Source organism: Rhipicephalus sanguineus, chromosome 11, assembly GCF_013339695.2.
Source record: "Rhipicephalus sanguineus isolate Rsan-2018 chromosome 11, BIME_Rsan_1.4, whole genome shotgun sequence".
Lineage (NCBI taxonomy): Eukaryota > Metazoa > Arthropoda > Arachnida > Ixodida > Ixodidae > Rhipicephalus > Rhipicephalus sanguineus.
The window spans coordinates 11,456,768-11,528,856 of NC_051186.1; the positions used below are offsets into that span (position 1 = coordinate 11,456,768).

The 72,089-nt window shown below is 46.6% G+C and overlaps 1 protein-coding gene across 1 annotated transcript; it reads left to right on the forward strand.

The window, feature by feature from the left end:
- Window positions 1–4,244: 4,244 nt before the first annotated feature.
- LOC125756381 (uncharacterized) lies at window positions 4,245–52,049 on the forward strand. The gene is made up of 3 exons (XM_049411061.1): window positions 4,245–6,928; window positions 48,981–49,192; window positions 51,961–52,049. Exons 1-3 carry the CDS (start codon window positions 4,245–4,247, stop codon window positions 52,047–52,049), a joined length of 2,985 nt encoding a protein of 994 aa, XP_049267018.1.
- The last annotated feature ends 20,040 nt before the right edge of the window (window positions 52,050–72,089 follow it).

The window sequence follows — 72,089 nt, forward strand, 5'->3', positions numbered from 1 at the left end:
AATGGATCGACGATCTCAGAGCAGCGCGCCTGTAGCGCCACCGTGCAACCAGCGCGGGAAGCCGCCGGGTAAACATCGACAAATGTGGTCGACCATCCGAGCTGGCGTCATCGTCTGAGCTGCTGGTTTAAGGGCGAGACGGATGGTACTATTTTGCCTCCGATCCGGCGTGCGGCGTCGGATGTCCGGCATGCGGCGCATGGCGATTCAGCACACACGGGGCGAACGAGCGATCAGCCGTAGGCTCCGCCCACATAGGGCGCCTCGGCATGCACACTTGGAGGACTTCGTATCCTCGTAATAAAGCAGAAAACAAACAATTTTGCACTGTCACGCTTCGTTATATAAGAAAATAATCACTACAACTACGCCTTCGCGAACGACGAGCACATCGCAACAGCTCGCCGTCACTCACGATTCCGAGAGGTAGGCCTAGCATGGTGGACGCCGGCCGTCGCCTACGCCGTTCACGATCACACGCGAGCTCGGCATAGAGCGCTTGTTTTTGCCAACACGATTAAGCTTTGTACTCGCATGTAATGCGTTAGCATACGCTATTAAGTTGCTCGGCGTCATCGATGTGAAGGCATTCGTCTGCGAGCTGCTGTAACACCATTTACGTTTAGTCCGCCTTCAGTAGCCGCCTCCTTTTCGATATGGTGCAGTTATGGCTTGGTACATGTGAACTCACCACACAAACGCTCAAAAACGCCACGAACACAATTCAACACACGTGTACGAAGTTTTACGCGTCCGATTCTCTTCCCTTCTGAAATGCGCGCTCGCGCTGTCACCCTGTCACCTGCCGGTAAACGCGGCGTCTAGTGCCACGTGAGCCCCCCTCCCGGCCAGATCGCACCACGCTCTCACTTCGAAGTCAGAGCGGTCGGGAGCGCTCCGAGTCGGAGGCTGGCGCTCCGAAAGAACCAACCGAAGGTAGTTCGAGCGCTCGGATTTTGCCAACCGAACGCGCGACCACTTTTCAGAGCGCTCTAGAGCGCTCAAAATCGCCCAACCGAATACGCCATAAGTACAGTGGCTATAAAAAATAGAATACTAGAAGTGTGATCACCGTCAAGCGGCTGCAATGGGAGATAGTGACGCCGCCTTGCGATTTTTCCGCTAGGTGGCGCGCGCTGTCGTACACACGTCAGGCTTTCAGAAGGAGCCCCCTGGCGGTGGCGTCGAGCGCAGCCGCACGTTTCCTCCGCTCCGTTCTTTTTTTCACTAATTGTGCCGATTAAGTGAGTCGCACCTTAATGAAAGTGCATCGACCGGATGTATGAAGTTGTGTGGACCACCGGGAACCCAAATTACGAGGTAGGGGACCACTTCTCTCGAATTTAGAGGACGTTTTTGTGCCCTCGAGGAGCGCCTGTCGCTGGGCCTAACGTCGACTTCGGCTTTGGCCGGGGGAGCGGTAGGCCTAGCCCGAGCCTCGGTGAAGCCGCCAGCGAAAATCGAACTTTCGGTGACTACGCCAGCGAGCATTGACCTAAAATGACTACCGCTATGCGTGTAGAGGTGGATGGCTTCGACATTCAGCCGGACGAGTGCACAAGATCGCAAGGCTGGAAAACTGCCGGCGAGAGAGTCAGGCTCAAAGGCGCGGGCAAGCCAAGCCTAAACCCCGTACTTCGAACGAGCCAAGAGGGCACCGAGGCCACGGCAGATGTCAACAGCCGGAGCAACAACCTTGGCGATGGCGCCACGGGCAGCGATACACGTCCCTCAAGGGCGAAACGTATAAACAAAGGCAAATTGCTGAAGGGCGCGCGCATGCCAGATTTGCCGCGCGGCGACATAAAGATCGTGTTGCGACCAAGAGGCGGGCTCCACGTGAGCGATGTGACCCGCGTTGAACTAAGTCGTGCAATTGCGGCGGCGGCACAGATCCCCGCAAACGAAGCAAATGAAGACGTCGTGTGCCTGAACCTCCAGCAGAATATCGTCGTGGTGAGCACCTCCAAGAGAGAGCACGCCGACCGCTACGCTGCCGTAGGAAGAATTGATATACGCGGCACGGCGCACGAAGTTAGTACTTACGAAGCGGCCCCGCACGGCACGGTGAAGGGCGTCATAAGGGGCATCCCACTCGAGGATACGGCCCAAGAGATTCAGGACAACGTTGTGCACAAGCATAACCCAACGGCCCTACAGGCAAACCGAATCGGTAAGACCCGATCGGTCGTCATTGCTTTCGAAGGGCACAAAGTACCCAACTACGTGAGATACGGCAACCTGCTCACAGAGTGCACGTTGCACAGAAAACAAATCGACGTATGCTATGCGTGCGGAAGAATGGGCCACAGAATGGACGTGTGCCCGGATCCTTCGAATAAGCTCTGCCGAGGGTGTGGAATCTCCAACCCCACCGAAGACCACGGATGCATCCCGAAGTGTGGCCTGTGCGGAGGCAACCACCTGACCGCGGACAGGGCCTGCAAGGCCCGCTTCAAGATGCCTTACATTGTCCGCCGGCGACGCTGGGAGCGGCGCCGAGCGAAGGAAGAAGACGACGCCGAAAGAGGAAACCGAGAAGAAAGAGGTCCTGCAGGTGGACCCCGACGTAGCTCCTCCAAACAACGGGACCGGTCACAAACGCCGGATCGCAGCAGCAACAGTGGCGGCGGAAACGGCCGCCAGAGCCGCTCCCGATCGAAGCCACGATCCGGGAGCGGCAAAGGCGGCGGCAACCGCCGCTGGGAGACGACGAATAGGACCGCCTCGGAGTCCCGGGCCAGTTCGAAGTCCCGGAACGAGTCAACCCAGCACCGAGGGATCGCCGAAAAAAAGGTGGGCTGGACCACAGGTCTCCCCTCGCTCGAACTAGTGAAACCGAATCCCTACCCCTCACCCCCTCCCAACCCCTTAACTCACAAGCGAATCCGCAAAGGGACCCTAGCGAAGTGACAGAGCTTAAGAGGATCATTGAGCGCCAAAACGCTCAGATCAAGGAGCAGAACGCCCAAATACGGGCGCTTATGAACAAGATCGAAACGCTAGTGAGTAACGGCAGCTCGGCAAATACAAAACCCAAAAACAATACCATGGCGGCAAACGACGCCGGAGGCTTGAGCGAGGTGCCACGGAGGGATTCCCCCTCACCCCGCCTAGGATGTACGACTGGAGCGGCTGAGGCCACGCAACGGGCATTAAATATCAAGAGGCCATGGACGCCGAGGAGAACCGCGCGAGCGGAGAGGAAGCGACGACCGCAAAGACCGCGACCGCGGCAACGACACAGATCCCGCGAGAAGGGGAGCTGGCGGCCATTCTGGCGGCAATCACCCAAATTAACGGAAGGCTAGGCAATATGGATGCCCGCCTCGGAGCTGTCGAGAGTCAACTCCACACGCACCCGGTGAAGCGCGAGCGCCTAGCGACAAAAGTAGCCTCAACGTCGGTGAGGAACCGCTTCGCGTCCCTGAAAAAGAAAAAGGAGCGGGTCGAAAGAATCAAAGAAGCGATCGCGAAAAGGCGCGGTCGACTCGAGACGTCCGGAAAGGATGATGCAGAAACCGAGTAAGCATAAGAAGAGCGGTGGGGACACCACCGTAATTTACCAATGGAACTGCCGCGGCATTCGCAATAAAGCAGCGGAACTACTTTTACACATTGACGGACAAGAAATAAGCCCGATATAATTGCTCTACAAGAAACAAACGGGAAACCAAGACTCCCGGGGTACGTCACTTACACTGACCCGACGGAGAACGGAACAGCGGTGCTCGTACGCAGCAACGTGGCGGCTACTCAGCATGTCACGGCGCAGGGCGGGTGCGAGCACACGCTGGTCGAAATTCACGCAAGAGAAATTGGCAGCTCGGGCAATCTATTCGTAATGAGCGTGTACTGCCGGCCGTCACAACGGCAGTACGAATTTGACCGCATCGTGAGCCAGGCGAAAGGGTTGGCGGGAAGCAGGCCGCTCCTGATCCTCGGTGACTTTAACGCCCCTCACACAACGTGGGGCTATAAGTTTCAGTCCAAAAGGGGAAAAGCGTTGGCCAAAGCAATGGAGGATCACGAGATGGCCCTCCTGAACGAGCCGGACGTAACCACCAGAAGAGGCAATAGTACCGCGAGGGACACTACGCCAGACCTGACATGGTCATCGGGCACACTAAACGTCACCTGGAGAAACGTCACCTGGGTCTGACCACAGCGTGATCGGCATCACGATCCGAGGCTCCCGATATCGGGCTGTACTGGGGACGGCGCGGATCACGGATTGGGACAAGATGAGAAAGTTTACCCAAGAACAAGAAGAGGCGTCCGAGAAAGAATCGGAACAAGCTGAAAGAAAACAGACCTACACAGAATGGGCGAGGGACCAGAAGAAGGCCCTCCAAAAATTCACACAAGAAATCGCAACGACGTCGCAGACACCGTACGTGGATGCTAGACTGACCAACATGTGGGCGGCCCGGCACTCGTTAACGCGGCGGTGGAAGCGTCAGAGACACAACAGAAAGCTGGCCAAGCGCATAGCAGTCTTGAACAAACAGATCGCCGAGCACGCGGCCAAGCTTTGCAGGGAAAATTGGCTGAAGACCTGCGACGGCCTGCAAGGCAAGCTCTCGGCACGGAAGACGTGGTGCCTCTTGAGGCATCTGATCGACCCGCTGAGTAGCAAAACTGCGACCAATCGCAACCTTACCAAAGTATTGAACATGTACAAGGGAGACGGCCGCAGGCTCCTGGAAGACCTGAAGGCGAAGTACCTAAACACAGAGAAGGGCCAATACCCGGCGCCCGAGAGGTACGAAGGGCCCGACAATGAAGAGCTGGACCGGCCGTTTACCATGACGGAACTGTGGACAGCGATAGACGAAAGTAACAAGAGAAGTGCACCCGGCAGGGACACCATAACTTACAAGCTACTCGGTAACATGAGCGGTGCAGCGGCCCGCGGCCTCCTAGAGCACATCAACGAAACCTGGGAGAGCTCGCGGTTGCCAAAGGAATGGAAGGAAGCCGAGGTCCGCTTCATTCCAAAGCCCGGCAAGGCCCTCACGATAGACAACATGCGGCCCATCTCTCTCACGTCCTGCGCGGGAAAGGTGATGGAGCGCATGGTCCTTCGCCGGCTGCAGAAGCACCTCGAAGAAACGGATCAGATGCCGGAGACGATGTACGGCTTCAGGCAACATCTCAGCACCCAAGACGTGATGATCCAACTCCACGAGCTGGTCGTCAAGCAGGCAACGAGGCACGCACCGCGTGGGATACTCGCCCTCGACCTGAAAGGAGCGTTTGACAATGTGTCCCACGCGAGCGTGTTGCATAATTTGAAGAAGACCAGGTGTGGCCGCAAGACATTCGGCTACATAAAGGACTTTCTGTCAAACCGAACGGCTACCATCAGGATAGGGGAGGAGAAGTCGGACCAAGTCGAGCTAGGCGATAGGGGCACTCCTCAGGGATCGGTCTTGTCGCCCCTGCTCTTCAATCTGGCCCTCCTGCCCCTGCCCGATCTGCTCAAGCAAATCGAAGGTGTGGACCACGCGTTCTACGCCGACGACATCACTTTGTGGACGGCCCGAGCCGGGTCCGATGCCTGGGTGGAGGAAGCCTTGCAGCGGGCGGCGACGACCGTACACGAGTACGCCAAGTCGTGTGGACTGAGCTGCGCTCCCCAGAAATCGGAGCTACTCATGATTCAACCGGGAAAACCCAAGAAGGAGCCGCCGCCTAACGTGACTATCACCATCGACGGAATGGCCATCAAGCCAACACAGCAGATTAGGATTCTCGGCCTACTGCTTCAGAGCGACGGGAAGGCACAAGCCGCCGTCACAAAGCTCAAGGCGACAACCGATCAGATACTTGGTATGATTCGGAGGGTGTCTAACAGAAACCGAGGCCTGAAAGAGGACGATGCTATGCGCTTGGTACGCGCGTTCGTCGTGTCGCGGGTTACCTACTCCGCCCCGTATCTCCAGCTGACGAAGGCGAATAGGGACACCCTAAACACGATGCTTCGCAAGGCAACGAAGCAAGCACTGGGCGTGCCAATATACTCGTCCACGCAAAGACTGCTAGACATGGGCGCCCACAACACGGTGGAGGAGCTCATCGAAGCCCACCTCTCTAATCAAAGAATCCGGCTCAGTCACACGGAGCACGGACGAGCCGTCCTACGCAAAATAGGATGGCAGATGGAGCCAGTACCCATCAAGGCGGCCCTTCCGGAAGACTGGAGGACGACCATCCAAACCAAACCCCTTCCCCGGAACATGACGCCGGGCAAGGACGACGAGAGGCGCACCGCACGGGCCAAAGCCATGGCCCGGAAGCTGGAAGAGAACCCCAGGGTCCTGTACGCGGACGCCTCGCTCCGAAAACACAGTGACCGTGCGGCGGTGGTGGTTACAACCAAAGACAGGCTGATCGTCAGCGCATCCCTGAAGACAATAGACCCCGCAGTTGCCGAGGAAGCGGCCGTGGCCCTCGCACTCGCACAGCCGAGCGTGGACACCGTGGTCACTGACTCGAAGACAGCCTACGGAAGCTTCCGCAGGGGGGTAATCTCATCCGCGGCCCGAGCCATTCTATCCAAGTGCAAGCCTCCGGGAAGAGCCGTAGAGCTCGTGTGGGTCCCGGCTCACTCGCAGGTAGCAGGCAACACCATTGCCGACTATCATGCCCGAGAAATGTCACTCCGGGCCGAGCATGAGCCGGAAGAGCTACCGCACCCGGTTACCAGCTTTCGGGACATTACCCGGATGTACCGAGAGGAAAGGTGCAGACTGCCAGAGCCGCACCCCGAACTGAACAGGCAACAACAGACGATACTGCGTCGAGCGCAGGCGGGATCGCTTGTGCATCCTGTACTGATGAACCGCATGTACCCTGCGGAACACGACACGCTCTGTCCGTTTTGCAAGAGCGAGAATGGCACCCTGCCGCACATCTTGACAGAGTGCACAGAACTAAAAAAAACCCCTCCTTCCCTTCCCCCCAACACCCCCAATCCCCAACCCCTTGAGCGATGGGAGACCTTGTTATCCAGCCCCGCCCTACCGACTCAGCTTGCGCTGACGGACAGGGGCCAGGAGCTGCTAGATACATACGGGTCCCGAAACTAGGGAACCGCCCCGTCTGGTGCCTGCGTGCACTACCAACACAGTTGGGCTTAATAAAAGTTGAATCATCATCATCAGGCTTTCAGGCTGCGCACGTTGTTCAACGCTGCAACTCGCCGGTTAGACGTGATTATTTTGCTTTTTTACGCTGTTCTTTCGTACTGCATTTGCTGGTCGGACAGCCTTGTCGTGTTTACGTTATGTCTTTTGCGGAGTGTGCGCCATGAGCAGACGTCAGAGCCACTGTTTTGTGCCCAGATGCTCAACTGGGTACAAATCGTGCAAGCAGAAGTTTTCATAGTTTGGAGTCCCGAACGACGACCATTTGTTCCAGCAGTGGCAGCGTAATATACCAAGAGCAGACAAGCCTTTGGAAAAGAATGCTGCCGTTCCAATCCCCGAGATTCTATCGAAAAGCTATTCGGGATAATTCGTCAGATATCCGGGTGCAATGATCATCCCACATCGACCAAGTTCCTTACTGCCGTGAATTCCCTTAGCTTTTACAATTTGGTAAGAGCATCAGACACGGGCAACTGTGCAGGTGATACACTTACGTCATTAGTTGGAAGCGATGAAGTGGCCATCCATGTCGACAATTTACTGGACACTGGAAACCTGGACGATGCTTCAAGTGTACTACAGGCATAGACTCTCCTTTCTGACCATGCGTATCATGTGCAGGTCAGTGATGGAAGACTGGTGTACTATTTGGCCGGCTATGTGGCACGGAGGAAAGTTATGGCAACCAAATGCCGGGACTGTTTTGAGCAGATGCTCAGATCCCTCGAGAACGCAGATAAGGATCTTGCGTCATTCACAGCATTCTGTGATGTTGGAGGGCTTTTGTACCTGTCACCTGAACTATTTTCATTTGTGGAGGAACTGGAGGACACATTCACATCGTGGTTCAGTTATAATAAGCTCCAAAGGGACACTGTAGTTGAACTTCTTAACTCAGTGCAGACCGTGCCATCCGTATAGCGTGCGACTCACACAAGCAAGATCTGACCAGCAACATAATCAAGTTTTTTGTTCTCACACGGCTTCACTTCTTCACGAAATCTCTAAACAGAGAAGTTCTGCAAGAGAAAGATCAAAGCACCTCAAGCTTCGAAGAACGATGTGATGCGCATCACCCTGTAGTGTGCTATAGCTTTCTTCCCTACTTTGATGCCCCCAAATTCAAATAAAATGTGTAAGAAGAGTAAAATGCTCTCCGATTTTCTGTGCACTTGTTAAGTGAAAAATATTTCCACTGTGAATACGCAAGAATAATTAAGTTCTTGAAAACTATCTCATGCAAAATGTTAGGTATACTGTATAACAACATGAAGGAAATTGATATCAGTGTCATAGTAGCATTTTTTTCGTGCTTCTTGAGGTTGCTTATAACCTTGTGAAATGGCAATCCCTCCAAAATGTTAATTGGTTACATTTCTCAGCATCAAGGAACGATCGCAAGCAGTCGCAAGCTTAGCTGGCCGCGATGTTTGCGAACGATGTAAAGCTTCACTTATGATACTGTGCGTACGGTCATACCATACGGTGACAATGCTTGATAATATCTGCCGCAAATTTCATTTCTTTATGAGGCACTTACGCACTGCATTATAGTAGAGACACTACTAAAAATTTACGGCTCAAACAAAACCATATCCGCCACAAATCTGCCTTGACATGACAGCTTCGCTGCAGCGAGCCGAGCGAGCGACGTGTAAGTAGAGTTACTGTATATGCTACCTTTAGTAAGGTAGCATATACAGTAACTCTACGTGTAAGCTACAACCAGCGCCACCTAGACAGCGCCGGTCGAGGCATCGGTGGAGAGCGTCAGCGCAGGCGGCGCGGTCTTCACACTTCCCTATTCTAGCCACTGTACCATAAGGTTCCCTCACTGAGGCCCTCCTTGGTGCTCCCTCAAGTTAAGGTAGCTCTAGGGCTACCTTAAGGCCTCCTTACCTTGCTACTTGCACTGAAAGGGCGCATCTCTGCAGTACTTTGCCAGCGACAGTGTGTCCGATTTTCGATCGATGCCTTGCACTTCTGCACAAGCTCGCTGTAATTGTATCCTCGTCGTTGTTGGAAAATTGCTTGGCAGGCGTGTTTTTGAGCGTGCGGCCGAACGGCTGTCAACATTTTTCGTTAAGATTGCGCAGCGCGAAGAGGACAAGGCATTTTACAGGAATAGAGAAAAAAAGAACAGACTCAAGGAATGCGACACGGTAGGCCCCCGCATCGCACACCGTTCGTGCTGCCGTCTTCCAGGAATGGCAGTTCTTGTTTGGATTAGGCTAACAATGGCATTCTGCACATGCCATGCGGGCTGCTTCTACAATGAGACAGGTGCGGTCGTCCGGGTAAGAGAAAATCACATTGGTCTCAGCGAACACAGAGGTGCAGTCGCATGCGCTGCAATGTGTGCCCAGAAAACCCTCCTTTCCTTTTCTGCGAATTATCTCAGCCACTGAGATTAGTAATCCGTCGTGATGCAGGCGAGTGACCTGTGCCTGAAAGCTGGGGCCTACTCTGTGGCAGCATGACTATTTTAATGCGTTGTAGAAGCAAGCCCGAACAATCAACCTTTTGACAAACTTACTGTGCGGAGTTGAGCTTGTACGAGCCTAGTTTATATGTCCAGCAAATATGATCACGGGTGAAATCGAGCCTAGTCAAGGAACCCGACAGAATCCTAGAAGGGAATACCACGTGTTATGACGACGGGCGACATTCTTCAAATATTCCGACCATTTGTGACAGCTCAGAATGCAACTCCGAGGCACCACACTGAAAGACTACTAAGAAATAGTGCACATATATATGAATACTATCAGGACTTGGGTTCCTGGGAACCGCTGCTGTAAGATTTTCTCGTTTAGCAAAAAAAAAAAAAAAAGAAACAGGTCAATCGACGAAGGCGCGATGTACGACCCGATAGACGCGCCCTTGTTTCGAATGTAAACATAACAATTTACTTGGACACAAGTACATTCGAGTCAAATTTGCACCAAAGTGAGGAGATTTCACAAGCTTATCTCTGCTCGGTTATGAAAATCAATTTCACCCACGTCTTCAATTCTTTAGACGATCTTTATTACTCGCTCCTACATAACAGGCCGTTGAAATGCATCAATGAACGCAATGAGCTCCAAGGTTGCTCGACCATCCTGTTTTTGTCTTCTGCAACAGGCGAAAGTTAAGTAAATGGAAAAGGCTGTGCACCCATATCACGAAAAAGCAGTGTACACATTCATGATTATGCACAAAAAATGTTCCTTAATTCTTGCTTGAAAACGGACGTTTAGTCAGTATTTCCCACAAAAGCAGTGTACACGTTATTATTCATCGTTATGCCTAAAAAATATTCCTTATTCTTGCTTGAAAACGGACGTTTAGTCCGTATTTCACACGTACTCTCGATCCCAGACTTGTGAAACACGCGCCTTACGTTACTGAGGCGGTCCTTAGGAAAGGAAGGTTGAAGGAAGCCTTTAGAATACGCTGGCTCCCTCAAGGAGCTCCTTAAGATAAGGAGGCATGAAGGGCTCCTCACGTAAGGTAAGGAAATGGTCTGAGGTAAGGAGCGTTTCAGAATACGGGCCTTAGAATGCTTAGTGGGAGAATGGCGTCAGACAAAAATTGTGACATCTTTCCTGTATTTGCATGCACAACTCTACAGAAAAAAAAATCTTCAGGTAAAACCAACCAGATTTGGAGTTAGTATGAGGTATGCGGAGTCGGTGTGTTGTTGTGTGGTTAGCGTTTGCGATTACTGCAAAGCGCAGAGCGACTTCGCACGCTGCAGGGCGCGGGTCGGCTCCGCGAAAAGGGGACGTGGGAGACCCTCACGCAGGGAAAGAAAGGCGAATCTGTGGTTGCGTCCTTCAAGAGCACATCCGCCAAAGCCGCCCCCTCGCTTGGGACAAAAGGGGAGAGAGAAGAGCTGGCTGAACGGGAAGCGTGTCGCGCCAACACCGCCTTCAACTCTCTCCACACCGCTACGTCACACTAGTTGTCCTGCTCAACAGAACCTGTTCTGCCGCACCTGCGTTTTGCTCCTTTCACCTCGCCTGCTCGGCCAGTTCGGCAGGTCATTTTTTCGTCGCGAAGTTGCACGTGGTGCGCAGGTTTTCGATTTCTTGTGAGCGTTTTTTCTGAATTTTCATCTAGGCTGTGGATTTGTTGGCGATTGACCCTACGTGATTGTGCGTTTGTGCTAGTGATGTATTCGTGTGCCGTGAAGTGAACCGCCGTAGAACGTTCCTCTTGTGATATTCATTGAGCCAAACGTGGTCGTGCACTTCCAGCGACATGGGCCGCTGTTGCGTACCCCGCTGTAAAGGAAATTATGACCGTGGACAAAAGGCTCATGCGTTTTCATTTCCGAAGGACGTCGACCGGAAGGTTAAGCGGCTGCGAGCAATTGCAATGAAGGATTTCTCTCCAAGCGTCCATTCGAAGGTGAGTAAACAGAAGTAACAATTACAAACAGGCAATGCACATGTTCATGGTTTTGCCTCACGTTGTACATTATGCGTGCTTCGTGATTAGACGCTAGTATTAAAGATTTATCAGTGATAGGATTTATCAACACGGGAACAACTTGGTGAACAATTTTTTGGTAAGATTGTATAGAAACGTCAATCACTGCGTGCACAGAGAAGTTGTTGAGTTAATATTTTTATTTAACTTTTGTAAAGCCGCAGTGAGTCGATTCGTGGTAATTTTCAGAATATCACTTTTACCCTGACATTTTATTTGTTATGTTTTGTTCAAAATATACGTATGCGAGCTGTCACGATATTTATTTCATGATCTGTTATTCGTTTTCGTCATACAGTATCGCCCTCCTGTGCTCATTTTGGCTTATACCAAGTTAAGGAGACGACCGCGAGAGCACCCAGACGTAGATGGATAGACATACCACGGCCGCTCGATGAAAAAGCGCTTTCTCATCCAGCGGCCGCGGGCATACAGACGGACAGACAGACAGATAGATAGATAAAAATGGTCGAAGTGCCTTTAGTTGGCAAAGAAATGCTTCACATTTAATACTGGAAATGCACATGACAATCACTGTTTTGAGTGTTTACCATGTGCATCTGTTGTCTCTTTAACATTGTGTCTTTCGTAACGTTCACACTGTTTCAAACTTTTTGTTACATTAATTTACTTCCACTGCATGCAGGCATCTGCAGCCTTCATGACGGACAATGCCCGTCCTGAAAAAGATGCCCTGCATGAAAGCTGCCTTTCTCCTCGCCAACTGGTGTGTCACTTTCATGTGCTGCAAGCTGAATGGCGATGGTTAACCGCTGCATCAAACTGCATACCCATGGACCATAGACGTTTGTTCATCACAGGATTCCAAAAGGTAAAACAGAAGTTTTCAATATGTGCCAGTGCAGTAAAGGCCATAAACTGTGTTTTGCTGTGCAGTGTAGAGTCAAAACAATGGATTCTATCTTAACATCACGTATTTGAAAACAGAAGGCCAATGTAATTTCATATATACCTGTCCCATGACATTGTGTGGTAATGTTTAAGATTGAAGTCCGGCTCAAATCTTTCAACTCTTTTCTCTTATGGTCATTTTACCGTTGGAACCCGACAGCACTATCACTCTGCTGTAAACCTGTGTTCATGAGCGGCTTTATAGAAGGTTGTGAAACATTGTCACGTTGTAAAGCTTAAACTGTCCACTGTTCTTGCAGAAGTCGTTGTTGGCTTAGTGTTATGCATACTAACATACACAAGTTACATCTCATGGTACACAGTGTCCATTGTTTATAACGATCAGTGCCGTCACCTATGGATATTTAAAAAAGGAAAAGCAGCGATAAATCTTAATTCTTAGCATTTTTTTCAGTACACACTACAAGTTCAGATATTTACATTTCATGCAATATAATGCCAATCTGCACTTTCTAAACGCCACGTCTCACATGCCATGGTTCGCTCACTATCAGCCATGTAGTAGCTACTCGGACCAGAGAAAACTTGCAGCTGCACTATGCTGACTATGCTGCTGCAAAATGCAAAGGTAGCTCTCACATCGACACGAATTTAGATTTGAAATTTCGAAGTATTCATGTTGAACTAATATATATATATATATATATATATATATATATATATATATATATATATATATATATTTGAGCGCATATAACCCTACTGTAAAGATGATTTCACTGCAGCATGGGGGTGCTATGGCGTGAAACCACCGAGCAAGGGGAAATCCGCCCTGCCGCGAAGCCACACTTCAAGGTTAAATGTACAGTACTCATGGATTCAAACGCGACATTACATTTTTTGGTATAACGACTTGTACACGCAATTGCTCGAGATAACCACGTGTCATGTCGCGACGAATCTGGCCCCTAAAGGTAATGCTGGCTCTGATCTACGCATTCAAGTCAAAATCACGCAGATATGACCCAAACTGAAGAGGGTAGAAGCGAAAACATGTGCATTCCTTAGCCCTAAATTGTCCTGTTTCAATCCGTGAGTACTGTACAGATTACATTCACCTCAATTATTTTTTTAGCTTAAAAGAGGGCATATATGCGCTAAGCACAGTATTTTTAAAACATAACGTATTGTAACAGTTATAGCTTGCACCCTACTGCTATACAAATCCTACTACTATTCAAAGTTGCTTTCACTTCGAACCGAAATAGTGACATTCAAACATGCCTAGTTCCAATTCATAAAAGTACTGTGCAAGTTAGTTGCGTCATGACAAAATATGCCTATTTTTCCTAATAATATGTGATAGACACTATTTGAACTATTCGATTTGAAATTATTCTACCAAATCGCTATTCGTTTCGAACTTCACACGTCAAACTTACTATTCATCCTCCCAACTGAAAACAAGTTTCTGTGTTGCCAAAAGCATGAGACTAAATCACTGTTCGCCAGTGCAAGATAATTCTTCTTGTAACCTAATTATCTCCATGGCATTCAGGCAGTTATTAACAAACCTCATAGTAAACAGCAGGCAAACTGCTTGTTTTATATTAACGCATCTGTGGCATTAATGTATATTTAGGGATGTGCAATAACGATAAGAAGGTTTGCGTTATATTACTGATTAAGTATTTGTTTCTTTTGTAGATCCTCTAAGCAATGGGTGAGGAGAGTCTGAAGGTCGCTGTGTCAGAGCTTCGTGCACTGGAACACAAGGCATACATTCAACGATTGGATGCGTTTCTTCGTCAACAGCAGGAATGGGTGCTACTCTGTTGACAAGGGCTGCTAACACGTGGGCAGCACACGAACAATTGCAGCGAGGTGTCGATCAGAATCCTGAAAGATGTAATTCTTTCCTGAACTAAAGCCTACAATGCTGTGCCACTGACTGAGTACATCATCAGAGAGTGGGAAAAGTATTTCCGCACACGACTGCAGCGTCACGTTTATCAGAGGGAGCCATTGCACCGAATACAGTTTGGCAATTTGCTGGCCAAGTCAGCTAGTGATCTAACTGAAGCTGATGCAATTGTCCAGCATGGACAAGACATATACAGCGTGCCCAGCAGCTCAAGAAGCACGATGTATGAAGTTAATGCTAACGTGGGAATGTATAGTTGCCGGGTGGGCGACCAAGGCTGTTTCTGTAAACACCAGGCAATTGTACAAAAAGAATTTGGAGGATTATTTCCAAATAGCCCATTACTGAACCCGCACGACTGTAGACAGTTGGCTGAGCTGGCCCTCGGAAGTCGTCTTCTAGAAGAATTTTTTTTTCCGAGGGCAACGAATCAAAGAAAAAAGAATCTATTACATGCCAAAATGAAGCAACGTCAAGCACCTCAACAGAAGTGCTTGAATTTCAATTGCAAACTGAATGTCTTTCAGTCCTGCATCAAGAACCTCGCGTACACAATTTGACTGCTCAATAACCTGTTTTGTTTGCTAATGTATGCAAGAATAAAAAGCATGTGTTCAGAGTACCTTCAGAGTACCTTGAAGCTGTTTCATAGTGACTAATACACATTAGCTTTTAGTGCCGTAGCTAACTTTTACATATAAGTAACTTAGCGACAGCTAAACTTTGACAGCACTGCAGCACTTTGGTACGCATGTCCAGATATTCTTGCAATGAGTCAAGTTCTTCGGGATCCACTGAAAAGGATGCTGACATTAATAAAACTTTCAGCTGTCGTTTTATTGCTTCAAATGAAAGTCAGAGCCTTCAAGAGCCTGGAAAATGTACTCGTAAGTGTGAGTGCACCCTGGAAAATTACAGCACGGTTTTAAAAGGTAGCTTAGATTCCTACACCCTGGGGTGTTATTTTGTAAGCATTCTGTCACAGAACGGAGGCGGGACGAAACGAAACGTCACGAGAGGACGAGAGCGAGCCGCGAGTGATTGGTCGAGGCTCGTATGACTGTCAAGGCGCGAGAATAGCCACAGAACGGGCACAGAATGAACGGAGGGCCCGTTCTGTCGATAGAACGGATACAAAACGGTCTCCAGACGACTTGGATTGGATCGAAACGTAAGCACTGGGGCCAGAGAATCGCATTAGCCTGCTTTGTGTCTGGCTTATTCCAATCCCGTGGCGATAGTCACCATCGAATGATTTGTCAAACTGCGACACACCTAGCGTCCACTCAAGACATTAACACAAACAAATTGTTGAAGTCATCGCGCTCTTTAACTTCAAGCTTTGAAAAACGTACATTACCTGCCAATATTGAAGTTCAACTATAATAATTCTATATTTCTTCATGCGCTAAAAACATTTGTGAATTCCCTCAGCTTGCCTATTGGCTGTTTGCTCCCTCTTGTGCTCTTGTGACGTTTCGTTCCGTGCCAGACTCCGTTCTGTGACAGAACACTTACAAAATAGCCCCTCCAATGTTACGACATGATCTGAGCTTCTCTTCGCATGTTCATGCAAGGTATCGTGACGTTTCCATGGCCACTACACTCCGTGGCTCTGTTGGTGGTGCAAAAGCGACCATTGTGCATGTTTTGGTATCTGACGTCATCCCAACTAGACATAGTGGTGCGTGAAGTCACCAGAATTCGTACTGTAGCCTGACGTAACGCTAGTGGCGATGTCGGTAGGTGCGCCAAGTGAAAATGGACTTTTATGTCAAAACAAAATATCCGCGTTTAGCGAGTGTGTGGGCGTGCGGGACAACGGGTACCTGATTGCCGCCATCACCTGGGACGGCGGAAGGCCTTGTTGGATACGAGGCCTAGCAAAGGCCTTGTCTTCATGCCAAGGCCAAGGCGTGCAGCGAGCTTCACAATTGCTCAGAGTCGTCACTGCAAACAGGAGATTTGTATGGCAGGGTAAATTCAACTTCAAATATCGTTGTCACTACCCCTTCAGACTTTCGCATTTAAATATTAGTGAATCGTAAATACAGTACTCATGAATTGAAACACAAGTGTTTTTTAGTAGAATGACTGCCATGAGCAGCTGTTCATGATAATCACATCATGTCGCTGCAAATATGGCCACTAAAGGTAATGTTGGCTCTGACGTAAGAATTCAAGTCAGAATTATTCCGATATGCGTGAGCTGTAGACACTGGAAATGAAAGTATGTGCATTACTGGGCCCTAAATTTTTGCATTTAAATCCATGAGTACCGTACATTTTTACATATGAAAACTTGTCTTCAAGGCAGCAACTGCCTGCCTTAGTGCATGTATGTGTATGCTTTGTGCCCTCTCCCCCAACCAAAACAAGTGGAGGAGAGAAGTTCAAGTTTCCATCTTTCCCTGAACTTTTGCCTTATTCGGATAGCCAAATAGATTATTACATCTTGGAAATAGCTGTTATGTTTAATGTAACAGGTGCTATAAGCTTGATTGGCGCTGAATTAGTTAGTCGATACCGTGTTGATACAGATAAATCGGCGCTTAATGGAGAGATGGCCAAGGTTGAAACAGTGAACAGAACAATCAATCCTGTTTACTTGTGTTTTTATCAGCGTTTGGTTCATTTAACATTTGTCTACGTGGTATGGTATACCCCGCATTCATTCAAGGTTTTCAGATACTGCATGCAAGGTATGTAAACTGGTAGCGTAACTTCCGTAGAAGCCCACGTGTCAAGCCGGTGGCTAGTTGTTGCAACAGTCGCCATCTATGTGAGGAGGGGACAAACAATTAAAAAAAAAAAAAGAAAAAGATGACGTCACAACCGGAAGCGGTAATGACGTCACGTTTTAACGCGATGTGCGCGAAATTATGAAATTTTTTGACAGGGCGCCGCTTCTTACTTTTTTTATAGCTGTACGTTCTTTTTCTTATCACTATGACGGCTCCATAATGGAAGCCTGCAAGATAACGGGAAGACGAAAAAGACAGATTTGCCTGGCGTTAAAGTGTTGCTCTTGCATCCGTAGACAGCGCAGCGCTTCTTCGCGTAGCGTGGCGGACTCATCGTCCCGAAAGGCGACAGCACGCCGGCCGTGCGCTGGCAAAACACAGTCGCTGAAACGGTTCCCGATGGCTGCGATGGGCTATATTACCATCTGCAAAGTACTACGACTAGAAAACAACTCTTATGCGAGGAAATCACCTACGGACGACAGGCACAAACTTACTGCACAAAAACGAGCGACGCCATTTGCATCTGAAAATGCGCAAAACCGTTGGCCCATGTTACCAGACTGCTTGCATGTGCCCGCTGTTTCTGAAAATAAACGAAATAAATTGGCCACTCAACCACATACCCAAGACTAAAGTTTGATTAAAGTAATCTAATTTAATTCGTGACAAATAAAATTAAAACTAATGAAAATAAACGTTTAATTAATTTTTTGTTTTCATTATTTGTCCCCCCTCACCTAGTCGCGCTTTAATAGTCACGCGGGTGTTGATGTTTGTCGCAATAGGTTTCCGACCACTTTTCGTTCCAACTTTCGCGACCTATTTAGATTGACCTTGCTGCATGTTTGTGTTTAAAAATGGCGAATATAAATCCACGGTTCAACAAACACCTTTTGCAGGATCTTGAGACCAAACACAGTGAATATGAGGAGGAGCTGCGCCCACTCTATCGGCTTGCAGAAGGCGACACCTCCTATTCTGGCCTCCTGGATGCCACGATAGGTGAATTAAAAAAGGTCCCCACAAGCAGTGCTGCTTGCACTGCTATGCTTGCATTGAAGACTGTTTGTGCAGCAAGCAGGAGAAAAGGGAGGAAAATAAAGGTGCAGCCCACAAGCCTAGCCAGGTGCCAAGCTGGCTTGACCAGAGGTACACGACGCGCCCCTCCTGGACGGCCTACACAAGGCAAAACTAGAAAAACAAAATGTGTACATTCTCTCAGCCAATGCATAAAATTGAATGTACCCGGGTGCAACCTAAGATCAGACCGCAGAAAGTGATCTTGAGTTATACTTGGTTACAAGTCAAGAGCAGTGCGGCTTTTCGCCGTCAAAGGACCCACTCCAGCCTATGGCATCGCCATGTCGTCGTGATGTCGCGGTGGACTGCCTTCACGCCACGCTCACGGACACCAACCAAAATGGCCGTCTGCGCTGTTCATGAAAATCCATCGGCGTCGTCAGAGAGATCGCGCTCTCACAAGCAGACTTTTGTGCCGTTCATTCTCATCCAAATATGGATTCCACGAAAAGACTCGTTTGTGCGTTGTGTGCAGTGTTAGGTAACGACAATTGCCGTGATGTTTCGCCTACTGCGTAAGCACTCGGTTCTGCCTGGAAGCAGCCACTGATGTCTGCGCCGTTGATCGGCGTTTCAATACCCTGTGTGATACAAAGCGGTCGTGATCATTCCCTGCGGCTGTTTTTTCTCGAGCGTCAAGTGTCGCGCGTTCTGCCGTTATGTCCGTCCTGTGTCAGTGGTGTACGTTGCTTCGCACGCTTGTTGTCACACCAGTGACTGCGACAGGTGGCCATAGGTGCTTGCTTGTTTCTCGTTGATGACATCAGTAATCACAGTCAGCAATAAAACTGTAATTTACTACTCCGTCTGACGAATAAACTCTTTCACATGTTGTATTCTAACATAGAAATAAAAGAAATCAAAATAAAGTTTACCTTCGCTCAAAATAAAGGCTTCCAGAGGAACTACTTTACTGTGCGGACACACTCACGGAAGCTTGGGTTGAAGTAGGTGCAAAGCAGTCGGCCGTGACGTCACGTTGACGCAGCAGCGACACCAGTGGCTAAACGGGGGGGGGTCCTTTGACAGTGATAAGTCGCAGTGCTCTGGACTTCTAACAGAGTGTAGTTGCTTTATGCTTGAAATTATTGTCCTAGTCTTAATACACATTTCTATTGTGATACCACTGGAGCACGGTGCACAAGATGCCCTGATGGTAGTGCATCTAAGCTTAATGGCGCATTGATGGGCTTGCTTTTAGAATTGTTGACCTTGTACAGCAGGCTACACTGATAAAAGGGCAACACAAAGTAAAAACAGCAATGTCAGAATGCTCCAGTGTCGGTTAACGACAGAAGCAATGTCCAAGGTACTGTACCATATGAAATGTGGAACTAGAAAACTTGCCATGTGTTGTATGATACAACCGAAAGCTTTGCTACACATGGTGTGGGGCAAAGATGGGTGGTGGCATTGAAACGCTTTGTTTTATTGAGCAATAAATTGATCCGTACCCTAGGCATGAGGAAAAGGCCAAAAGCAGAATGAAAGAAGACAAGGCAGATGGCAGAGAAGAGTCACTGATTGCTAACTAGCGCATTTACTTTGCTCTCACATATACATGCCAAACACTTCAAGTTGAGAACATTTATGTGAGCAGGCAGCATGTGCAACTTTCATAGTTCAACTCACACGATTTTGCACTTGGCTTCGTACACACAAACTTGATCATTTTTAAAATGCAAGTAACATGTAGGTGTTGCATTGTGTGGTATACACAAGCACAGTGGCACCGGCATGGTAAAAAGTTATCATACAGTTGACACTGTAGTCCATGCCAACTCTTCATTATAAATGATGAGCTGTCGGGATTTTGAAATCTATGCACTTTTACTTACAGGTGCAAACACGTAACCAGTCGACACAGTGGGAGGACAGCCCACATGATGACCATACTTATGTTCAGCACTTACCCATCGGGTTCAAAGGGAAATCCGTTTCGGAATCGCTTTCCAGGGACCATATTGTATTCTACACCGGTCTATCTGAGACAAGTTTTTGGGGAACTTGTAAAAGCAGTTTCAGCCTTGGCGAAGAAGCCAAGTGTCCGTATACGTGCCGACCAGCTGTTAATGTGTATTATGAGGCTTCGCCTGGGGCTCTTGTATGGACATTTTGCACGAATATTCAAGATCTCTGCGTCCTGTGTATGCAACCAGGTGTCATACCTGCTCAAACTGCTTAGCAGAATTATGAAGCACGTTGTGATCTGGCTGCCAAAAACGCTCATTCAGAACAGCATTCCACAGTCCTTTTTGGAAAATGGCCACGGCGACACAACTTGCATTGTTTATTGCACCGACATACCTGCCAAGTTTGGAGAAACGGAATCCGGGAGATATGCTCAGCGGGGGGGCGGGAGGTGGGGGTACTGCGACAGCAATTATATGGACACTGTCAGCGAGATTTTGCGGTCGCAGCTGATCTGTACAGAGTCCAAACCGATAACATCGCTTACGCATCGTCTGTTTCACGTGCAAGTAAAAGCGCGCTAGCGCTAGAGACGAACGCGGTTGAAGCAGAGATGAAACGACCCGGCCGTCACCGTCGCGCGAAGGGCACATGCGATAACATCGCTCCGCGTGCGAGGCCTGTCGTCGCTTGCTTACCAGATATTTCGTCAGGCAAGGGACCACAAGGGGCGCCGTTGAGACGGGGACGGTCGCGAGCGCTGGCGAACGCACTATCTCGAGAAATATCGGTAACGGCTACCCTTTTAAGTGCTGGACTGCGGCGCAAAGTGCACAGCTACTTCATGCGCAATGAAACTGAGTTGAACCTTCTATCGTTAAAAAAAAAAGAAGAATCCTTTCTACTACGCGGCCAGACAACTTTGCTCATGTGGCCAGACAAAGCACTGGACGTGCGGGGCAAACTGGATTTTCGGGAGATTTTCCTATGATCCGCACAACCGGGAGAAACGTTCAAAATCCGGGAGTCTCCCAGGTAATCCGGGAGACTTTGTAGGTATGCACCGAGGTGTTCTTGCAGCGCCTCAAAAAGCTAATGGCTAGGGCGCAGACATTCAGCAGTTACAAAGCGCACAATAGTGTAAAGTTACTTGTCGCTATCGCCCCAAATGGGTTCATTATGTGTCTCAAAAGCTTATGGAGGGCGTGCCTCGGACACGAATGACAGTGGAATCAGCGACTTCCTGCTGTACGGTGATGTTGTCATGGCAGACCGTGGCTTCGCATTGACAGACGAGATGCAGCTACAAGGTGTTCGACTGAACATGCCTGCATTTACGAAAGGTATGTGGCTCTTATTCAGCTTTGCTATTCTGTGTTGTTAAAACTAGTTTGCTGGGTTGCTTGTAATTGGAAGGATGCTAAAAGTGCAAAGAATTTCTCTGCTACAGTCCAGTTATAAGGGTGGCATAGCAACTGTAGTGCAGAAAGTTAGTAGGATGCTCTTTTTCCCATGAGGGTCCTTTAAATAATTTAAGAACACAGTTACTGCACCTAAATGCACTCCATTCAACGGAAAACGTGCACGAAGGGCCTTCACTTTGCGCTGCCAACTGAAAAATTGATGTGAACGGTTGCAGCTTTGGCAATATGTCGATCTGTGTGCTAACTGAAGTTGTACAAAGGAGCTGTATTATTTTTGCCCAGAGAAACTAATGCCCATACCTATATACTATAATGTGCTTGGCTTGTTTTCTGTGTCTTGCTGCTGCATTGTTCTGCTGTAAATAACTTTTGTGGGAAATCGTGCCTAGTAGGAGAGCTCAAGTGGGGGCTAGTTGGTTAAACATCGTGACCATAGCAGCGTGGTACTAAGAAACACAAAAGGACACAAGGACACCGTTTGTACATCTTTGTTTCTTGTTTGTGTACTTTTTGTGTCTTAGTAGTGCGCTGCAATAGTCACGTGCCCAGCACTCTATTATTCATTTTTTCTTGCCACAAATAAGGATGCAGTAATTTTGTGCAACGATGCTTTCCACTAATTGCAAGAAAGAGTGACAAATCCATGAAAAAACTGCATTCTGTGTACAAATACAATCACTAAAGGTTACAATCACTAACGGTGACATAGCAATATAAAACTTCAAATACACAGTAAAAACCTCGCAGCGTTTAGAGAGCCTACAAAGTCAATAAAAGTAAAAAGCATTATATGTTCATAATTGACTAAGAAATTTAAACAATACCTAACAATAGTGCTAAAAATCCTGTCTATGCACACAGAAAATAAACAAAATATATGAAATACTATATAATAAATGCATGGCATGTACACTTTAGACTGATATTGTGTAATATACAAGAAAAGGAAACACAGTGCCAAAACAAATACATGACAAGTGCATTATGTACACATAAATGTACACGTATACGCAATATGAGGTAGGAACATTTAGTCCAACTGGATAAACTGAGAACACCTGAAACAGGCCTGTGTAACGGTGACATGGCAATATACAACTTCAAAGACATAGTAAAAACCTGGCAGCGTGTAGCGAGCCTTTCTCTACACTATACAAAGTAAAAAAAAAGTAAAAGCATTATATGTCCAGTATTGACCAAGAAATTTAAACGATACCTAACAATAGTGCTAGAAAAGCTTTCTATGCACACAGCAAATAACCAAAAGATATGAAATACTATACAATAAATGCATGGCAAGTGCATTATGTACACATAAATGTACACATATACACAATATGAGGTAGGAACATTCAGTCCAACTGGATAAACTGAAAGTGGATGCAGTGTATGACACTACCCTGTTTAGCTGTCTTTTTATAGAGGTCCGGACTCACATCAAAGTCCTAATCTCTGCGAGCTTATTAGAATATTTAATGTGTCGGGGATTGCCTTCCGTAATTAGCCTGTGTTATTTTTCTTTGTTGTTCTTGCTCTGTAATTTAGTGTTTCGTCATGGCTTAGTTTTATTACTGCTGTTAACCTATATGCAAACAAGATAAATTAATTTTTTTAACAGTAAGGTTGAAAAATTGCTTCATAGCACAGGAAGGGGAATATGTTTACATCAATTTCTAAGTGAATTTAGGCCGCATAGCATATACACGAAATACTGGGGCAGTGTGACATTCCCCTTGCCAAGGTTAGGAAGCTGGAGTCATTTTCACGGCAGCACGCTAACAATGAGCATTGGCATTGTTTGAAAGGACAAGTGCACGTTCACGTTGAAGCCAGGCTATGGTACTAACTTTGCAGAAAGGTGCACAGTCTATTTACTGTGTCAACACACTAGGTCTCTCTAGCCAATATGAGTAGGTATTCCTTGTGCTTTCAGGTCTCTGCACCCCTTTCTGCAAAATCATTTTGTTTTTAAACGCAAAAACGTGTCTAAAGCAAGCATGTTCTCAGATTATAAAAGTGATCGAAAACAGCAGGCCTAGCACATGTTGTGTTAATTGACTGCAAACCAACTGCTCTGTTAAATTGCAGGAAGACCACAACTGAGAAACAAAGAAGTGACGAGCACAAGAGGAATTGCGTCTGTTCGAACTTACGTCGAGCGTGCGATCAACCGAATCAAGTCATACAGGATCCTTAAACAAGCACTTCCCGTTAACTCAAAGAAAATCATTAGCGACATGGTATTTGTATGTGGAGGACTCTGCAACATGAAGTCAGTGTTAATCAAGAAGCCAAGTGGTTAGGAAAATAAGGATGCTTCATTCTGCACCACTACATCCTAAAGGCCCCCCCAACAGCAAAGTTTCGAGATGTTTGTGTTGCTCTGATTATCCTGCATGCTAAGGGCACTTCTGACCAACTATCCATAGCAAACGTTACATTAAACGAGTACTGATGCGAAAATTATGTATCTTGCTTTTTCTGTTGAAAATGTGTGCCTAATGACCCACTTTTCACTGCTGAAAACCTTGCTCTTGTGAGCGCAACAATATTTGAGTTGTTTCACTTTCATTTAGCATTACGCATTCTTTTTTTTTTTTTGCACAGCTAGTCAAGCGACCACACGAAACAGTGATGCACACACCAACATACATGAGCAATACTTTGGCAACCACGAGTACGTTAGGAGCATTGCAGTCAACAAAGACATGTGATGTAGGTGGTTATAAAATGTTCACACGAAATCCTATGATGTGGATGTCGCGGGGTTGTCAGTTTTGGGCTAAGGCCCCGCCACAGTGGTCTAGCGGTTATGGCACTCGACTGCTGAACCGGAGGTCGCTGGATCGAATCCCGGCCGCGGTGGCTGCATTTTCGATGGAAGCAAAAATGTTTGAGGCCCGTGTACTTAGATTTAGGTGCACGTTAAAGAACCCCAGGTGGTCGACATTTCCGGGGCCTTCAACTACGGCGTCTCTCATGATCATATCATGGTTTTGGGATGTTAAATGCCAGATATTATTAGTTTTGGGCTCAGTAGTGCAGCATCGACGTGAAAATTGTTTTGGGATATGTTCTAGGCAATATTTGTAAATGACTCAGATATATTACGTGAGTGCAATGTTTTAGTGGTAGGGCACCCACCTTCCGAAAGTAAGTCCCTGGTTTGTCCCCAGGGCTTGCCTGTTTTATTTTCTTTGATTGGCAACGCGCATGATCATTTATATCTGCTTTTCTTGATGTCTTACACCAAGTCATAAAACATACTTAGGTCACCGCAGCCTTGAATTACAGAAAGTCTACTGGGGTTGACATTGCTCTATATGACAGAAGAAATCTGTGCTGTTATGGAATCAGTCGGTAGCTCAAAGGAAAAGGCTCTGGTAACTGACAATGCCAGCAATATGAAAGCGGCATGTGCTCTCGTTATTGTGCGATTTCCTCATGCTACAGCGATTGGTTGCGCCGCACACTCTCAACCTGCTGAATATTCTTACTCTTGGCACAAATCATGATGTGCACAAGCAGGCGAAAGACCCACGTGGCCATATTCAAGGAAAGGCAGGAATCGAGGTACGACAAAAGCGTGAGCTGCAGCTTTCAAGCAAGACAAGATGGAGTGGTGTCTCCTTTGAAAAAGCCTTTTCAAAAACAAGGAGGCCTTGCAGGAAATAGCTATATTGAAAAACTTGTAGTTTGACAAGACTCTTAGGCTGGTCTTTCTGGACGAAGAAGAGTTCTGCGTCGCACTGAAATCATGTCATGCTTTGCTGGAACCCATCGCAAAGGCTATCAAAGCTGAAGAAAGTGACGGAGCCCTGTTTTCCTACGTCACAAATTTGTTTCACAATCTAGCGAAGGAGATGCACTCGAATCTGCAGTGCTGTTCTTTCGCAGAGTGAACAGGATCTCGCCGAAAAAGCTGTAAAGACACTCAAAGCATTTACAGTTCATCCCCTGCACTGTGCAGCAAACCTACTTGACCCAAGATACAAAGGGAAAAAATTGGCCGCGTATCTGCGTGCTTCGCTGCAAATGTCGTCTAAAGACGATAGAAGAGGTGCTGCGTGAGATATGAACGCCATCTGGCAATACGTCGGGAAACGTGAATGCTGTGTTGTGGGCTGATAGTCCCGGCGCAGCAGCAGGCGAAGACGGGCGGTGACCAACGCGACCGGCGGGGACGCCAGCCAGCCCGAACACGCGGTTGGGCGCGAAGCGCCGAAGCAGAAGAAACGTCCGCACTCAACGAGTACTCTCCACACACTCTTTTATATTCACGTCGCCTGGGTAAACCAGGAATGCCAGAGCGGCGCCCCATGGCACTCGTACAGTGCAATACAGAACCGACACCGAAACACGACAATGAGCTCGTGCAGAGGGCATGGAGGAAGCCAAGTTTCGGCGCAGTTGCATTTTCAGCGCAGCTTAAGAAACTAGGGTCTCCAGAATTACGTATCTATGTATTGCTATACATAGATACGGTGGACACGATGATGCCGCCTTCCATGTACCTACCTAGTGAGTACGCTCAAGAAGCTATTGCCCGCGCCGACCATGCACGTCAAGTTGCGCGCGTTCGGTTAACCGAATCGCAAGCGGGCCAACAATCTCGCTACGATCGCCGTCACAGAAACGCCCACTTTCTTCCTGGGTCTCTTGTCCTCCTTTGGTCTCCAGCACGACGTGTTGGGCTTTCTGAAAAGCTCCGCATCCCGTACACCGGACCATACCGTGTATGCCGCCAAGTGACCGACGTGACGTATGAAATCGAGCCATTGTCTTCGTCCTCGTCGACTCAGCCCCGCACCGACATCATTCACGTTGTCCGTCTGTAGCCCTATCACATACCGGAACCCACCGACGCGTGTGTATAGTGACCATCCTCGCGACCGTCTTTGCCCGGGCGCACCGAGTCGGTGCTTTCACCGCCGGCGGGTAATGTTATGTGCCGCTTACCTAGAGGACGAAGAGGAAGAGGACGTGTTCGTTGCTGCTTTCGCCATCTTGGTTGTCACCCCTACCTCTGTGGTTGTGTAAATACTGTAAATACAGCCTTCTTCTGTCGTCTCCCCGTAACAGTATTTTCTATTAAAGGAACACACCACCTAATACTTACCTAGTGATGTTGCGCCTCAGATATGCATAATGTTTGCTTTTTGATCAACAATGTACACAAGTATGAACCTAGTCAGCCGTTCACGATGGCTGGCCCTTGGGCAAGTGGTTCAACTTTGGCCGAGTGGCTGAATCGAGGGACGTGCCGACAAACAGAAAGACAGACAGACAGAAAGACAGACCAAAATTTCTGCGTTTAAGTTCCCCAAGAAAGACTATCGTCTTTAAAAACTCCAGGCCTGCGCGGAAAAGCGCAGCACAGCCACAGCGAAGCTGGAAGAGAGGCATTTCTAGAGCCCGTTATAAGCTCTCTTGTGGCTACTAATACAACTGCACTAGCAACCTACCCACTACGGCACAAATCATAATTTTTGGGAAGCACCCACAACTACATTATTCGTTATTCTGCGGAGAAGCGAGGTACCATCTGTGAGGCATTATGTGCACTTTGTTACTGCGGTGGTTGATGACGATGAAAAATTATGGCTGAGCCCTTTGGAATGGGTTGGAAGCTTTAAACGACCCACTAGTTACGTAATTCATATTGTGTGACGCCCGGTCGCTATTTAACTGTCCCACCACGCTTTATAACATACGCTACCGGAGAAACGGAGAGCGAGAGAGAAGGAATTACCTTTATTGAGAGCCTGAGGAAATGGATCATGGGAGCCATATGGGCTTCCTTGGCAACCAATAGAAGTGCTCTTACCAGGAACCCACTAGGCTATAAATCGTCATAATGTTTGTGAAGTAGGGAAGCAGCCACTATGCAATTTTCCGTCATTTTGCGGAGAACCGTGGTACTCGCTAAACGCCTGTAAGGCATTATGTGCACTTTGTTGATGCTGTGGCTGATGACGATGAAGAATTATCCCAGAGGCCTTTGTAATGGGTTGGAAGCACCCAACAATTCACTCGTTGCGCAATTTGTATTGTGTGACACCCGGTTACAGAATTCGCGTTTGTGTGACTCCTGGTTGTTATTTTACTCTTCTACCACACTACATTACATATGTTAATGTGGTTCCTTCCCGACATGAAGCCTGTATAGGGTCTTTTTGCAACGCAGTTTCAAGCACCGGCATGGCCCTGAGGTAGAACACTGGGCTCCCATGCAGAGGGCCCAGGTTCGAACCTCGTTCCATCCTGGAAATTTATTTTCTTTTCTTCTTATTCCGTGCGATAGTGGTTACGGACACCGGCGGTGGCAGCAGCGAACAACTACGGCGCCAAAAACGGCCGTTGAAATGATCTCATAACAGCTTTCGTTGTAAAAACTTGGACCATCTCCCCGAAGGGAACCCTGATGGGATGCGAAGCAGCAGCGGTGCGCACGGCGTTGACCCAGTTGAAACGGGCGTCGACGCGGGTGCTGGAAGGACGGTTTGAAGCGAAACTCGGTGTAGCGTTTACTCGAGTAAACGTTTGTTTGAAACGCAGACACGGGAGGCGGGTTGGGTTTCATGTAAGTTTCATTAAAGCGTTTGGCAAGACTTCGTAGTCGTTGTTTCTTCAGAGTCGAAACGCGGGCGCTGGACCGGAGCAGGTGCGCGTTTCGCCTTGACTACCACGGGTGAAGCGAGAGAAGTGACACGTTCAGAGGTGTTGCGAGCGGGCGGAGCAGCCGGCAGCTGCGGGCGCTATGGCGAGCATGCTGCGGGTGAGGGAGAGAGTGACGTCAGCCCGCACCTGCGAGGGAAGCGTGCGAGGGGAGCGTGACGTCAACGCAAAGCTGTGGCGTGACCTACTTGGCAACGCTTCAACACCTACGGCGAGGGGAACGAGTTGCGGCGCATTCGTACGGACGCACGTAACGTACGGTGTTACACACGTGAGTCAAAGAGCTGCTTTGCATCTAAAATCTGACTGACAAAGAATTCATGTCTTCGTTTGACTGGATCTTGGCGCACAGTGGGAACATGTTAGTTATGGTGGGTTAGTGGCACAAAAGCAACTAAGGCTATGCTGCGCCAGCCACATGGTGAAAAGAAAAAAGGAGAGAAAAAAGAGCAAAAGAAAACGTCGCTAGTTAGCTCGGCATACATTGTCCTGTGAAGGTTTGACTCAAAACTATTTTCTTTGAGGGAGTAAATCCGTCAGTCGGGGAAAATTGTGCCTCGTCGTCCAAGTGATTTTTCCCTTACAGTGGTCATGACTATGAATGCGTGGTTAACGATGACTAATGGAATAAAATGAATAATGGTGTGCGGCTGTAGAGAGACCTAAAACATTCGCGTAATGTATATACTCTTAAAATTATGGACATGTTACATGGGGTGGTTAATAGGTATGGTATGTGCGTGAGGTGATTTTGTCAAAAAATGTAAGGGAATCGCTCCAGCACTCCCGCCTCACATGTGTCCTTGTGCGCAATGAAACGTTGCAAAAGCTGGTTTTTATACTAGCGCATCTCAATATGAAGAATGCTACAGATGAAACCAGTGATACTGACTCTGAATAAGAAGTAGAACTTCATCTTTTTATTCCATCTTGATCAATGTTTCCATACTCGAAGCCACGACTAAAAAGCCAAGAGATAATTCAGTGTTATTTGTTCTAGCTGCCGTAACATGCTAGGAAGCCGCACCCATTCACAGAGAACTGAACGCGTTCGCGGTGATGCTTCTGGCGTGTCTTCGATCCATTAAACCCTGCATTCGTTTGTGAAAAGGCAGAAAGCATTTCACTTCTGTTATTTAGATAATTTGCTATATGCTAAAGAAAACTTGTTCTTTCCCATTTTTTCAAAAATTTCGGGGAAAAACAGATTTTTTTCCGATGGCTGAACATTTCCGGGAATTTGGCATCTCTACCCCCGTAATGGCAGCAGTCAAGACTGCTCCACCTACCAAGCCAGAGATATCGGCGACTCCAGGGTCGTCGGGTCTCACGACCACGCCTCGCCAGGAGAGGTCGGAAACACGAAGTAGCAGCCCGCGTACGCTGGCGCCCTGTGCCTCACATGAGGCAATGGACACAACTCGGTACCCTTGGTGTCGAAAGAGCGGCGTAGCTCCTGGAAGCGCGCTAAGAAAACCACAACGCCAATAACAGGGCCCGACGACGGCCCTGCTTACTGAGTCCCAACTATCCGTTTAAACAACAAAGACTTCCTTTTCGTACATACAGCACTACTTACAATAGGGAAACACAAATTCTACAGTGGAACATCCAAGGAGTCCTTAGAAACCTCGACGATGTGCAAGACCTTTACAGAAACATTCACCAAAACTACTGTGCGTAAAAGAAACACTTAAAATCCAATACACTTCCTAAGCAGTTACATTTTTCCAAAAGGACAGGGAGGATGCCATGGCGTGATCCGGTGGCGTAGCCCTGTAGTTAATCAAGAAATAGCATGTACCACCTACCACTCCAAACGTCCCTTGAGGCAGTGGTGTTCGAGCGGTTATTTTGAATAAACTCGTCACCATTTGCTCTCTCTACATACCTCCACACTACCATCTTCAAAAACGTGAATTCCAGTCTTTAATAGATCAACTACCAGAGCCTTATGTGCTCTTTGGACATTTGAAGGCACACAGCGGTCTATGGGGTCACTGTGGCTGCGATGCGCGAGGTCCTCTAATTGAGCAGTTTCTTCTATGGTCCAGCGCGTTTCTCTTGAATCAAAAAGAGCCAACATATATTATAGCCTCGCTAACGATACCTACTCGTCCATATATCTGAGCATTACATCTCCATCCCAACAGATTCTGATAGCGTAGAGCCTGCTGCCCACTGCCTTTTTCGGAAACTTCTGATCGGCGTTAAGTAGTCTTCAAAGACTATGCTGAAATGTAGTGTCCTTTAGTCTGCTGTGTGCATATATCTTGTGTATGTGCATATTTTTGGAGTATTTTCTTTTTCAGTTCCACCTCTGCAACGCGGTGTATACATCGCTACAAGCTGCAAAGCTCTTTGCAAATAAAAACCCCACTATTAGGTGCGAGAAGCGGCGCAGCTCATTGGGGCATCCCGAAGAGTCTCGCCCAACGCTCCATAAATGGAAAGGGACCCCCACGAGGCAAGGGGCAGGCGGGCTGCCTTGCAAGCAGCTTTCTCCTGAGAAATTGGACGTGGTGCATGGTCAGTATTTCCCACGACGGCCTGTGTGCTTGGAGTGTGCTTACAGATTTTTGTTTCTTTTAGCATGCTTGTCCCACTGGGCCAACTCAACAAGGTGGACAAGGCTGCTGTATCACAAAAGGTGCTTCGCACTTTAAGTGAGAAAATCCGGGACGTGAAGAAAAAAACTGCGTTTTGAAAAGTAGGGTGGGGATTCAGGGCCGGCAGCTGCCCGTCCGGGGCTCACAGTCAAGAAAAAGGGTTGTGTTGTCATACGTGACTTCTCTTGCTGCATACCGGAGCTGCCCAAAAATGTCGGTGAAGGTGTTAAACGAACATACAGATAAGGCAGATGTTAGCTTGTCTGCGTATTTTTATGCTAATAGTGTTTTTATTAATTTCCCTCAACGTATATTCACCGCTGTAGAGCTTATACCCCTGTCACACGGGCACCCGTGAACTTCGTTTAACACCTTCGTCTGCTCGTCGAGGGAGATGCGCTTCGTGTCACACGGTCTCCATTTCGCCGAGTAAGTTAAATGGCGCTTTTGGAGAAGGGAGTTCGATGATGACCATTTGGCCTCGATGGAGCACTCTCGTTCCCAGATAGCTACTGCTACGAAGAAAACCGTGCTAGGGAAGTTGTGTTAATGAGCTAAATTATAAACTTTAACATTACACTTTTGTTTGGTGTAGCATTACACACCACGTGTAGTGTACGTTTTCATTCTATTATTAAGGACATCAACGCCTACACCCTCTACACCAACGCTTCTCCAAGCCGCCACCGGCAAGCGCTGTGCCATATTGTTTGTTTATACACGTGCGAGGCGCACGCTGGTGCACAGTGTAACAGAAATGGGCATCCCCAGCACCTCATCGGCCTCGTCGCTCGAACCATCAGCCGAGGAGCGCGAAGGTAGCATCACTGCGCAGCCGCGGTCAACGTCGACAGAGGCGGATACTTGGGTACTGATAAGATTGTGGGAAGACCACCTGCCGCAGCTAATGGGGGGGAGATGCACAACGCTAAGGTGTACGATGCTATTGCTGCAGCCCTTGCGCAGAACGGCATCAGGACTCGCCGACAGGTGCAGACCAAAATAGACAACTTGACGCAGAGATTACAGGTGAGCATCTTGCACTACGCGGAGAACGAGAACAGTTAGTAATGCGGGGTGTTATGGCGCAAAGCAGCAATGGCTGTGATGCGCCAGACACTAGGTGAATTTTAATAGGTTTAAGTTAAGAGCATAAAAACAACCTTTCGTTTACATTTTGTTTAAAAGACCTGTAGCTTCAAGAAACCCAAGAACGTCCTCTATGGGAATGATTGCATTTTCTGATAGCATTAACATTGGGTGGAGAAGTGTTCGTGTTTTGCAGAAGTCATTAAAACAATCGTGTCTTCTTTTTTCGAAAACTGGACATGTTATTAAGATAGATTACAGGCAGAGGTTGCTTGCAATGCTGGCATTGGGGCTGGTCTTCTCCTCGCAGTAAAAATTGTGGGTTAGGTATGACCTATCCACAGGCGACATAGTGTTACTTTGATAAAGCGCTTTTGCTGAGAGCATGACTTCCATTCTTGTAAAATAGGCTTGATAGTTTGAAGCTTGTTATGCACTTCAGACCGCCACTCTTTTTGCCATTTCGCCCTAAAGGATGTCCGGCATCGGTTAAAGTCTCTGAATGATAATTTATTTCTGCTATTTTATTGTGAACTGCCATTGCTGCTACCCTGTCTGGGTTTCGTTTCCTTGGATGCCAACGTGGCTCGGCACTTATACTAGACGGATTGTCTAGCCATTTTTCTCAGCTGTTTCCAGCATCTGTAAAATGTCCCCGAGAAGCAGTTCGCTTTCTGATTTTGTATGTAGGGCCTTTAATGCGCTAAGGGAGTCAGAGTATAGACCTTTTTTCGTGGGCGCCGCCATATTGTTTAGCGGGCGCCGCCATTTCTCGTCTGGCAACCCATCTGGCATGTGTAAAGTGAGCTAGAATAGGCTTTAGCATGTGCGAAGCTCCGAAGAAACATGCCTTGCACGTGACGTCACAGAGAGGTGCTCTGCGCTGGAGCCCCAACATGGCGGCCACCGTGACTTTTTTTATCTCATTAGAGTGTGTCAGTGCAGAGGAGGACATCCAGGTGTTCGGTCCCCGCGTTCTTTCGTGCTCTCCCCGCTTTCTTTTGTTCGCCAGCCGTGCCAAGGGGGAACACAAAGAGACACGGGGGTTTTGGTGTGAAGGATGCTTGGGTGCACCGGCACTAATCTGATGGCGAGCCGTCACCGTTTCTTGCTCGGCGCGTTCGAACGAAAGCTCACGGAGAGTCTCAACCCGCTGGTCCCCCAAGATGGCGGCCACGGTGACGTCAATGCAAAGTTTTAGTCATTTTTTTAATGTTCACGCGCTGAATTTCGATTGAAGTGACGCAGATTGTTTAGAGAAGGAGTCTGTGAGACGTTCCAACAAGGTTTAAACCGTTGAGGGTCAACTGTATTATTGTACGGTGCCGCGAACGAGTCCGACTTGGTCGATGCAATATATTTACAGCGCTGATTTTCTGCTCGAAGAACGCGCAATGTTTTCAACTCCTTTTTTCCGGAAAGAGCAGCAACACTTCGAGGGCACAGTGATTTTTTTTTTCTCGAGCTGTAATCATCCTCTTTTCTAACACAATTTTGCTTACGCCACGCCGTCGCATCGGCTACCGCTCTTACATGAAGCCGTGCGTTGACGCTTAGTGGTCAGTTCCATTTCGTGGCACGGACGGCTTTTGTTTGCTGCCTTCAAACTGTTCTCTAGATTGTTTTTCAACTCTGGAGGAGTGACCGGTTCTTACTCCCTCGTTTATTTTCTACAGGTGTGCACTTGAATACAGCTGTTTGCAGCTGGTACATCAAACGACGCTGACCTGCTTGAGCGTTTCCTTTTTCTTTGATAATCGCGATATTTGAGTGACTCGGCGCATTAAGATGGCTGGAGTTTCTGCTGGCAGTGAAACAAGCAGTGCACCCGATGTTCCGCAGTGCGTGCCTGTGTTGGAGCCTACGATCAGCCTCGGAGGTGAGTTGTGTGCGTGTGTTTTCAACCGAATGTACCGTTGCGAAATTCTCCCGGCAGATCGCGAAACTAAGCTGCAGATTACCAATTCAAGAAAGACTACAAGCCGATTACAGTGTGGTTTTCCGTTTTGTTTACAATGCACCGGTCTTCTACGATGCACCCAACCGTTTTGTGGAAATCGTAACCTGAGCTTGATGCCGCCGCTGTCTTTTATGCAGTGCCTATGAGATGTCCCACAGTAACAGAGCTTATTGCGAAGCACAAAGTTTTTGTATCATGCCAGTTATCTACGCTGCGAAGTGAGGGAGCTCTCAAGCGTGTGAATATCGCTGTATAAACTGCAGCAATCACCGTGTTGAGCCGAGCTACAAGGCTCACCGTTATATCTCGCACATCATAGCAAGAAATAACAATAAAGGGAAGCGAAAACAACATCGGTGGTTTATGCAGGTGTGTTCATGAGTGGCGCTAAGGTGATTTGAGCTTTTCCGTAAAGGGCCTTGCATGAGTGATTACAAGGTTTTTTTTTTTTGCCAATCTTCCCACATGCGATTGCAATTTGCACGGAGTATCGACATCTAACCTTTGATGTAGCACCAACGGCAGACAGCTGAGCACTTTAGGCTATGTTCATCGACAGCTGCCTATGCTTTCAGCTTTTTGTACCCCACGGTTGGGGCCAGGCTTTTTCTTGTTGGTGACAACATTTGCATTGATAATCTGCTTCTGGCCCAGCCAGACAAGAATGTTACCCCGTTTACCACTGCTAGCAACAAAACCAGATGCATAGATGAAACGCAATTTGTAGATGCACATAACAGTAGTTGGGGCTAAATCATTGTTGCCCTAACACTGTGTGGCATCACAGTCAAGAATGAAGCCTCAAAAAATGAAGCTGCAGAAGGGTCACATTTTTGCTTTGTTAGTAGCTGTATCATGAACCAACAACTTGTAAAATGTGTGTGTGATGATGCACTGCTTGTTACAGCAATGTAAGCATTGGGATAATGTATTTCAGTATATTGGAGACTAATCACATAGTCGCTGTATTTCATTACGTCAACACGTTCCTGCTTCAATGTTCAAACTAATTATTTCTTCTTTTTTACAGGTGACAAGTCTTACCAGCAACCAAGTGTGATTGCCAACTGGTGTGATGACATGAAAAAATTCGGCAGATCCCACGTACTGTGGGAGTCGATGTTATGCGAAGCATGCGGCGAGTTGGTGACTGTGGCGTAACTTTTTTTACTGAGCGACACGTTACAAAATGACGCTAAAGATTTGTATAAATTTTATACGCACACGTATATATGTTGAAGAGCCGCAAATGTGTTATATAACGAGTTGTTTACAGTTGGGTAATGCTGCCAATGGCAACATGGGTATTACCAACACCAGAAGCGGTAAGCTGATATGTAGTGCTTATTATACATGTACCGAGAACGCACGCGCATTTCACGAACCCGTGTGCATGTGTGCACGAAGTTCTTGACAGTTCTTGATCAAGGGCATCATCACCGTGATCAGTGAGCACCAGCAACTGGTCATGACTTGTTATAGGATCCGGTCGTGATAGTGGTGACGAGGGGTCCATGTGTAGTGAAGTATGTGGTATAGTAGAGCTGTTGGAATTCGTGGATGCGTCGGTCATTTCGTCGACAAATTGTCTGTCGACAGAGCCGGCGACATGTCGGAACCTGAAGCCACCCTTCGCGTTGGTGAGGTATAGGCCGTCGAGGCTGGTAGGCCTGGATAGTGCTACGTAGATCAACATCAGTGTATGGTGTTTGTCGTATTCGTAGACTACCTGTGCGTATGTGGCCTACGTAGCCTAGTCTACAAAGCGGCTGTCAATCAATCTGGCATCATCCTCGGTCAGCATGAGGCCATCGCCCAGCCTCGTGGGAAATGAAGAGGACACTGCGTCGTTCTGGTGGACGAAGGGCACTTTACGGTGCGGTGATGTGGATATCGTATGTAACTTTCCTTGATGTATTCCTCCGGGGTCGGGCAATTGCTTCAATATAGCTTGCTGAATCATAGAAATACAAAGGTAATGTTTATTAGACTGTGCTATAAAAGCGGAGCCAACACTGGAACTGCAGACGTTAATCGATATGACGCCTGTATCGTAGGAGTACACATCTATACGAGTATCATGTAGTGCTTATTGCTTTCTTGTAAAATTAGATAGCCAGCACCACAACCATAATTGACGTTGCACCGATATTACGCCTGCGTAGGCTGTTTTTCCAAACCAGTTTATAGACCTGGCGTGGCTCAGTGGTAGAATACCTGATTGCCACGCAGAATGCTTGGGTTCGATTCCTGCTGCGATCCTAACTTTCATTCTTTCCATTCGTTGAGTCAACGCTGCCGATGTTGGTTTTCCTTAACGCTGTAGCATTTAAGTTACCAATGTCTGTTCTCGCCGTTCCTGGGTAGATATAAACTGTCAATCACCTGTGGCGCATACCCGTACACCGCGGCCCGTGGTAAATGGGTATGTGCCACACGTGTCTAGTGAAAAGGGTTTGACGGCGTACGCGACAGGATTTTAACGTTATTCATGTCATGACCCGGCAGTCATATTCGTCAAATCCTCTTACCCTCCCATGCAAATTTTGGTCTACACCAAGTTAAGGAGGCGATGATGAGAGCACCCAGACGTAGGCGGCTAGATAGATACGCAGATAGAAACGCTCAAGGTGCCAGAGGTTCGCTAAGAAATGCTTCGCATTTAAAAGTGGCCACACGTACAAATGCCACACATAATTCACTACCTGCTTACAAACAAAGCTTGCGATTTGCGAGAAGTTAACTCATTCAGAAGTATGCAATCTTATACGTACTTAAAAAGTGGATGGGTCGCACGAGTGCTTCTACATGAGCTTGATGAAAGACGTGTGCTCCTGAAGTGTCAAGTGCAGGCATCACAGTCAATTAAAACACACCATGACGCATGGGTGTGCTGCCAACGCAGTGGAGAAGTCGAGAACAGTGGGTGTACGTGCATGGCTGGAAGAGGCAAAGTGTGTAGTCATGTTGGCGCACTTCTCTGGAAAGTGGACATGGCTGTATCACAAGGCCTGACAGGAGAGGCGTGTACCGACACATCAGCAACCTGGAACTGTGGAACAAAGAGGAACCTTGAACCAGCTGCTCTGACAGACATAAATTTTAAGGTACAGCTGAGGACTATCGACAATGACACCACCAAAAAAGCGATCCCATTTTTGCCACAGCTACTCGGTGATGATGCCGACGATGATAACTTCTACAAGAACTGCCCTTTCAAAGAGATTGTCAACGCTCCAGGTGAGAAATCTGCTTCACTTTCACATCTTTTAACGAGATTTGTGATAAGGGAAAAACTAACAAGTTCGCTTGTATCAGCATTAGACAAACTTAAGATGACTGCAGGTATTACACGGTGTTTTGCTTGTTTTGCAGTGTTCGTGACAGAAAAGCTTATTTAACAGCAAAGTTATTAGCAATGAACACGGCATGCCCTCAGAAGTGCAGTCAGTAACAGTTTTAACCAGGTTGCTCCATGTAGAAATAACATGCAGAAATAATTAGTATTTTAAAGGCTTTAGTGGGCATTGCATTTCATGGACGTTACCAGCATGGTCTCAACGATGTAACACAAGATAAAGAGGCAGATGGTAGTTTTTTTTCTAACTCGAACTATTTTAAAGTACATGTTGTACAACTAAAAAGACAGGGTGTGCAAACACACACAAGAAAGAAGTCAGGACACCACAAAACGTGAATAGTGGTAGTGCATGCGTGAGCCAACCGTCGATTAACTTGCATAAAGATAAAATCAAATGCCTTAACAGTTATCTTCCACGTAGACCGCCACGCGTGCCGGATTGATAGGTTCACCTGTTGCATGGGCAAGCGCAGATAAGTTTTCGTGCCTTCTTTCTTTTCAGCAGTTGCCCCGCCACGGTGGTCTAGTGGTTATGGCGCTCGACTGCTGACCCGAAGGTCGCGGGATCGAATCCCGGCCGCGGCGGCTGCATTTTCGATGGAGGCGAAAATGTTTGAGGCCCGTGTACTTAGATTTAGGTGCACGTTAAAGAACACCAGGTGGTCTAAATTTCCGGAGCCCTTCACTACGGTGTCTCTCATAATCATATCGTGGTTTTGGGACGTTAAACCCCAGATATTATTATTATCTTTTCAGCCGTTGTGCGTCTCTTCAGTTGTTAGTCGGCGTTTGTGGTGTCCCGACTTCATTCTTGTGTCCGTGTTTGCACGCCCTGTCTCTTTAGAATGAATACTTACCAACTAGCTCAGCCCTCTGTTATTATAAAATGTTGTACAACATGAGCCATTCTCTTTTTTGTTGCGCTCGTTAAAAGAGGTCCAGCCTAATCAGGTTTTTATTTGAGACACTGCAGAAGCATAATCATTTGAAACAAGCTCTGCCAGCTATATTTTGGACACATTCAAGTATAGCATGCAAATCACCATACTGAAGAGCCCATGCCACACAAGTCTATTCCAGTGCAGGCGTTAAGCATTTCCCCCAGGCTTCGTGGTACTTTTGCAAAAGTTATGTTCTATAAAGCTTAATATCTACTTGTTCTCACAGAAGCATATTCAGTTTTGTTTATCTTAAGAATGGAAGAAAGAAATACACATTCACATATTTCGAAACTGAAGCCCTCGTAAGTGGTATTTGATGTAAGGTCTAAAGAATGCCGGCTTGAAATGATACATAATGACATTTCGAGGCACGTTATTTTGCTTCTTGAGCATATCAGTAGGGTAGTGTTGCTGGCTTACGCAGTGACTGCCACTTGAAATTGGCATCCTGTAAACAAATGCTCTGTTGCAAGCCACAAAGTCTATGTTCCTTGCTGAAACGCGAAGCCGTGTTTAAAGGTTACATTTCTTGTGCCTCTTGCGTTGTGTTGTCTCAAGTTTTTCTGCAAAGCTGTACCAAATGTGTTGTACCATGAAAGTTTAACTGTCCCTTGCAATTTCATGCTTTGGTTTCAAAATTTGCATAACAGCATTGCCAACCTTTAACTAGACTTTTAAAGAATAGAAGTGCTGTTATGACACAGCTATACTGAAATAACTTCGCAAGTGAATACCACATTGCCATGTTGTGGTCTTTTCAGGCTACTGAACATCTTATGTTAGGGCAGTTGGCCTCAGAGATCTTTTTATTGTGCACTGACACTACTTTTTGCAGGAGCTTGTGTGACATCTGCATGGTTCATGTGTGTGAAAGTTTGTGTAGGCATGAACAATCACATTACTCTTACTGTGATTCTTAGATGTATGTATTTTTACTCAAGGTACCCTGCTTCATGCTACCATGACAGCTCCATTCAGCACAGTTCTCATAATAGTGCTGACAACTTGCCACATAGATGCGTGATGTGCAACGACTTTTATATGAAGCACATATTGCTTTCAGATGCTGCTATGGTTGCTTTAGAGATGTCAACAATAAATCAGGGGAATCATTTGTGGCATGTTTCCAGGCAGCTACGAATAACAGCCTCAAACGTTCACAGAATTCCCAAAAGGGCAACAACTTCAGTTGTAAAAGCTCTGCAATGCATCACTAACCCAAATTTTTATGGTAATGCAGCGACACAACATGGATTAAACCATGAAGCAGTGGCACGACTGCAGTTTCAAAAGGATTTTGGACTTGTTGTAGAGCAGCGTGGAATATTCGTGTGTAAGAAAAAACCATGGCTGTCGGCAACACCTGATGGAATTATTGAATCGCACTGTGCGATTCTTGAAATCAAGTGCCCATTTGCACAGGATTGCAAGGAAGTGATACGGCGTGAAAAGTATGATGTGGTGAGAAGGGAAGAACCTACATGTTAAATAAGAATGGCCCTAATGGATATTATTCCCAGGTACAGTTCACTATGCTGTGCACAAAGAAGCAGCACTGTTTTTTTTTTGCTTGTGGTCACCAAAATCTGCAATTCACGTAGAGGTACCATTTGACTTAAGTTATGTGACCCACGAAATGCCACGACTTCAGCAGTTTTATTTTTGTAAAATGCTTCCATGCTTGCAAGAAATGGAAAGCAAAGGTACACTTGATCTGAAAGAATATGGTAAAATAGCAGATATGTAAAACCAAGTGCTGTTTCACCTCTATGTGTTGCTGAAAATGAGGCCGCCCACTCACATGCACATGAAGTCTATGCAATATACTGCAGATTTGTTATACTTTTTGAAGTTCTGTCGCAATTTATTCGTTTATTCTGTGTTTTGAATTCCGAGCTTTGAGCCAGTCGGACTGAATATCTTTAAAGGGACACTTTAAGGTAGATAATGAATCAAGTGGTATTAATAAATAAAACCTACATCACCAAGAAGCTGAACAATGGAAAGTAGGAAGTAAGCTAAAGTGTAGAACGAGTGGTAATGCCTCCTTGAAAGTTTCTATACCATCTTTTTGTGTCCTCACAAGTGACATTGTAAATTTTATATGACTCCTTTCATTTAGTTCTTTCTTGATAGAAGAAATGTTCAGTTGCCATCGTAAATTAGCTGAATGCTAAAATGGGAAGTGTGGCTTTTCCATTGCTAAAATAGCCGACGTGCGTATAACAAAATAACTTAACATCTGATATCACCACGACGTACCAGTGGCGAGGTTTGGCCACCAAATTCAAGAAATCAGAGTGAGTGTCTCAACTTTCTCTGTTCATCACTAGCGTTTCTCGACTGACATTTCAAATGATTTCAACACGTTTTCACACATCTTAATTTGTTATTTTTCTAAAGTGTCCCTTAACATTGTGTGTTTGCTTGTGTGGATTGTTTTGATATTCAACCTGACACAATTGCTTATAAATAAACAGTGTAAGTGCAATGTTAGGGTTTTGAAGCTGTATGTGAGTAAGCTAGATGTGTTGCAATAAGTGTACAGTGCTAAGCCACACACTTAAAGGAACTGCCAGTGCACCTGTGTTTGGCAGTATTTGTTACGTTCTGTGTTTCACTGGCACAATATGGTCCAAGTTTCTATGTGACCCTTGGACACATAATTGTCAATTAAAATATTTGATCAAGGCACACTGGACATTAATCAAGTTCAACATTTAGATTATGCCTAATCACGAACTTTTCCTATTTGTTGTGACTTTGTGGAGCTCACACAAACAATAATAAATAACAATTTGGTTGTGGTTTTTATTCACAGAACATATTTACAAATATATGATGCAGCAGCTGCTTGCAGTTACTGGTTTGACTTTGCAATTAATGGTGCCTTTAAGTTGCACAGGCCCGCACACACAAATATCATTTCATCAATCATATTTCTGCACTTGATACTTAAGGCACTCTTGAATATCCGGTATGTCTTCATCCTATTGATCGCCCTCTCTACGTGTATGCGTACGGACGCAATGCGTCGGGTTGACGTCACCTCCTGCTCGGACAGTTGGCCCTTCCCTGAAATGCATGATAATTCAGTATGAATGTTAGTCTCTGCTTGTGTAATGTACACTTCGTACACGTTAAAGAATGTCAGCTCGTAGTTGCGCATTGCTTCGATGTTAGTGCCCATGCCCGCTATCAAGTGTCGCGATTTGCTGTCGCTCGGGCAAGGCGCTGCAGGTAAGGCTAAGGAACACGTGAAAAAATATGCTCTCTAAGGACCCCCCGATTGAGAGGACAGGGGGTCCCTTCAGAGTGGTCGCATAGATTATGCGACGAGAACTGCCGTAGAACACTGGTCACAACCTGATCTTGGAAAAAAAAGGTAATTTATCACCAGTAATCGATTACTTGTAACGTGTTACGTACAACTCTGATGGTAACTAACATTAGTGTTCAGTGCTGAACTTGGGAGAAAACAAAGGTGAGAGAGGCGAGCGCGCAGGAGTTTGAGCAGCATAAACAGATCAATAATAAAATACATTTTTGTTTATTAATGTGACCCCGCAAAATAAACTTGGTTTAGCACGTTTTAAATTGGCCACGGATTGAACAACAAACGTACTTGATAGGTCAATCCAGAGGTGTCAGGTGTGCTTACACATGGCTCAGTCTGCACAGGCTCAGCTTCATCTGTGCCAATCACGACCTTCATGGTGCCAAACTACGGTGAAAGAAACATCGAGATAACACAATATCAAGACACTGACAATAATGGCTTGTCTCTTCGTGTACATAATTTAGTCAATGAAGTTCAAAAACAAAGGAGCTTGTGCATTACTAACGTCAGCCACGACAATTTCTTGCAAGTTTAGCAGTGTGATTGGAGCCCTGTAAGCTAGTGTTGAAAAAATGGCGGAGTGCTTTCCCGCGCACAGATAGGTAATACTGCTGTCACATGATCTACAGTCCGAATCACACTTGTGCAGAGCGGTCGAGCGCGGCTGGGGCGCTGACGCCGTCCTCAGCTGCTACCTCGCATCAGCTACAAGTTTTCGTTGATGCTTGAAATAGAGCACAAGAACCTAGCCACTCGTATGCCTATGCTTGCTATCATTACGGCGTTGGTCTCTGCTCTTTTTGTGCAAAAAGCGGCGGCTGAAGAGATTGACTGGCCAATCTAACAAGTCTGATTCGGGCTGCACTCTCCGCTGCGATCGAGCCCGATTTTTTGAAGCTATTGACTTATTTGCGCAAGATGAGGAAAGGAGTCAATCACCGCCGAGAAATTAAAATCCAGATAGCGCTTGAACACGATCGAAAGTGCACCGTGTGTCGCTGCACGGCAGACTATTTGGTGACCTACCCTTCGTTTCTTCGTAGGCACCAACTCGTGCTTCACTATTTGTCGCCGCGGTACTTTGACCTGGGATAGATAGAAATATTACATGGGAATGTTCATCGGAGAAATGTTGTTGTTGGAATAGCTGTAGGCTACGTACCTTCCGTTCATAGCCGAGGCGGAGCATCGGCGTCGAGGTCATTGCGCTTCGTTTGCCAGAAAAGAAGTGCTCTGAACAAACCCGAGAACTCGCGGAAGGTACAAAGTTTTTCCTGTTTAAGCTTGCAAGCCATAAACGCCGCTGCTCTTCGTCAACAGGAAAACGATGTAACTTGAAGAGTCCGCAGCCACAAAGACTGCGCGCTTGGTGATGCACATCACATGTTTCTTCCAACAGCAGTTTCCTTTTTCTGTAGTTGTTACTACACCCAAAAACAGCACAGTGGTTCCCTGTTGACCTATTACAGTAAACTCTCACTTGTACGAACGTCGGTTTAACGAATATTTCGGAATAACGAACTTTTAGAAAATCCCCGGCGATTTTCTTATGCATTCTATGCAAAAATTTTTCAGTTAAACGAATTTTCAGAATAGTGAACTTTTCAGTTGAACGAACTTGATCCGCGGACCCAGGCTCATTTTTTTAAATCAATTCAACAAAGTTTTGTGCACTGCAGCACTGGCATAGCCGATGCGAGCAGCCACTAAATCGCCCATCCATCGGCGGCGGCGCGACATCGCTTGTGCATGCAGCGTCACCGAGGCAAAGCGGCCGTGCGGGTGGCGAAAACGAGCCACGTGCGCATCAGTTCGCCCCTTCTTTTGTCTGTCTCATCGGCATCATCGGTATTGTACGGCCATCTTCATTTCGGGAAGCAACAGCTGGACGTTGACAGTAGTGCTTCATTTGAGGACTATGTGCAGTGTGACAGTGATCTTGTCACTTGTGCAGAACTATCTGATTTGGAAATTGTTTCGAGTATTCGTCCGGAACCAGAAGAAGAGTGCGACGAGGAAGTCGTAACGGCTGAGGCAGGTTCAAATTCTGTAACTCTAGCCGAGGCGGTAGAGTATGTTAGAAAGTTGCGAGATTTCGTGTCTCAGCAACAAGCTGTGCCAGAGGCAGTGCACAGAAACGTAGACTCTCTGGAAAGCTTTGTTTCTTCTTGCGCTTTAAGGGCATCAGTCCAAATGAAAATTACAGATTTCTTTTCAAAATAAAATTGCATTTCACACTTTTGACTCTAATGTCTGCTGTGCCCAATGCTGCTCCATATTCTAGTGAATATTCAGTTTAGTGAACTTTCAGTTAAGTGAACTATTTCCTTGGGTCCCTTGAAGTTCACTCAATTGAGAGTTCACTGTACTGGCTGACATGACAATGAAAGAGAAAACTATCCGCAGGTTGACCTAAAACACGCAAAAATTGCTCCACAACGACACACATTCCAGCATTAACACATGCACTCCAAGCCGGATCGCACGAGCCAGTAAGGAGGAAAGCGTGGTTGCCAGACCTTTCCTCCTCGCCCGATGCAACGATCTATACTACTGCCTTTTTGTGGTTTCTAGGACGAGACGAGAACAGGGGCGCATGAGGCAGCCAGAGTGTGGCACAATTGTGAATGTAGTGCCTTCCTGCGGCGATACATAATTGAACATCGCCATGCGACCGGGCGGAGTCGGTAAAATTATTCGCAGGGCGTTATCCACTGCTCAGATGGATCGTGCCAAACTAGGGACAGCCTGCATAGCGTACCTCTGCGTGACAGCCATGCCGGAGCGAACGCCGGCTGCATTGGCGGCTGTTGTGAGGGGAAGTCGCAGTGTATGCGCTTACATGGCGTGTATATATAAGTGAGCGAGTGTTGATCCATAAGCAACACAAGGTCATGCAGTGCAGTGCTTAAGGTGAGGTGAGACTGAAAAAGAGTTTCAAAGTTTGGCTGTACAGCAGTGGTAATACAAGCTATGGCTATAAAAGTAGCAACGTATTTTTAAGGTAGACGCAGGTTGCATTAGAGCTTTTTAGTTTCAAATTGTTTCGTATTTCTTTATTTTTGTTTTTCTACATATGTACTTTCTTGATAAGATCGGCTATTTGCTCAGAATTGCACTTTTGCATAAAGGTAGCTACTAACGCTTTAGAAAAGTGGAAGTAAAATCGTGAGCGTACAACAAAAACTAGATTTTGTATGTTTTTGTACGTTTGTCGATTATGAAAATTGCCACTTTTTATGAATGTTTTTTTTACTAAAAATACAAATGCACCTAGGCCAGTGATTCTAGTACCACTCATGTAAATGCTACAAATTAACACATGCGAAAAGTTTTGTTTGCTTACGCCCGATAATTCCCAAGAAAAGGGTACGCAAATGATAAAAATGTTCTTTTGAGAAAAACACAGCAATAACGTCGAGGTACGCGCACATTTACTGTCAACGTGTCAAAGAAAAAGGACCAAAAATATTTTTGAAACCGCGAATGCTCAAGTGTGACATATTTTCTGAAAGATAAAGAACTTCTCTATCAGGTGATTGCAAAATCTCAAAATTGAATTTTTTGACCAAAGTAAGTCGCAATCAGGCGCGCCAGTTTGATACAGCAAAGTGTGGGCATGTCTTCAGATTGTAAAACATCTGTACACTGGACTACGCTTTCGCTGAATATGCGCACCATATGTTTTCGGCCCTTTTGAGTAGCTTGCAAAGTTGTGTTCACGGAGTTTTCGGTATTTTTCGAAATTGGGCGAAAGCACTGATCTTCGGATCACTGCTGTCACCAGAATTCTGGTCTTTGTCTTCCGTACTCGAGAGCTGCCAACTGAATGCAGTTTGGATACCCAAATCTTGAGTCTCCGTTCCTAAAGAAACTGAGATGATGACGTAAACAATTATATCGAAATAACAGTGTAAATAGAACGAGCGAGTGGGTGTTGATGTATAATCCATCTCAGCATGTCTCTACATATTACAAGCATTTGCGAAGTAGTATGGTATCAACCATTCGTATAGTATGTGCAATTCTCCGAGTTGTAATAGTCGCTTTCTGTGCTTCCAGGAGAGAGTCACGACTACACACCACAGGGTCCTCGCCATCTCCCTGGCCGTTCTTTTCTGAAATACACAGGTTCTTGGAATCGCTGCCTGCGCACGATCGTTCCCTCGTTCAAAAGAGCTCTTGCTCTCCTAATGAAACTGTTGAGATGGTAAGCAGTGCAAACATACGTGATGCTTTTACCCTTTATGGAACAGAAGCACTAAAATCTAGATTTTTCGCGTTTTTCATGAGTCCCAAAATTACTTTTTATAGACACATTTTGCTAAAGATCTATGAAAACTGAACAACCATCACTTAATAAATGGGATATGTAGGCATGTATGTTCAGCAAACCATCTGCAGCGATGGCAGGCGCTTTCTCATATGACTTTAGCGCAAGGTTACATTTATGCTTGTGATAACTATGGCCTGGAGTTGTGCAAACTTGTGTTCTGTAATCGCAATGGGAGCTGTGTTTGCTCACAAAGAACTCATATGCTATGCAGTCTTTCATGCTATAGATGTCCTGTATTTGTGAAGCCAGTAGAAAGCGGTTAAAGCTAATACCCTTGTTACACAGCACATACGTCATTCGCAGTGATTGTGAATATGTGTTAATTGATCGCCTTTTTGTTGCTGCTACAAGGGCAGAATGAATGATGTTCAGAACAAAATTGGCATTCGCCCATTGAATACGTTTCCTGAACTCATGCAAGTGCAACATAAGTAATCTCGACGACAGGTACTTGGAAAAAAAATTACGAAATTGATAGCTTAATGCGGAATTAATCAATGGCTTTTGTTAACTTTTTGATAAATTTTGACGTACAGAATGACAGTTGAAGCAACTTGTGCAACTATATTCTTCTTCCTGATTGCGACTCGACGCCGCCTCCCGTCAGCCACGGTTTACCAACGCTCATCTGTTCCTTGTTTTTCACTTCCTCTTTTTTGTTTGGTAAAGTCGTGCTGCAGTAGCAAGGTTGGAATTTTCCACGCAATATCTATCGGCCAGCCATGCAAGCAAATTTTAAGTTTCATCAGCGGAGAATAATAAGAATCAGAAAGTACACTGGACTGAAGACAAACATTGACATCCATGGCAAACGCTATTTTCTACACCCATGTAGACCAGAAACCAAGGTCATAACGACATTCACTTTGAATATAATTTACTGAGACTGACATTACATGTGCTGGTGTGACAGGGGGGTACAAGACACTTTGCTTCGGTATGCTTAAAGGACCCCTGACACCAAAATTGAAACCTCGAGAGTTTGTGTTGTTTGACTTTCCTGTATATGGGGCACATCTGACCGATTATTAGTGACGAACGTTGCTTTTAAGATATCTTAATTTGGTTTAAGTAAGCGTGAGTGCTCATTTGAGTTAGCTGCACCTCGCGACATCCTGGGTGTGACCTAGATAGAGGCCCCGCGTGACCTTCCACGAGTAAAGCAAGTATCGTGGACGTCACAGAAGGTTTTGCGGGTCGCACGTGCACAATAGGACGACTGGCACCCCCGGCGAGGCCTATTGTTCCGCACCCCTCTCGCTTTGTTGTTGGCCCATACGAGGCACCCACAACGTTTCAATCTCTACCGCGCGCGAGGCCCCGATTTGAAAACCGCGCTTTCAACGTCACCAACAGCTTGAGTGCACGTGGGTCTTTGACGCTCCCCCGCATGGGGCGCTAGTTTCTTGTGGTATTTAGGCGGGTGTTTTTGAAGTGATGCTAAAATGGTCACAATTAACTGTGCTATAATTAGTTATACGATACGCTAGAGCATTCACGATTTAACTTTGGGATTACCAGACCAAGCTACAAAGTACAGTAAAAAAGTCATCAACAAAAATTTTTGCTGTCAGGGTCCTTTAAACTAATCATCATAAATGTATCTTAGCCTTTCATGTGTAAAAATTAAGTTCATGCTGAAGGACCAAGAAATGAACATTTAAGCTTTTCTTTTCTTCCTCAATCAGTCTTTGCGCACTAATGTGTAGTCGACAACTGATTCAGTTATTCAAGGGATTAACGGTTTCAGAACTACTGTTCTAAAAGCTGCTAGTCAGATTCACACTACGAGAATGTCACCAGAGGGAAGCTCTGGGGAAATAGAAGGCTAATGATCGTTTCGTCTAGCACATTATCATTGTGGCTTTGTGTGTGTCAGGATATCATAACGTATGCCTGAAAAGGGCCAGTTGATGTGTGGGTTGCACAAAGATTTTTTTTATTCATTCCAGATCATTTCAAGCATGGAGAACTGGTACATCTGCAGATGAACAGACAGATATGCCGGAGCCTTCAAAAGCTAGCCAAGAGCATGCCACAGCACAGAGCGTACCAGAAGCAAGAACGTACCAGAGGCACAGAGCACACTACAGCAGAAGCGCCGTCCGGCAAAACGAAAGAGGGTGTCTGCCACAGAAATGGTTTCACACACCTTGCTGAGCGCAGCAAAGCAAACTAATAGCTGCCTTGGAAGATGCCACAAAATTTGAGCAAGTTTTGCGCGAGCGCCAGTGAATGTGCAGAAGTTGATGGACCTGATGTCTCAATTTTTTAATAAAGACCAACCAATGGAACTTTTTCACGTCATGTCTTGGCTATTGGTTTATCTGTTGACGGAAAGGCATGGCAAGTGCAGCACGAATGTTCTTGCCAGTAGCAACGTGTGCATCTATGGTGGGCGCTGGTTGCTGAATACTCAGTCATGCAGCTGGGATTCTTGATCCATTGCTGTGGCACAGTGTCATTGTAGTGCTCACAATAATACTGAGCACACAACATGCCCTTATACTTATCGGCACATGGCTGATGTCGCACTTCATCCGCTTCATTATGAGCCCTTAAACGGGCTTTCAGCCGTCCAAAGGTATTTTCCACTATTCTGCGAGTTTTTGAGAATTGGTAGTTGAAATGTTTCTGCTCATCAGAACAGCTTGTGCTGGCAAATGGCCTCATTAAATTCGGTGTGAGGGGAAACGCCTCATCACAAAGTATCAGTGGCGGCACAGCCACGTTGCTTAATGTAGTTTTTGGCCTCCTGAAGGTGGGTCCTTCAATCAGGCGCGACAGTTTGACTGATGATACACATGTGCATCATGACATCTTCCTGGAGACCCAACGTTGATGAACCGGAACATGTAGTTGTGGTCCACCAGTGCGAGAAATATCACACTGTACCTGGAAGACAATGAAGTATCAATGTCAATGGTCAACAGGAAGAAAAACTGGATAACTTATGCTAAGAAGCACCCATCGCAAAGCAGCATTTGTAGGATATTCTCAGCGAGTAGGCGATGGCGACGCTGAAACGTCGCCAAGATCTGATGTTTCCAACCGTGCGTTGCCGTATGTTTCAGACGACGAAGCCGGACCCCTTGCAAGCGTCGGAGGCTGGAAGACTTGCCCGACGAGAAGACCTTGGAGCCCAGTCCAGGGCCCAGCGGATACAGGGGGGAACAAACTGATCGGCCGAGGACGACGACACCTACCGTGTGCGAGCTGCACCTTTTCCCGACTGGCTGGACGTGGACGCGGCGGTCTTTGAGGAGCCGCTCCAAGATCCGGATCCGTCTTTCTCTACGACCTGTAGTGTTCTTTTTACTGTATGTTGTGTCTTTAGAACTGTATTTCTGAATAAATGTGTCTTAGATTGGCGCTAAGTATTTAGAACAAGGAATTAGGCTTTCTGTAACACAGATAAATAAGTGTACGGACAAAATTGATTCACTACAATATTGCACCTATGAAACATTTGTGTAAACACAGAGATATAGAACCTAGGAAACACAGTCATTAGCAAAGTATAATTTAGGATATCAGCTATGATTTAGCAACAAGAATAGATGTCAGCACCGGAGCTACGAGGCAAATCCATATGAAGTATAGTTTGAACAGCAGCTCAGCGTTATGTTATAAAAAAGAGAAACAGACTGTGCACAGAGGCGTGCGCATGTGTGGGCGACACCCCCATCCCCCCTCAATCAGCTGAGGGGTGCGCATGCCTATTCCATACCTTTATTTAGTCGGACCTGTCTCCTCATCGTTTAAGGTGCAAGTTTACCAAGGGGAAATCCGGGCACGTATAATGTTTCTGCCTGCGTGACACCATACATGGCTGTGCTACGCTTTATCCTCGCCCTTCCGTTTCTATGCTCCTCACCTGCAATGAAACCCGCACTGTGTGAACTGCGACGCCGACCACGCTGCGTATTTACGCTCTTGCTGAAATTGGAAAAAAGAAAAAGACATCATATCACTGAAGGTCTGAGAGAATATCTCATTCAAAGAAGCACGCAGAAGGTGTTCGCCCTTTCACGGTCCAACCTATGCTGATTCGGCGCGTCAGGGGGCAGCGTCGCGTCGGCCACCGCCACTGTCCCAGCTCACGCAAAGTGATCCACCGGCCGTGGCGGCAGCCCCCGTGGTGGCAGCAGTTAAGTCTGCTCCACCTACCAAGCCACTGATCCAGGCGACTCCGGGGTCGTCGGGTCTCACGACCACGCCTCGCCAGGCGAGGTCGCAAAAACGAACCAATAGCTCGAGTACGCGGGGGTCCAGTGCGTCACACCAGGCAATGGACAACTCCGGTGCTTCTAGCGCCGAAAGAGCGGCGCAGCTCCCTGGAACATGCTAAGAAAACCAAAACGCCGATAACGGAGCCCGACGACGGCCCTGATACTTGAGTTCCAACTTTCCGCTTAAACAGCCACTTTCGCACACACAGCACTTTTCTAACTTCCAATATGGAAACACAAATACAATGGAACGTCAGATGACTCCTTAGAAATGTCGACGATGTCCCAAGAACTTCTACACAAAACACTTAGCAAATGTGCTGTGTGTACAAGAAGCGCACTTAAAATCCAAACACACCAACTTTCTACGCAGTTACATCACCTTCCGAAAGGACCGGGATGATGCCATGGCCTTATCCGGTGGTGTAGCCCTTGTAGTTAATGAAGGAATAGCATGTACACACTTACCAATCCAAACGTCTGTTGACGTAGTGGCTGTTCGAGCAGTTCCTTTGTACAAATTCGTCACCATTTGCTCTCTTAAGAAAACTCCGCATCACCCACTGAATAAACATGAATTCCAGTCCTTAAGAGATGAACTTCCAGAACCGTATCTGGTCCTTGGGGACTTTAATGCACACAGCAGTCTATGGGGTAACTCTAGCTGCGACGCACGAGGTCGTCTAATTGAACAATTCCTTTTCTCTTCGGGCACATGCTTCTTGAATCAAAAAGAGCCAACATATTATAGACCCGTAACAATACCTACTCGTCTATAGATCGCAGCATTACATCTCCATCGCTTGTATCCTTACTTAAATGAAAAGTCATAATCCTTACGGAAGGGACCACTTCCTATAGTTCTGAGCGCACAAATAGTGAATGAATGTCCCCCACAGGTTCCCAAAAGGCACATTGACAAAGCCGATTGGGAACAGTTTCGTAAGATTGCTCTCTTAAGTTGAACAGACATGTGTGATTTAAGCATAGGTGCAGCAGTAGGCGACAGCTTTTTTTATTAATGTTGCCACCAAATGTACCCCATAAACAAGTGGACTGTCTGGCAAACGACGTGTCCCGTGGTGGAACAATGAATGGCGGAATGCGCGCAAAAAACAAAGCATGGAGGTTGCTTCGGGTGTCTCCGACAGCCGAGAATCTCGACAGTTTTAAGAACAGAAAATCTCAAGGCAGGAGAACGCGCCGACAGGCACGAAGAGAAAGTTGGCAGAAGTTTAACGGGCATCAATTCGTATACACAGCTGGCGAAGTTGGACAACCATTCATTAACAGGCCGGTCACTGAAACATTTCCCATGTATGGCTAGCCTAATCATCCCATATCACTTTTTCTTAATAACTTTTTATATTGAAGGCATTATTTTTGTAGTCGCATATGTAGACCACCACTGCTGCCAAGGCCTAAAGTTACTTATCTGAAAAAAAAAATTTTCCTTTCTCCAAAACCTTATTTTTCTATCCAAAAAGCATTTTTGCCTGCTCCAAAAAATGCTGCAAAATAACCTAGGCAAGCAGTATCATCAAATCTTCGTGTCAATGCATTATGCAGAAACAATATTCAAGCATATTTCTGACGCATATGCTATGTGTAAATTCTATGTTTCATAACGTCGCACCTGTCTTCAGCAAGAATGCATCAAAGAAGTTTCCCATGTAACATTTCTAGTTTGTGTATAGCCTGCTTGTTTTAAACTTGTCGAAGACATATTGTTCCAGATAAATTTAAAAAGAAGGCATGACAAATTGGGCTTTGCTAACACATACATGTTCACTGAACTGTTATTTTGTTTTTTCCGTTGCAGCCTACACTTGCTCCCTGTACAAAGTGAGCGTGAAGGAGATCCGGACAAGCCTGTCATCGAAGCTGGCTCGCGGACAAGTTGGCTGCTGATCTACAGCAGCTGTGCATGGCGTCAGTTTCCTGTAGAAGGGGAACTGCACTGAGAGCATCGGAGTGGGCACTCCAGTCCACCTGGTTGCTGCATTCTTCGTCACTTTAAAATTGAACTTTCAATGTTGCGATAAGACACGTTATTCGCTATTTTATTTTCACTTTAATATTAACTGCACATTTTATTGTAATATATTTTTGTAACCTTGCTTGTTTCATTGTCTTCCGGAAATTCATTTCGTAATGCAATCGTGTGATTCCTACTGATACTGAATCACTTAATTTTGCTAATAACTAACCGCGCGTGATATTTTACAGTGATACTTAGTCATATTGAAATTCCTTAATGATAACTTGCTGAAGGCATTCTGAAATTTTGAAACTTAGGTCCAGCCATAGGGGTATGAATGGTGACGACTGGGATTTCATCCCGCGACATTCGGTTTAGCAGTCAAGGGTTCCGTGAAGTGTGTGGGCTATTGTATACTGTTTCATATGATGCATGCTAATATGCATACATCATTTGCACGCATCAGTTTGGTGCTAACCAGGCATCTTTGGTAGTGCACTGACGTTCTTAATTTATTGAAATATTTATTGATTTTAAAGTGTATTTATTCTGAGTTTGTTGTGAAGTTACGATGTTCCTTCTTTCACTCTGGAATGCTACATAAATTTGTAACTGACCCATAAATTCCAGCAAGGCACTCCGATACATTTTCATTATGGTACACCAGATGGCTGATTTAGGTGTGCAAAGCTTATCTAGCAGCCCATGGTTTTTACAAGACCTTCCAAAGTGCCTCTTCGTCATAAATTACTGTCGTGATGAGTTTCTTAGAACATTTTTCTTGCGTTTTTCAGAAATGAATTTACTCTCTGTTATTGAAAAAGATGCTAAACAAGCTAAAGCTTTTAAAATGTAAATGGTGTGTTCAGGCTTTAAGGGGTTAAGGCTCAGCTGTTATTCTTACTTTTTCTTTAGGCGGCAACAGATGTACATTGCGTGTTTGAATACTTTTATACAATGCTCTCAACTTTACAGTGTAAATGATAATAAATGAGTAATTTTGCAGTTTCGTGTACATGTCCATGCACATCCGAATTATGGCAGCCGTATTATGCTGCATCATGCAGGCAATCTAATGACCTCATTTCTGGTCTGCATAAAAGGTAGCTACTTATAGGACACATACAGGATGGACACTTTGAGGAGACAGAAAGGCAGCGGCCAAACTGCGACAGTTGGGAGACATACAGGTCGCGTCCTCATGCTGCCTCAGGGAACCATACAGTAGAGGACATGACCATTTTCATAACGGCAGACGATGAGCGCATCAGCTCACCCTATTGATCCGAAAGATGCGGTGATGGTTGCACTTCCCGCAGCTCTCCGTGCAGTACTGGAAACGGTGACTTGTGACTGCCCAGTACGCGAAATGTGCGCCGAGGCTCTGGCCGACAACCAACCCGTCGTCCTACATGGCTAGTTCGCAGAAGACGCCACGGCGCGGATTATGCAGTGAAACGTCCAATCCCTCCGCTGTCATCACCCTGAGCTCTCCCTCTTGCTATTAGGGCGCGAATGTGATGTCCTGGCATTTCAGGAAACACGTACGCGAAGGAGGGCTCAACCAACCTGGATACGTGGCGTACCACACTACCACTGCAGCGGAGCTCGGCTCTCCGGAGACAGTGCAGATGACAAAGTGGCAACTTCGTTTTCCATTTAAGGACTCTCGTCGCCGTGCATGACTGCGAAATTTCGCTGAGTTTTTCACAACAGTGTCTGCTTTTTGCTGTACGTTTTTTACGAATCTTCAGCAGTGCTTCAGGGTCACTGCATTTTGCAAGTCTGCGTCGGGTCTGGCTCCAAAGAGTCAGCAAAGATCCTTGGGGGCCATTGCTTCGGGCCACCTCCGATACGATGTTCTGCCGCCTGGAATTCACAATGTTTTGGACGCCAGATGAGCTGAACAATCGGAGTGTCACCGGAACTTTGTCTAACAAGCCAAAGTCCAAAGGGATGACCGAGGCAAAACAACCCTGACGGCCCAGAAACTGTCATCTCTGAAAGGTGTGCACAGCTAAATACACTCGTCTAATGAAAAGTGCATTTGTTGAATATAGCAAAACTTTTTCATTTTATAGTCATGGCCGCTCGATTAAAAAAAAGGCGTGGTCCGTTGCATCATGCTGAAACACATGGGCACAAGCGGGAACGCTGTATTGACAGCTCCATCCAACTTGGTGCTAGTAGACATACTGCCACGCACCTTTAGCTTTTTTTTTTATTTCGAAAGTTTGCACAACGACATGCAGATTTAAATATCCAGATAGAAGGAGGCCGCTTTCCGCTTACACATTAACATTCACAGTGCTCTATAGTGGGGCCCATAGAGCCACATTTCATAGTCTGGTGGTCTAGTCGGATGAAGGCCAGCTGTTCTTAGCTTGTCAAAGCTGCAAATTTGATGCGGTATGCTGATGCTGAGGAACATCTGCATTCTTCGGTGTCTCTGAATGATGAGGAAGCATGTCAACATCGACTACCATTTTTTAGCATATGACGCAGAATGGCGCTAAAAGTCAATGTGATAAGGCATAAGATTGAAGGAAGCCTCGCCACGGTGGTCTAGTGGTTATGGCGCTCGACTGTTGACCTGAAGGTCGAGGGATCGAATCCCGGCCGTGGCGGCTGCATTTTCGATGGAGGCGAAAATTTTCGAGACCCATGTACTTAGATTTAGGAGCATGTTAAAGAACCACAGGTGGTCGAAATTTCCGGAGCCCTTCACTGCGGCATCTCATAATCATATCGTGGTACTGGGACGTTAAACCCCAGATATTATTATTAAGAGATTGAAGGAAAGAAGTGGAAATTTAAGGCTCGTTTTTTTTTGTTAGACACAATATGAGAACTAACAGACGTTGATGCCAAGGAAAGTATAAGGGATGTTGTTAGTAGTATATTGGTATACTATTTGTACATTAGTAGTATTTGTAATGTTAATGTCAAGAAAGAAAGGTGGATGAAAAGTGGACTTGCCACTCGCAGGGACCCAACCTTCGACCTCCGAATAATGTGTGTGATGCTCTACCAGCTGAGCTACAGCGGCGGTCGTCCCCCCGTCCGCTTTAAACCTGGGAGTGTTCGTCAGCGCCACAGTAGCCATGACGGCGAGTATGGAACACTTTTTCTGTCTGGTGGTATCACGTAGCATTTCCCTTGACATCATTGTCTGTATAGTTCTAATTAAAGCAAGAGATTATTGTTTCTGAACAGAACAATGCTTCCAGGCAAGTGAGGCAAGATTGCCAAAAACACTTGCCAACAGTTCGAGGCTTCTTATTAACAAAACCAGCAACATGGCGACACCTGTATACCAGATTGTTGCAGCATGTCTTATGGTGCCATAATGGCAGTAGAGTTCAGGGACCCTGAAACTTTGTCAGTGTTTAGGCCGCAGCATGTTCAAATTGTATGCACAATAAACTGGCGCACCGTCGAGGCACCTAAGGACAATCACGTTACTCTCCTTCTCAGCAGTGCATTGCCTCCTTATCTCGTCGAATGCGCAGCTAAAGTGCAGCTGGCGACAGCTAACGCACTTGACAGGTTGACCTGTGCTCCCGTCTGTGTGGCCTCTCAAATCTGCTCCAGCATGCCACGCATGCCCGCTCCAGCATGTCGCAGCATGGTTTGGCCATGCTGTGGCATGCCAAAGCAAAGTGTATTGCATAGGCCACATAGACGCGCACGATGAAGACCTGCTCCGCTAGGAACTGCAATGATACCAGCCATTACCTTAATCTCCAGTACAGCAATTACTAAGCTGTATACTGACAAGTCAAAAGTATGCGAGAGCAATCACGGGTAAGTTTGCAGACAATGTGGTGGTGTCTTCGGTGGTGAAGTTACAGATGGAGACATGTTGGATCCTGGCGTTGATTTGAAAGCAAGAGGTGATGCTCAGTGCACCGATGATATGAAATAATGTACTAGAATGCCAGTGGCACCGCTTGGCAGTTGCCCTACAATATGTCTTACTATTTAGTTGTATTAAAGCGCCTTGGCTAGATTATTACGTTTAACCTTGCAAATATTATGGGAACTTCAGTGACGCTAGTGCCTTTGGTTGCTTGAATCTTGCGACTGTTTTTTGGGCAGGCCTCTTCAGTCTACATGGGGTCTGCAGTGAGCGAGGACGAGGAAAAAGTATGAAGGATGTGCGGCGGCACCTCTCCCAGAAACTGGCGGATTGCTAGAGGAAGTAGAACAATGTTCAGTTCGAACTATAAAAACATCGAATGACGTCCCCTAGGCATTTACCTTAATTACACGGCGGCTTCGTATGTTTGTCTAACAAACGAGCCCTGAATTAACTCCTTTTTTTCATAGTAAAACAATGCAGTTTTATAGATTTTTCTATGGACAGCATGAAGTACAAAGCAGAAAAAACTTGTAACACTTCATTCAAACATATGTAATACACACCCCAATCGTTATGTGATGTCATATTTAAAGCACACCCGAACTATGGGCTTGAAGTGTGACTGGTGTGGCAGGAGTGCTACCTCTTGGTGCTGGCGTGCTCTGCTTCGTGGTGGTTGCACTAGGAGTGTTTCAGTTGAAGTGGACATTGAAGCACACAAACTAACCGACTTGTATGGGATCTTGCATGCCCGAACTCACATCGCAGGGACTCTAGCCTGCAATGTTGCCTATGTTGTGTCGTGGTGATCTTGGCTTGGCCATGCTATGATTTGGCATGTTAAGCTGCATAAGATGGCTCCGGTGGGTGACGGTCACGCCGCGGATTTCAAACTCTTTAGTGGACATCGAAGATACATGACTAGTCCATTCAGTTCGGACTTGTGAAGCTCAAGTGCACAGAAGGAAAGGAGCTGCTGGATTTAAATCTGCAGGAAATATCCAGACATCTTGAACATATAGCAATTTTTTTTCAAACATCTGAACCCAAGCAGCATGCAAATAATTTCTTGACCATTCACTTCAAAAGCGGCCCCACAGAAAGCAGCGGGAAAGCTATTAGTCTTTCTTCCCTTTTCTGAAACCAGTTGAAATTTCTATTGGAACAGGCCCCACAGATAAGAAAGGTATACACAGCCTCTCTCCCTTTAAGGGGGACGCGGGGATCAAATCGCGAAAACAGCAAAAAAAAAAATTGGGGGGAAATAATCGTTTTGGCATCTGTGGTCTCTTATTTACGCAGTATCTAAACGATTGTACTGAAAACGCACTCTAGTGCCCGAAAAACAATTTTGTAAGTGAGGTTGGGGGGGGGGGGGGAAAGCCCCCAAATCGCGCTAAAACGGCGCAATTCAAAGCGTCTTATCTCGCCTGTCCCGTCACCGAGCGCCGCCAAAAGGGCGGACACACACACACAAACACACACACACCATAAACCCGTTTATCAGTCCTGTGCATTTATTGACCATGCTGATTGTTGAACCCTGTCGGACGTTGAGCTTGCGGTATGCAGACACATGCTAAACTTGCTTGGAAATACCCATTCACAACTGTAAAATGAGTGCTACAAGTATAATCCAAAGGTTGCATGTTTGGTCCTTGCTGGTGGCAAGTATTCATTTCATCCATTTTACTTCCTTCACATCTATATCACAATTACTAAAATTAGTGTCCCGCAAACCTTCTTGGCTTGATTTACGCTGGTTTTCATTCTTTGCACTATGGTGTTGTTAACATGGATTGTGTTACAACAGCAGTCACCACAAGAGCTAAGGCGCGCAAGAAATGCGGTGCAAGACAAAGAAGAACGAGAACTGTTGAGCGAACTTGAAGATGTTTACCCAGTGCGCACAACTGCACATGCTGCGCCAGTGGCTGCAGGATGCCTGCTGAGCAGCGGGCGCTGAGGGAAGAGGTGGCAGAGCTCACAGATGTGGCTCAGCTGCGAGCCCTGCAGAAGGCTCTCACATCCACAGTTTTTGCCAGCGGTAAGTATGGGCTCTTATTCATAAAATTAGAAACTGTGCTTGTTGCACGGAGCAAGAATTCTTGAGGAGGCGAAACTGCGCTCGCTCGGGCGCCCTAATAAAGTCACGAAATCGGGCACAGCGCTCCCGCGCCCTCTGTCGTGAGAGTCCGCCAGCGGAGAAGGAAAAATGCGCGCGTCCCTCTCACCGCGCTCTCCGACGAAGCTCGTCGGTTCAAGGCCATTCGTCACCGATTCGCCGTTCGCGCCCGAATGGATGTGTTTTAACGCGACAGCGTTAACGAGCCCGTTTCGCAGAAATACCGGTGTCGGCGTCGGTGTCGGCGAGGCTAGCAATTGAGAAGGCAATGCGCACAGGGCCCGATTACGCTATCGCGTTCTACTCTCAAAGGCGAAGCTCAAGCGCACTCCAAGTTTTTGCGGTAAATTAACGAGAAAAATGGCGTCACATACAGGAAAATTACCAGCGTGGATATTTTGTACAACGTGAAATCTATAATTTTTGATAACGTCAACTCAATGAGTTAGGTATAATTTATTTCAACGAATGATGGGACTTACCCTATATGCCATCAATTCAGATTTAGGTTGTTGCGGCGGCCGCATTTAGATGGAGGCGAAATGCTAAAGGCCCGTGTGCTTACATTTAGGTGCACGTTACAAAACCCAGGTGGTTGAAATTTCACATTGTCTTTTTTTTTTTTTTTTTGAGAACAGCAGACAAGTATCTGGGACAGCGCGCGGAAAGATTGAGGGCACGGCGTCTCGAAACAACACTGGCCGTTTCGGTTTGTCAAGGAGAACTTCGCCACCAAGTTCTCCATAATAGCGCCTCCTGTCTATGTCACTGTCCGAGAAGTGCTTCTCGCAAACGTAGTCACGAGGCGTCAGCTGTCGGTCATTCTTGGTATGGCGCGAGCCCACGCTTCCAACCCCACTGGGACTCTAGGAACGTTGAAGGTAATTACCTTCTCCTTGCAGGACGCGTACCCCTTGCAGGACGCGTACCCACTGCTGCAGTTCGGCACGACACATTTCCGCCCCATCCTGAAGTAGCACTGGTCGAAATCTGCAAAGCACTCTCCTTTTTCGCGGCGTGAAAAGCGCGCGCAAACATCGAGGAGTCGGCTCCGCCGGCGCAACGCGCGGAAGCCACTGAGAGCGCTAAAGAAAAAAAAAAAAAAAAACCAGCAAATCGCCAAGGGAACTTACCCTCCCAAGGCCACCTACGCATGCGCGCGAGGAGCGAGGGCGGTGCATGCGGCGGCAGACGTCGTCTGCTCATGGGCCGCTACTAGCAGTTCGTTTCAAGCGCTGTACGGCCTATAATTCCGGCAATATCGATTAGTAACTGCAGCTAAAGTATCTGTCATATCTACCTATTGATGTTACAGACAGAATCTTAGAAATTTTATAATGTATGAGGCGCTATCACGATTTTTATGCGTCGCGCCCATAGAAGAGCATGTAAAAGATGGCAACAGGCCGAAAGCGTCATCTGTCGTGCTTCGGCGTAACCGCATTCCGCCGTGACGCTATCGCGCCGCCCTCGCGCGCTGCCGCGGCCGAGAGATTCCTCCTCAAATACTTCTTTCTCCGTGGCTTGTTGGTAGGTCGGCACCTAAGTCCCTAGACTTTTCTCTGTTCTTTCTTAAGTACTGACAGCCACCCAAGCGCCGTCGACGGATCTCATTGGCTAACGCTCGTTTTCGGTAGCCATGTTCTTCATAACGCTTTTCCAGCACCTGGTGAAATGCGTCCCCCGCACACTAAACATGGAGGATTGGCGGGAGGAGAAAGGCGCATCGCGTTAGCATTTTGTCCGCTGAAAGATGCGTGGCTAATGTACTGAAACGGACGATTTGCAAAGCCACGCACAAGTTAGGAAGAAAATGGAGGCAGACGCTAGCTGCGCATGAGTGCCGGAGAGAAGGCAGCTGTCTGTACTTAGGTAAAAGGGAAAAATCTCGGGACTTTTGTCGGCACGTTGCTCTTGTCAGAAGCATGTGTAGTTCGCTGATTGGAAGTGCCAGAAATACTTTAATAAGTAATTCTACACAAATACTATAACATTGTTAGACCAATATGGTTATATTTTTTTACTTTCTAACTGTAATTACAAGCACTGTGAGCAAGCAGGCGCGTTCGCGCTATTTTTTCTTCCATCGCTCAAGGTCATTGCGGTTTTGATAGAATTTTATCAAAACCCCGGTATAGTACTCCATTGACCGTAGCATTCGAAATCGCCTTTGCCGCAGCTCGAACTTGACCTCCAAGTAAATGGACAATCAATGGGATGCCTTCCAAACATCCTTGTGACACTGGTATCACGACTTTGTTACATGGTATGTCAAACATGGTATGTGTGAAATGTTTATGTATTTAATTCGCTACAAGTATTTAATCATACATTCAGCTATAATGTATTTATTTCAGCTATAAAATACACATTTTTGGGGCGCATTGGGAAAAAATCGAGTGTCAAAGGGTTAATGATCATTATCGCAAAAGCATCAACAAAGCATGCAGCTGGCACGAGTGCGCATGTTGCCTTACAGACGCATATTGGGTACTTCACCAATTTGTAAGAGAAAATGATAAAGGCATAGTGGGCAGGAGGTAGGCAGTCTAGAATAGGGAGCATAGAATGACAAAGTTGAGCTAGTTGGTAGGGATTTCCATGTTAAAGATACAACCGTCGATTGCCTTGCATAAAGAAGAAATCAAAGCGTCTGAATAGTTTATCTCTCATGTAGCTACACGCCGGATTGATAGACACTCCTTTGCATGGGCATGAATAGATAGGTTTCCCTGCCTTCTTCCTTTTCAGCCGCTGTGCGTTTCTTCAGTTGATAGTCGGCGTTTAAGGTGTGTCTCTTTAACATGATTCTAGGATAGCTTGAAATGCCCGATTTTATGTGCACAGAGGAAGAAACGAAGCTAGGCTAGCAATTGAGAAGGCGATGTGAACAAGGCCTTCTGTGCTATTACCAATGGCGAAGCTCAAGCATCCTCCAAGTGTCTCACTTTACATGAGCCTTCTGTCATTTGTGTAGTTGTTCTGCCATGACTTGTCCTCGGAGCATCAGTTTAAATTGTGCGTTTTTCTTTGCAAACCGCTTTGCCATGGGTGTGGTGGCTCTGCTGGCATTTCTTGTCAAAGAGAAGCCACAGTACTTAGAAGGGCCGGTAAGACAGAACTAATTGCTTAATATTTTGCTCTCGTGTACTAACGTTTTGTGAGTATTACAGGCATTTACCCATCACTCAGAATGAAGGGCGTTGATGGCGCAACAGTTCTCTGTGCTGTGTTTGAAGGACTTTAGCTGGAGGTCCTGGACTCAATAGCTGATTTCGTGGAGTTATATTGGGTCTTCTACATAAAATATGACCCTCAAAATAAGAATACATTTCCACTAGTTGAGCACTTTTGCAAACTACCGGCATCTAAAGCCCCCTCTCTGGTCATTGTGCGGGCGATTTCTGCCATCAGAAAGGGTGTCGCATTACAAGAAGAGCACTGAATAACATTTCTGCATTCTCTGAATTGTCTCTTCTGTTCATGTACTGCATTGCATAAAAGTACATTGTGAGTCTTCACTGAAGCATCAGATTTTACTTTTGTGCCTCTGTCAGAAGTTCTGATTATTATTTTTCTGGTGATGTTTACGAGCCTGAGGAAGTAAAATTGCAGATTTAATAGGTAGTTGTGAAATTCGTAGAGCTGTCATGCCAGCATTAGGACTTGTTTTCTCAAAGCTGGTTGGCAGTTATTTTGGCGACCAAGAAATGTAGTGTCCTGAAGTGCCTTGTGTGTCGGTTACTGGACGTCTAGTACTTTCAAGTACCCTTCAAAGTAATGTTTGTCGCTACCTCATTACTACTTTAATTAGTGACTTTTACTAGCTTCAACTACCCAAGAGTGCAGTGCTTTTAACTGGTTAGGTAGTGCATTAAACTACCCAAGGAAGCAGTGCCTTCAGGTAGCTTGGCAGCACTTTTACTACCACAGTTAGTGCTTTTAACTACAGAGCTAGCGATTTTCACTACCCAAGGACGTAGTACTTGTAGCTCGCCATGTCGTACTTTATAGTACCGAACGAAGTAGTGCCTTTAACTAGCGAGATAGTAATTTAAACTACCCGCCGGGGTAGTGCTTTAAACTACAGGGTAGTATCTTTTACTCAAGGAGGCATAGGCGTGAGCACAGGGGGGGGGGGGGCGGCGCCCCCCCTAATCACCTAAGAGGGGGGGGCGCAAATCTGCCATGTACATTGACCCTTCTAGTCACCAAAGAGGGGGGGGGGCAAAATCTGTCCTGTACATTGACTTAGTAGGGTGGGGGGGGGGGCGCTGCGATGAACCTTTGCCCCCCTAATGGGGAACCCTGCGCACGCCTATGCAAGGAGGTAGTATACTTAGCTAGCGAGGCCGTACTTTCCAGTACCCGACGAAGTAGTGCATTTAACTAATAAGCAGTACTCTGAACTACCCAATCACTTGGTGCTTTTGCCTGGCCTGTTGGTATCTGGGCTAGTGTTTGTCACGAGCTCGACAAGCTAGTGCTTTTCACTAAGGTCACATTTACTAGCTGCACTTACTAGCTGGTTAGTGGATTATGTGAGAAGTAACAGGTTTGTACTTAGTGAATATTCCAACCGTTTTTGCTAAGAGTGTACGCCATTTAATATCGGGTAAAGTGTAGGCGCACCGACTTCTAGAGAAAACTGCATAACCACCAGCTAACATTGGTAGCACAGTGGTGTTATAGCTGCCTGTCCCTGTATTGAGTGCGCTGTGATGTGCAGTTCCCTTTTAAGGTTTTAGCCCACCCAGCATCTTCAACATAACCTAATGCATGAAGGAGTACTTCTGAAACATGGCATCATTAACTTAGAATTGCTGATCAGTGCATGAGATATCCCAATGGACAAACCGCGTGGGAAATAAATCTGGAAGATCGTCCCTAAGCGTGTTCCAAACGAAGGGGATTTCAGCCTGAGCAGCCGAAGAGAGACCCTGATCCACGAGGTCCTTGTCCACAGTTCCGCATGGTCTCGTCTGAGCAGCCAAAGCGAGAGGTCACGGAAGTCTCGCTCCGAAATTTTCTCGGCCTGTCTGTTATTTATTTGTAACTGTCAGTGTACAGTTTGCGTGTTGGGCACCGCGACGAGATTTCCCGAGTGCTGCGCGTGCGCGTCTCGCGTACAACTCAGAGTGCTATTTGCGACGTACTTTACGGGCGTATTTTGCGTGCGATTCCCGCGGGTCTTTCGCCGCGTCTCACGGACATACGGTTCGCGAGGTCAGTGTATCCCGCTGTGACTTGTATCGCGTGAAGGTGATTTCTAACGCATCGGACATACCGTGCTCCGTTGGTGCTGGATCGACATTCACGGCGACTTCCAAGTGCCTTTCCCAACCCTTGATGCCCTGCTGTGTCAAACATGGCCAACCACGGCACGTTTGCAGGCTCTCATCCTCCATCGGCAGACTACAGCTTCGAGGTTGTGCTCTCCAAGGCAGCTCGCGCCTTGCCAGGGACCTAACTACTCCAGCACTATGTTGTTCCGGCCATCGGCTTCCACATCCAAAGAGTACAGAAGCCAAACCCAACATTTTAACAGCATCATTCAAGAGTTTGAGTGTGAACAAACTGAGCTTTTGAAGACTGCTCCGAGATTGCTTCATCAAGCATGGCCGCACTTCATGATAGCAACCTTCAGCGTGCTGACAGCATGGCTCAGTACATCAACACGCTATTAACATGGTGGAATAGTGTTAATGTTAAAAATTAAAGGGCCAGAGGCTTTGAGACGACCTGCAAAAACCTATAACCTTGACATCTGGTCTCCAGTTAGTTTTTTTTAGAAAAGGATGCAGTGGCTAGACTACTGCGAGAGTTTGAAGCACGATGCAGGTCATTCGACAAGGGCAATGTACCCAGCTTTATGTCGCGCAACTCAAGCAACAAATGCAACAATAGAGATGTCAAACTCAGAACGCCGATAGGACATTTTATGCGCACTGTGCCCACGAAAGGAAGGGCTGTGCTGTACTCAGGTGCACAAAGATTTCTATATTGTACGGAGCTTGCCAAATCCATGCTGCAAGGTATGAGGGCCGCGGAGTTCAAACTCTCAGAGGACATCGAAGATACATTGATTGATTGATTAGTGGGGTTTGTTTGGCGCAAGGGCCATGGGTGGCCAAAGAGCGCCATGTCTTTTATGTGGTGTTAGCGATGACCAGTGATACGATGATAGGGTGTATTGTGGCTGTATAGAGGCCTAAAATCACGCGCTATAAAGAAGCGTAAAAAAAAAATGGTATACAGTCAAAATTATGGCAGTTGACAAGTGGTGTGATCTATGGTTGTGGGATAAATGACGAGTGATCATGGTATTTACAAGTGAAACGGGATAGAGCACGAGTGCCTCCTCAAGGCCTTTGATCCCAAGGCCGGGAGGCAGGTGCTTCCTTTGATGGAACCGTAGCAGCAGCCTTAATCACGAGGCCGCGCTACGGAGCGCCTGGAAATATAACGTTGAAATTATGTACACTTTTTAAAAATCAAGGGACTGATATTTAAAAGGGGTTTCTCTGCCAATGAACATAGCAGGATGAGGGGTACTGCAGGTATGCAGATGAAAATGCTTTCTCCTGAGAGCGTTTTAGTCTGCATTGCAGTAGGGGTGTTGTTTGTGATCCTTTCGGTCTGCGTGGTGTGAAGTACGGTTAAAGGATCGCCACAGTAGTTGCACAACGGTGGATCGCCTCCGGACAAAAGGTATGAATGTGTACTGTATGTGTGGCCAATCCTAAGTCTGCAAAGTGTAACTTCTGTGTGGCGTGACTTTGATACTGGTGTCCAATTACCTAGTTGCGGCTTGATAACATGCAGTTTATTTTGTGTATGCCTATCCCATGTGCTCTGCCAAAAGGCCCTGAGCTTTCTTTTGAGGAATGGTTTTAAGTCTAGCGGAGGGATAGCTACGGCTGTATTGGGACTGTTTTCGTGGGCGGATGCTGCTAGCTGATCCGCCAACACGTTGCCTTGTATCTCGCGGTGCCCTGGCACCCAGCACACTACGACGTGTTGTTTAAGTGAGTAGATCGTGCATAAAATAGAGTAGAGCGAGACAAGGACCGGATTTGTGTGTTTTGTCATAGTTTTTAAAGCTTTCACTACACTTAATGAATCCGTGTATATCACTGCCTTTTGTAGTTTTAACTGTTTTATGTTTAACTGCCGCAAGTATCGCATAGGCTTCTGCCGTGAAGATACTGGAATCAGGGTGCAGAATACCGGAATCGGAAAAGGATGGACCAACGGCTGCGTACGACACAGAAGTGTTAGACTTTGAGGCATCTGTAAAGAACTCAGGGTGTGGGTACTTGTATTGTAATTCAAGGAAGTGTGTACGGATATGTGCAAGTGGCGCATGCTTGGTAACTTCGACGAAAGAAAGATCGCACTCTATAAGCTGCCACTGCCACGGCGGGAGATAGGCAGCGGGAGCCATTAGACAGTGTTCGAGAAGTGGCACACCCATTTCTTCAGCTAGGCTCCTCACACGAAGTGAGTACGGCTGTCTCATCGAAGGACGGTTGTGAAAAAGTTCAGAAGCAGACAACTCATTTATTGTAGTGTGTGAGGGGTGTTCGTTGTTTGCGTTCACCTTCAGGAAGTATACAAAAGATAGGTAAGATCTCTGGAGGTGTAGTGACCACTCGTTCGATTCGACGTAGAGGCTTTCGACGGGGCTGGTGCGAAAGGCGCCCGTAGATAGCCGAATGCCTAGATGGTGGACAGGGTCAAGCATTTTTAGGGCGCTTGGTGTCGCAGACTGGTAGATTATTGCCCCGTAGTCTAGGCGAGTGCGTATGAGGCTTTTATACAAATTTATCAGACATTTCTTGTCACTGCCCCACGCAGTGCGTGACAATACTTTTAGAACATTCATTGTTTTTATGCACTTGTGTTTTATGTACTTGATGTGTGTTATAAAGGAGAGTTTCGTGTCTAGGATAAGCCCTAGGAACTTGTGCTCCGTTTTTACCGACAGACGCTGTCCATGTAGGCCAATGTCTGGATCGGGATGGAGGCCTCTCTTTCGGGAGAATAAGACGCAAGTACTTTTTTGTGCATTCAGTGTAAAGCCATTTTCGTCTGCCCATCTAGAGATCTTGTTTAAACCTAGCTGGACCTGCCGCTCACACATCGAGAGGTTGCACGATTTAAAGCCGACCTGTACATCATCGACATATGTGCAATAAAACATATTCGTGGGATGCAAAGACGCAAGGAATTCATTTTGATTATAAAGAGTGTACAGCTAAGTACACCACCCTGTGGCACTCCGGTTTCTTGAAGGAATGGTCTTGATAGAACATTTCCTACTCGGACACGGAACGTACGATCCGACAAGTAGCTCTCTATTATATCTAGCATTCTACCACGTACACCAAGGTGGGACAGGTCTCTTAGTATTCCGAAGCGCCATGTTGTGTCGTAAGCCTTTTCCATATCGAGGAACACAGAAAGAAAGAACTGCTTGTGGGCGAATGCGTCACGGATTTGTGCCTCGATACGTAACAGGTGGTCGGTGGTGGATCTACCCTCGCGAAATCCGCACTGGTACGGGTCAAGTAGATTGTTTGTTTCCAGGAAATGCATAAGTCGGCGGTTTATCATCTTTTCGAAAAGTTTACACAGGCAGCTTGTAAGTGCGATGGGCCTGTAACTCGCAACGGAGGATGGATCCTTGCCCTGTTTAAGAATGGGAACGACGATCGCCTCTTTCCAAGACGAGGGGATCTCGCCGGAAAACCAGATGGCATTGTACAAGGAAAGTAAGGTTTTTTGCGTTTCGGCAGGTAGGTTTTTCAGCATGTCATATACCACACGGTCGGAGCCTGGGGCGGAACTACTGCAGCAGGTTAGCGATGCCTGCAGCTCAGCTAAGGAGAAAGCTCTGTTGTACGCATCGTGTTTTGTGGATTTGCGCTCTAATTTCTGTTTTTCTATTGTTGTCTTGTAGCGTTGGAAAGCCTCGGAATAGTGCGACGAGCTGGACACTTGTTCGAAATGTGCGCCTAGAAAGTTTGCTTGGTCTTCTAAGCTGTCGCCTTGTGTGTTTACTAGAGGCAGTGAATGTGTTTGTCGTCCTTCTACCCTACTAATCATGTTCCAGAGTTTGCCTTCTTGTGTGTATGAGTTGATGCCTGATAGAAATTTTTGCCAACTCTCTCTTCTAGCCTGTCGGCGCTTCTCCTGCCTTGAGACTTGATAATCTTAAAATTTGTAAGGTTCTCCGCTGTCGGGGTCGCGAAGCAAATTCCATGCTTTGTTTTGTTTCTTACGCGCATTTCTGCAATCATTGTTCCACCATGGAACGTCGTTTTCCGAGTGTCCACTTGATTGTGGAATACATTTGGTTGCGGCATCAATCAGAAATGATGTAAAGTATTCTACAGCTGCCTCTATGCTTAAGGCAGACATGTCCGTCCAACTTAACAGTGTAAGTTTCCGAAACTGTTCCCAATCGGCCTTCGCGATCTGCCATTTGGAAGCTGAGGGGGACATTCATTTGTAATTGGTGTGTTCAGGTGTATTGGAAAGTGGTCACTTCCGTAAGGATTATTGACAACTTTCCATTTAACTAGGGCAGAAGTGATGGAGACGATATGCTGAGATCTATGGACGAGAATGTTCTGTTTGCAAGGCAATAATATGTTGGTAGTTTTTTATTCAAGAGACATGCGCCAGAAGAAGAAGGAACTGTTCAATCAGACGACCTCGCGCATCGCAGCGAGAGTCACCCCATAGACTGTTGTGTGCATTTAAATCTCCAAGTACCAGGAATGGTTCTGGAAGTTGATCTATTAAGGACTCGAATTCATGTTTTTGGAGCTGGTAGTGCGGGGTATGTACAGTGAGCAGATTGTGATCAGTTTGTTGAGAGAACGGCTCGAACAGCCACTGCCTCAAGGGACGTTTGGATTGGTAAGTGGGTGCATGCAATTCCTTGGTTCACTATGACGGCTACGCCACCAGATGACGCGACAGCATCATCCCGTCCTTTCGGAATACGACATATTGGCGTAGAAAATTCGTGTTTTTCGATTTTAAGTGTGTTTCTTGTACACACAGCACTTTTGGTGAGTGTTCATGTAGCAGCTCTTGGATATCGTCGAGGTTTCTAAGAAGACCCCTGACTTTCCATTGTATAATTTGTGTATCCATTTTGGGTGTAAATTAGTGCTGTGTGTACTGAAAAACTATTGCCTTAAGTCACAGAACCCTTTCCAGGCCCTGTGATGCGGGCTTTTTCTTTTTTGGCGCGCTCCGAGCTGCGCCGTTCCTTCGGCGCCTGAGACGCCGTTGGGCTTGCCATTGTGTCCATCGCCTCGGTAGAGACGCTGGATGCCCGTTCGCGTGTTACGCGCACGGTGTTGGAATTTTCGGGCTCTCTGCCTGAGCAGAAGGCCCTGGGCCTGCAGATCCGAGGCCTGCTTGCCGTTTGGTTGCGGAGCAGCACGGGCTGCTTCCGCTGAGGGGGCGGATGACGCTACCGCCCGTCCACTGTGCGTGGTACGTGCGGTCGCCGCGAACCTTTGTGGCACTGCCCCTTGCGTGCCACGTCCGCGTACAAATGACCCTGTGCGATAGAGAGGCGTTGGCGCGCCTCCCTAAAAGAGATGTTTTCTGTTACCTTGAGTGTAATTATTTCTTTTTCCTTTTTCCATGTAGGACACGTGCGAGAGTACGCTGCGTGTCCGCCATCGCAGTTTGCGCAGTGGGAGTTTCAGCACAGTTGTCACTAGGGTGTTCGTTTGAGCTGCACTTGGCACAGGTTTGACGGCCACGGCAGCTCTGGGAGCCGTGACCGAAGCGCTGGCACTTGAAGCAACGCCGCGGGTTCGGTATGTACGGTCTGACCTTTAGTTTCAGGTATCCTGTTTCGATGTGTTCTGGTAGTGTGCTTGTGCCAAAGTGAGGATTAGATGCTTTGTAGGATTTCTTTATCATCGCGCCTGATTTTGATCCGCTGTACATTTATCACGTGCTGTTCACTCCAGCCTTCGAGGAGCTCAGTTTCTGTCAGGTCGAGTAGATCTTGGTCGGACACTACCCCTCGGGAGCTGTTAAGGGAACGGTGCGGTGTGACAGAAAGAGGTGTCGTTCCAAAAGACGAGTTTGGAGAGATTTTCGAACTGTGTCTTGTTTTGAATTTCAAGGAGAAGGTCACCACTAGCCATTCTTGTCACCTTATAACCCTGGCCAAGTGTATCGGTCAGGCTCTTGAGACGACAAAAGGAGAAATTGTTCTTGCGTTCTTTTCAAGGTTTTTGCAGTGGATTATGTGGAATCGTGGGAAAATTTCTTTTGGTTTCTGAAAAAGGTGTCTTCGGTGCGCCCTCTCTTTGTGAGAGGAGGACGATCATGCAGTCGGGGAAGGAAGCGGAAGCCATAAATTATGTATCAATTCGGCAGCTATGCCAGCCGCCCACCATGGAGCCCAACATGGGGACGCGACAGCACTTAGATGTATATAAGGCATGCCAACGTCAGCTGTACAAAGCCACTATACCAAATATAATGTGCCCAAGAGAGGGCACACACACAAGGTTAACCCTCGCCGCCAGGAAAACGGAAGTAAATAGAATGGAGAAGACAGGAAAGATGAAAAGTGGAGAAAAGACGAATGTGAGGGGAGAGAGAGACAGGAAAAGGCGACTGCCGATATCCCCTGGGTGGGTCAGCCCAGGGTGCCGTCTACGTGAAGCCGGGGCCAAAGGGGTGTGTTGCCTCTGCCGGGGGCCTTAAAGGTCCAATCACCCGGCGTCGGCTCAACCCCCAGGATCCCCTTTTCCCCGGACACGGCAAAGCCACGCACGGCTAGGCGTGGGAGGGGGTCGAAACCCCCCCGTTAGCTCGGGTCCGTGGTGTCGCTACACACCAAACGCCTGCTTCCACAGACGCCCTGCGGGGACATCGAAGATACATTTCAGCAGAAGGTGATGTTCAGTAATGAAGTGTCGTTAGATATCCTGACAGGGCAGCAATTCCAATGTTTCCAGCACAAGCCATGGGGAGATAAGTGTGACAAGCTCATCCTGGAACCAGCAAGACTAGTCTAATCAGTTCGGACTTATCCAGCTCAAGTGGAAAGAAGGAAACAGGCTGCTAGATTTGCATCTGCAGGAAACATCCAGTCATCTTGAACATGGACGAAATTCTTTTTTGCAGAAACTTGAATCCAAGAAGGATGCAAAACCATTCCTTGAATATTAACTTCAAAAGCTGCTCCATAGAAAGCAGTGGGAAAGCTTTCCTCCCTTTTGTGAAATCTGTTGAAATATGTGTTGATACAGGCCCCACAGGTAACAAAGGGACATACAACCTCGTCTGACATTCAAAGGTGCAAAAAACATCACTAGTTACTTTACGATAAATATGCACCAATCACAAGCCACATCGTCACGAAAATACCTTGAGCATATTTTCGAATATAACAATATAATTGTTGGGGTTTAACGTTCCAAAACCACTTGCAAAACAACTTGTAAAAACATGAATCAAATTTTCTCAACATTGACTTTTCGGCATATTTTAGTTTTTAAAAACTAAATTGGATTATTTCAACTCAGAATTAGCTCTGTTTCAACGAAATTGAGGAGACTCGCAAATGGCACCGCCATCGACATCAGCGCATTAGTGCACGTTTTTTTTCTTTTTTTACAGTAGCGCACGTGTTATCGCACATTTCTCCGGCGATATGCTCGCGTGCGTTCGCTTCCGAGACGATATTTTAAAGCGGATCGTTCCAGCCACTGCATGTAAGCACCTCGATCCGAAAGATACGAGCAACTTCAATCTTCGAAGTAGTACGGAGTGTTCTGGAAGTATGACACGCATTGCTGCCACACCACGCTCAAGCAATTAGGCTTTACGGTAAACGCGGCCCGTTTTCCACATATAAAACAAATAGGGAGGAAGCAGTCAGTTGTGAATAATCCACTGCTCATGCTCTTTAGGTACCGAGGGCGATGCAAGAAAAAGCAACTGAAAGTGAACGTCCTTCCGTAGAGACGAAAGCGACTTCTCTGAAAAGCTGCAGCTCAAATGAAGTGGACGATGGATCGTTTGGGCGCAGTATGTTCAATCGTTCACGAAAGTATCACATTGCAGCCGATGTGGTACTTAGCGGCTTAATTATTACCAAGAGCCAATTTTGATCTGCATGTGGCGCCCCTCACACATTCCAGCGCTGCGCTGATGTATAAGTATACCCCCAATGCACGGGCGCCGTGTGGTCGTATTTACCATTTTAAGTGCTCCAGTTTGCAATTGGCAAAGAGCTATTTATTTTATTCACGAGCGCACCTTAGTCGCTTTTTCTGTACAATGGACTGGTTATGAAGAATTTTTTGCTAGTGCGGACAAGATGCATGAAAATACGCCTCTACATACGAACAAGCTATAAGCGACATTAATGTATGTTCCGTTGTCCATGCACTTGCAGGAAACACGACGTCAAGCTTCTGTTGAACAGAAAACGAAGGATGTCAACAAACAATTAAGAAGCGTCGAGCTTTGGTGATGCCGAGAGAAAAAAAGACAGAGGCAGAACGTCTCAAAGAAGGCGTGAATATGCTGCGGGCTGAAAATTCAAAACTTCTGGAACGAATCAGCGTACTCGAAAATGCCCTCTGCAGCAAAATTTTCCAAATAGGTTTGCTCATTTCCTTATAAGCCATTGTCATGCACTGTTGCTAGTGTTGTATACATCAGTAAGTTGCAGTTTTCTTATAGCATGCAATTTTGCTGCAAAGCAGAATGCAATCTGAGCTTATATCTCATACGTGGCAACGATGCGCGCATGTTTTTCTAATCACTTGCTAGTATGCGTCTCCATATGGTCACAGCACGGTGCACATTAAAGAACACCAAATGGTCAACATTTCTGGAGCCCTCCACTAAGGCATCCCCCTAACCACACACGGTTTTGAAACGCGACACCCACCCTATTATTATACTTTCACAGCATAT

Bases quoted from the DNA above. Each gene is read 5' to 3' on its own strand.
- LOC125756381 (XM_049411061.1), top strand. From the start codon at position 4,245: ATGAGAAAGTTTACCCAAGAACAAGAAGAGGCGTCCGAGAAAGAATCG. The intron at 6,929-48,980 runs GTGCACAGAACT...CGTATGTTTCAG, and splicing joins CTGCCGCACATCTTGACAGA to ACGACGAAGCCGGACCCCTT. The intron at 49,193-51,960 runs GTCTTTCTCTAC...TTTCCGTTGCAG, and splicing joins CCGCTCCAAGATCCGGATCC to CCTACACTTGCTCCCTGTAC.